The following is a 64908-nucleotide window of genomic DNA, read 5'->3' on the forward strand; positions in this document are numbered from 1 at the left end:
CTGGTCTTTGGAACGGAGAGTAGTCGAGATCATGGTCCAGTTTCAGGGCTGTCAGCTCTGCCACAGGGTAGTGATGTTTATAAGCCGGCGGTGCTGACCCGATCTCGGGTGCATATTGGAAAACACAAACACACTTTTCATTAGTAGCATTTTGCTCCTGTGGAGCTGTTTTCTCACACACATTCTCTTCCATCTTTTTCATTTCACCCCTACATGCCAATTCTTTCTGCATTTGCTTACGTTCTTGTCTTTCAGCATCTTTTAACCAACAACCTATAGTCTGAGTACATCCTTTACACACGTGGCGAACACATACAACAACCATTCTGTTCTTTTTTTTTTTTTTTTTTCAACTGACTCTCTCACAACATTCAGTCTTACTTTACTCAATGTCCCTTCTTCAGGAAAATCATGATATTTGATCAGCTTTTCTGTGTACACTTATGCCCATAATTCTTTTTCTATTTGACCGAAAACTGGTGTATAAAAATTTTGCTAGCTTACTGTTTGGTGATCCCATGTTGGCTGACTTCAATCTCTTCTGGATTTCCTTCGACGCACGTCTATAATCTGTTAAACGTCTTCAACAGATCTGATTTTGTCACCTCAAATCGGCAAGGTTAGCAAAAATGCTCTGTAAATTAAGCTTACTCAAAATCTTCACTCGATTGAATGATTCTAGTTCACCTAATCAGCTGTGGCTCTTCTGTCCACCTACAAGCTAGTTTCCGGCATAAAATTGATTAAAGCTTCTAGTTTTCGGCATAAAATTTACAATTTGCCTCTTGAAAACCTTCTCTGCTCGCACCAAAGCGATGGTCATCCACTATGGTACAAGCTAGTTTTCGGCATAAAATTGAATTAAAGCTTCTAGTTTTCGGCATAAAATTGACAATTGGCCTCTTGAAAACCTCTGCACCATGTTACAATTTGCCTCTTGAAAACGTTCTCTGCTCGCTGTGGCTCTTCCGTCCACCTACAAGCTAGTTTTCAGCATAAAATTGAATTAAAGCTTCTAGTTTTCGGCATACAATTTGCCTCTTGAAAACCTTCTCTGCTCGCACCAAAGCGATGGTCAGCCACTATGGTTCACACACAGTCATGTCGAATTACACCACTCAAAATAAACAATTTACAGTCTCTTACCTGAGATGCTTTTACTGCCACCGGGTTCTTTCTGATCTCATCTGAGTCACTTCTGGCCCTGAAACGGTTTTGGCTCTTCTCTCTCAATTTTCGAGGTAAGACCAGAGCCTGGTGCTCTGAGATGATCACTTCGTCAAATCCGCTCAGGACCAGATTTAACCACTGTGAGATCCCAGTTCTGACACCAAATTGTTGTGGCAAAAACAATTACAAACAAATAGCATCTCAGTGTAAGAGACAAGGAATCAAATTGTATTTAAGGAAAGAAGTTTATTTTCCTTAAAGAGGTGCGTTCACTGTTTCAGCAGCTACCCTGAAATGCAACAGACCTGAATCACACTGAAAACAGACAGCCTTATTATACTGTTATCACCCCCACTTCTTACTTCTCCTTCTCTGTAAATTTCCACTTAACCCCGTAAACCAAAACTAACTGTTTTCAGAAAACACAATGGTCCTCCTAACCCCCTGGGCTTTTATTATCTTCACACCCGTGAAGTCAAAGGTCTTTATTTATGGATAACCCCTCTGATCTTTCCTGAGTAAATTGCCCGCACTAAAGACTTCAGAGGCTCTTTGTTTTACTGTGTGATGTCTTCATTGCATTTCAGGTGACAAACATACATACTGAGAGAGAAACACAAGTTAAATCAAAAGGAAAAACAAAAATATATGAAAACCCACTAAATGTCTAAGAAAGTAAATAAGTAAGAGTAAAATATAAATTTTTCTACAACAGTGCTAAGGATTCCTTTTTCAATTGGTAGAACAGCAAAATGATTGAGTCTCTTCTGGCCCATTGTTCACCTAAGTCATGTAAGTAGATGACACAATTCATTAAATGACCGCTCACAGCTGGAACTGCTGAAAGGTATTGTAAGCGCTGTTCGAAAAACCAAGCTCAGGGTAGGAAACATGTCGGGATCCAGAAATTTGTAAGCAGTGGCCATGTCAGAGACAGCACCCTATTTGTTCGTTTTTGCCAGGAACTGTTCAACTGTTTCGCTACCAGAATTTCTTCTTTACAAAGTTGGATTTTGTAATGTGTTGCAATGAGGTTCAGAGATTCCTCACTAAGAAAGTCATCAGCTGCTGGATTGCAGCTTTATTCGAACACCAGAAAATCTGTTTCTCAGCTCATCAATCATGCTGTCAAGACATAGATACAAAAGATGATGTTCAAGTTGGTTGCCAGTATCACACAGATCCGTGGTGCCCAAAGTGGTATCCACTGTGTAATCATCCATCCTCCTCTGCTTACAGCAGGGACCAGACAGGATCTCTGAGATGTTGTTGAACTCACAGATTACTCTTGTCTCTTTGTAGAGCTGTTCTGCTATTTCTTCACTGCCTTGCATTCAGGTCAGTGTTTCAAGAACAACATCTTTGTAGAGTGTAGCTTGTGCCAGGTCCACACATTCTTCCTGGAGATACTTGGGGAGCCCCTCTGTAGCAGACAGCTAACTCTTGAACATTACAAGCATGTACACACTTGTAAACCGGGACAGTTTTGACAGCAGCCCAATAGCTATGGGTGTAGCTACTATTTTCAGACTTTTTTGTGTGTGTGTCATGAAAAGCTTTATGATTGACCATTGATGCACTAATGAAGGAATACACATATTATCTTAAAATGTACATAAATATGCAGTTTTCCCTATTACTTGTGTGTGATTATACCTCTGTGTGCCACCCGGTTGCTGACCCCTGCATTAGGTTCTGCTTCTTCGTGTCCATGAAAAGAAATACCATGCTTACCTAGAAAGATAGTCAAAGCAGCAATTCTGTGCATATATTCGCGTCTCGCAAAAATGTCACCAATTCGTGCCAAGTTCATTTTCTCGACAACATGGCCTTCTATTAAACTGGCTTTATAATTCTTCCAAGCAAGCACTGAAGCCTTGTGCCCTAAACTTGCTTCATGCTCTCTGAAACCATTCAGAAATAATTTCCAGTTCGAAAAGCCTCCAGTGCTGATCAGAGAATCTTTATTATTTTGTGCTGGATGATTTCCATGTATTCTGCAAGCACAAAAGATTGTGGCATCTCTGTTAACAAAGTACTCCAGCAATTCAAAAGAGTCAAACCATCTCTGCTAAAAGGATCTTTTTTGTAGATAAATTTAGAGATTTACTTGTTTTGGTCCTGATTCCAAAATCCCTAAATCATCTTCTTTCTCACTTCCTCTATGCCTAGCTGCTTGCTTGCTCTCTCTAACTCATCTGCAATACAAAAGTTAAATCCACAGAATAATGCATTTGTATGTCAACAGCTATTATCTGGAATTTCAAAAATGCTATATTATGCTTAGTTTAAGATAGTCCTACTTTAATACATTAAAATAAACAAAACTTTACACAAAACTTTAGAATAATGGAATACAGAAACAGACTTGTCAAATTCAACGAGCTGTAGAGGAACTGTTGAAATTCTTCAATATTAAACTCTGTACAAAACTCAAGTGTCAGTGTGTTTACTGAATAATATCAAACTTCACAAATGTTTTACACTGAAATAAATGAACATAAATATTCCTCATTATTACAAATCTTTAAATATAAAAGTTTTTTTAAAGTGAAATTTCACATTTTAAAATCGAATTATCCGATTTTATCGACTTCAACGACTGAAATGAAATGTTATAAAAAAGGAAGAGGATTGTGTTTGTCAATTTTTCCTTGTACATCAATAGGTTAATTTTCATAACACAATCTCTCTATAAACACAAGAGGATAACACACTTCTGTTTAGCCCATGTCACAACCATGAGGATGGCTTCTTTTAAATTGTGAGATGATGTACATTATTTTTAAAATCCCAAACTCTCAACATATCCATGTCATATCTTACGACAACATGAATAGAAATAAATGGTTTTATATTTATATAAAGGTTTTATATTTAGCAAAACACTTTTGCTGCTATTGAGGTTGAATACAGTTAAGGTTAATGTCAGGTTCGGTGATATGGGTAGCTTTAAGCGGAAAGATTAGAGTCAACAGTGTAATTAATAAATTCATGTAAATGTATATAAATTAATGTAAAACCACAATTTGCGCATTGTAACAAAATATATAGTTGAAGACAGAAAGAAGGTCCCCCATTTTTTTTTTTTTTTTTTTTACTATAAATATTTTCATGACTACTAGCCGGATTTAAACCCCAAATTCTCATTACTCTTATACAAATATATAAATAAATATATATTTATTGATTTATACATCATTTTCATATTTATTGTAGGCTGTTAAATTGTACTTGATTTTTTTTATGCAAATTGAATCATTGCACATTTTTATACTGTAATGCAATTAAACTATAATAATAATAATAATAATAATACAGTAATACATTTTATTTATGGGTACCTTATACGTGACACTCAAGAACACCTTACATGCAAATAAAATGCATAAAACGATTAACAAACAACACGATTCAAAGGCCACATTCATAACTTTGCAACCAGGAAATAGATAAATATCACCAGTATGCCTATTTAAAAAGATGTGTCTTCAAACTAGATTTGAACTGTTTTTACATCAACCATAACCTGCACACAATTGATCAGACGATGACCATAAGACAAATATCTGATCAGTCCCTTACAGTGTCAAAGGCATTGAGGGAGTCAAATGTTTTTTTTTGTGTGTGTGTGTATTTTGTGTGTGTGAAACAGCCTCCTAACCTATAATATAAGCACAGTGACAAGTTATTACACCATTTATGGTGACGTCAACACAATTCTTCCAATGAAACCCAACTGAAGTTAAACATAAACCAGCATGTTCATGCACTGTAAGATTACATGGAAGTGTAAAGCTGAAATTCCCGATAAGACTGAACAATCAGTAAAACAATTAACACACTGATCTTTTAAGATCTCAAAGAAAGAACAAAACCCCATTTTATCATGATTACAGAAGAATACAAATATAACATTCTATTTGCCAAGTAGGAATATATGATGCCAATTACATTCTGGTCCTTAATCTTAAAAATGTACATATTTGAACAGCTTAAACAAACAATCTCTTTTCACTGGAAATGAGTTTCAGATTAATATTGCATCATCCATGACATCCTGCAAGCACATACCATTTTTGATACACCGCTTAATAGTTTATAAATAATTTGCATAACAGAAAAATATAATAATGTTGAAGTTAAAGTACTTGATACTTTTTTGGGGGAAATGCATTTTTTTTTTTTTTGCTAATTTCCATAATAGCCATTAGCCAATATGAGCATTTGGGAAAACAGCTTATAATAATGATGATGACTGTCCCGTTAGGGGGAACCTCAAAGGTTTAATATTTTTAATAACTGTAAAGTATTCATGACTCTAACATTTTTAATACATTTAATACAGAGGGGAAGTTAAACGTGTCTGGGCATATGGTACAATACCAAATTGGAAATTTAAGAATAATAATTAAACATTTAAGACTCCTAAACATTAGGAAAACAAATGTATAAATAAAATAGAATAAGTAATTCATTCTGTGCAGGACTGATGATTGTAATGCAGTTTGAGGATCATATAGTATCATACTGGTCATACTGGACACACAATCCACATCCAACATCTCATCCACTCAAATCAGCTTCAAAAATCTGACACTTTACAGATTTAGAGGAATAATTCACGACAGAAATACATTTCTGTCATAATTTCCTTCCTCTCATGTCCGTGGGACACAACGGGAAAAATCTGAAAATAATTTCCATGGAACCTTTTTCAAACATATAGGTTTAGAATGGCATGAAAGTGAGTAAATATAGACAATATGTTCATTTAGGAATGAAATGCCCATTTGCAGTGAATTGTTGGGAGATGTTTGACTGTTGCCTATTTTTTGCGTGTTCTATAAGCTCAATTTAACTGTATTTGATCTTATTCAATCTTATTTTCTGTCTTTCATGCAGACTTTATTTATTCTCTCTTCCAGCTTCTGTGATTTACTTTGGAAATGAAGCTCAGGTAAAAATCAGTCTTATGCAACCTTGTGGTTAATGACAATCAACTTCCCAGTCTTGTCCACTTTGCAGCTTATTTCAAACAAATGAAAATGTAGATCACTAAAAGACAAATTCATGATGTAAGACAGCATCATTTTACATTTACATTTTTTACATGTAGTCATTTAGCACTGCAGACACTTGTATCCAAAGCGGCTTACAAATGAGGAATGAGCAATGGCATACAAGTGCTATAACAGTGCAAATAGCAAGGGCTTTTTAAATACTATAATAAAAAAAAAAAAAAACAGATAGAAGAATAAAGCATGTGTTAGAGGTCTTTTTTGCTTTTGTTAATTGTATAACTAATAAAAAGAAAACAAATAGAGTACAAAAAGATAGAGTAGAACAGCTAGTGTTAGTTTTTTTATGAAAAGAATTAGAATAGAGGTAGATGATCAAATAAAGATGGAAGAGATCTGTTTTTATGTATTTTTATGTGTTTTTAGTTGATTCTTGAAGATATGGCTAAGAACTCAGCTGCTCAGATTGAGTCGGGCCGGTCATTTGTTTGTAGTTTGTACTGCAATTATATTAAAAGTGAACTTCTAGGTATACTGACAGTTTATTTATTAAATACTTTGTACACTTTGAAGTATAGTCTCAGTAAACGACTAGTTTAGTAGTTTTATACTGCAAGTATACTCATAAGTTTTCGTTAAGTGAAAAAAAAAAGACTATGAATTGGATTCAGAATGATAATCAAATGTAGATGGAGTCGATCAACACCCCAAAGCTTGACAGTTTATTCCATAACATTACAGTTTTGATGCTGTTTCATGTCAAATGATCGTGTTACATGTGTTAGTATCTGGTGTTTCTTTTTTCTTCTTCACTTGTGTTTTTTTTTTTGTTTTGTTTTTTTGTTTTTGGAAATTGTGTGCAGAAGAGGTGTACTAGCGCCCCCTACCGTATAATAATGAAAACACGGATTCATCAAGTATAGTTCAAATATAATTAGACTTTTTGTGAGTATAAGTTTACATAAATGTCATTTTAAGAATATTTCTGAGAAGTACATAAAACACATTTCTGAGAAGTACATAAAAAGTCAACTAAAAGCATAATTTCCTATTTTTTACATTAAAAGAAGTATACTAATAGCACACTTGAATAAACTTATTTTTCATAAGGGTAGAGGAGTACCATCCTCAAGAAAGGTTAAGGTTGAGGTTTTCATCCAAAAAGTTACCTAGTGGTCCTGTGGGCCAATATATAACTACAAATTGGATTTTAAGAGGGTAGGTAATAGTAACTGGGTATCAACAGCTCCTTCAGGTCTCATTCAAAGATGGTAAAGGATTACATTTCCAATCGTTAGAGATAAGCAGACCAGTAACTCCAACTCTTCCAGTCAAATGGGGGGAGTGGGAAAATGAGAAATTATTGGAGAGTGCTGCAGGTAGCAGTATCGTCTGGTTTGATCCAAAATTGTTTTGACTTTACACTTTAATTCATGCACAGAATGAATTACATGAAACAAAATACAATTGTTCTATTATATTCATGGAACATGAAACTGTATGACCCCGAATAGTCGACAAACTAAAGCTTTGATTTGAGGAGCCTGATTCGACTACCAATCTAACAATCGAATATTCGCAGGGTGTTATTGATTATACCATTTTGACTATATGGGGGAAATACCGGTTTTCTCCCAATAAGTTAATATACAGCCTATTATGATAAAGCTGTAAGAATCTGAAAAGAAAGAAGCTTCAAATTAATATTTTAAAGTGCGTGAATAAATCCAACCACCCCTATAGATTTATGTTTTACTTTCCATAATCTGAGACCGAAAGAGGAGCATCTTGGCGTCAGGGATTTAAAACTTTACCAAGACTCAAACTGACAGAGGCAGAGACTGGATTTTTCCGATCAGGTATGGGGTACAAGTGATTTCAAAACATTTCAGCCAGTGTATATATATCCTGGATATATTATTTACCTGATATAAGATGCATTTGGTTTTGAGTCAAGCATTTCATTGTCGTATCTCTTCAGAGCAAAAGCTGGTCAATCTACAATGCAGAATATAAATAACTATGACTGGGACTATTATATACATATGATTATAATGAGAAAACCATTATACTAAAATGCTATGAATTTTTAGAGTTCAGCTGCCGTGTTTCTGCACATTGTTTCATGAAGAACACGTCCACAAAAGGAGTTCGCATTCATAGCCCCGTAGATATGTTCATGTGCATTCGGGCCCTTTTTGCAAATAGCCTATAAGTCTTAATATTAATGTTATGTTGTATAAATAACGAAGCATGTTCTATGTGAAATTATGAGTTGAATCCCATTGATTAAAAACTTTCTATCAAATGCATCTCTCTACTGGTCATCATCAGCGAGCACAGCTCAAAACAGAAATGCAGAAATACTGCTAAAGTTTTGGGCTAATGTTATAAAAACACTATTGTAAAAAAAAAAAAAAAAAATTGTGTTAATTGTTATGGTTTTGCCAATGTTAAGTGTTAGCTATCTGTTCATCAAAACATAAAACATTATTTACCCCATTTATATCTGCAAGGTGTTCGTTACACATTTTCCCTGTGTGTTAACATCAGTAATTAAGTCGATTGTCTCACTTGACTCTTGTTAATGTATTTTGCCCAGCCCCCAAACATGTGATTCGACTATCAGTCGAATATCGGCAAGGTTCCAAAACTCTGATTCAACTATGAAAATCCTTAGTCGGGACACCCCTAGTATGAATACATCATCACACAAAAAGCTTTTCTCTTGAAGTTCGCTTCAAGAATAGTTTGTATGATAAAAAAACATTTAGATGAGTTTCATGGAATGTCAATAAATGATCTGAAACAATGGAAATACTGTTAGCATCTGGCACATGCACTGGAAACATTGACAGCCTTTTATTGCATTATGATAAATCAAGCATCATTATTTATGGTTAGATATCCATAGAGATCATAAACAAACATCTCAGCACTGGCAACCACACTTGTGCCAGGACCTTTTTTACAAAACACTGCAAATTAGACTTTAAACACAGTAGTTCACATAATGTTTTAAATGTTAGAAGGCCATATATATATATATATATATATATATATATATATATATATATATATATATATATATATATATATACATAAATTAATTATAGAAATAAATAATGAAATAAAAAATTACCTTAAGATAAATACTGCTGCTCTTGCAAAACTTTGCGCTGTGACTGAAAACACCTATTTGAAATCAGCTTACATAGTACCTCATCCTATGACATGTATTTGAGTCCACATACACCATCATAATTCAGCTTTGGTCTCCTGTAGTTAAATTAAGGATACTAATACAGTATGGTATATCTGGTCACGACCAACTTTACTCCTAACCAGATTATAGCTCCATCATCCTGAGTTTTGTTATTGTATTTGTTTATTTGTTTATGTATTTATATTATTTGCTTTATTCTAGCAATGTCACTTATAAAAATGCAAAAGACAGTGCAGCACTGACAGAATAATTGATAAAATAATAATTACAGGTGTTTCTCAAATTCCTGTTACGTTTGCAAACAGTGAAGAACATTTGTTGGCCAAAAACTGATACAACAGCAGAAAACTGTGTGCTGTGATTCATTACAGGATTGAGACACACAGAGGGGAGATCCTGAGCACACCAGGGCCCTGTAGTGAATAAGAGTATTCTGATAATCCTGATTCTGATAAATATAATTTAGTTCCATAAAATCTCTTAAAAATAAAAAGTTCTGTGCAAAAGTCTTAGTATTTTCACCAACATAAAATGCTTTTAAGACCATTATTTTTATATCTTTTGCTGTAGTGTGACAGTAGGAAATATCAGTTAACATTTCCAAGCATTTCTTTTGCCATTAAATGTAATAATCCAGTGAGATTTTTGTTTGCACAAGGAGTCTGACAACAGCTAGTGCTCCACACAGAGATCTGATCTAATCATCATACAGTCTGTCATGAAGAAACAGAACAAACTGAGACAGACTCAGTCCAGAAGAAGTGTTGCACCTTCTCCAAGACACTTCAAGAAACCTTGTGCATAGTTTTTAGAATTTAGTCTATCTCAGTTTCGTTCGTTTTTTCCTGTTTCTTCAAGTAATTCCAGACAGACTAGATGATGGTGAAATCAGTTGTCACAGTTCTTCAGAATTTAGTCTATCTCAGTTTCGTTCGTTTTTTCCTGTTTCTTCAAGTAATTCCAGACAGACTGGATGATGGTGAAATCAGATCTCTGTGTGGGACACTGGCTGCTGTCAGACTCCTTGTGCAAACAAAAAATCTGACTGGATTAATACAATTAACAACAAAGCAAAATATTGAAATAACTGGTTTATAAACATTTTTGTTGGTGAAAATACTAATAGCAGAGTACTGTATATATATATATATATATATATATATATATATATATATATATATATATATATATATATATATATATATATAGCTATATATATATATATATATATATATATATATATAGCTATATATATATATATATATAGCTATATATATATATATATATATATATATATATATATATATATATATATATATATATATATATAGCTATATATATATATATATATATATATATATATATATATAGCTATATATATATATATATATATATATATATATATATATATATATATATATATATATATAGCTATATATATATATATAGCTATATATATATATATATATATATATATATATATATATATATATATATAATTTTAAACAGCCATTCAGATTTGTGGATTTGCTATGGTGTTCAGCAACAGCACCAAATACTTAAATATTTAGACTTAATAGGCAATTTTTTTTGTAATCTGGACTACTACATTCCCTAGATATTGTTTAAAGGTGTTTAATTCTTTATTGTTCATTCACACTTTGTATTAGGGCTTCATTAAGTTAACATTAGTTAATTCATTAGTTAACATAAACTGCCAATGAAAAATTCTTCTGAATATTCATTCATCTTAATTATTCCAATATTTAATAACGCATTGCTAAAAGTGTTGCAACTGTGTTATTTAGTGAGGTAACATGAACTAAGACTTGTATTTTTGACAAAGATGAATAACTTCGTAAGCAAATGTAGCTATTGTTCATTGTGAATGTTAATGCATAATAACATTAATATAAATCTTATAGTTATTTTGCACTATAAATACTGTATTATGACCACTAAATATCAATACCCTGATAATACTGTGATAAAATCATTAGCAATTAATCACAACAGGAAAAATTTATAAAATTTATAAAACTAGTCAGATTACATTTTTTCCATAAAAATTGTGTCCCAGGGGAAAATCGCTTTCACATGCGGACTAAAAAACAATCCAAGGAAACAGTGTAAAATTAACCCAGAGACTTCTTAGCACAATAGTGAACACAATTTGAATTTGTTAATACAAGGAAACCAACCAGCATTTTAACCTCTTACTAGAACCAAACTGACCAAAGTTCAAACATCTTTTGAAAAAAAAAATAATAATAATTGCCCTACAATTTGGTATTATGTAAAGCATTATAAACATAATGTTATTTCCTTCAAAGCTGCTTGGAAACAATGAATAAATGAATAAATGAATGAATGAATGAGGAATTTATATAGTGCTTTATTACTTATTTATTACACATCATTACTTTTGCCTAACATTCAGGTTAGGTGATTTAAACAAACATCTAACCACGGTTCACTGCCACATTTGTGCAATCACATTCCAAAGTTCTTCAGGTCATGTGATCTTAACTTTAAAAGTGCAGGACTGTCGTTCTGGGAGTCAGACTGACTGATTATCTCTCCTCTTCTCTTCTCTTCTCTGATCATCAGCACACTGCAGTAATGCCAATTTGTGGAGGCTGGACCGACATTAGACTGTTCGATCCAGAGATGAAAAAGATTTGTTTTGAGGTATGAGACAAGTTCACTCCTAAATGAAACACACTGTCTGTTACTAGTGAGCTGATTTGTATGTTTTTATTTGTTTGTTTGGGGTTTGTTTTGTTTTAGTTCAATTTAAATAAATATGTCCTTATAGCACAGTCTGAATGATATATGCAAGTGCCTATTTATGCAATAAATTCAGATTTGATGCAGATAAATAATTGCTCTTGATTATTCCTTTATTGAGAACTCTTAACTGATGTGAAGTGATGTACAATATTCAAAATACTGCATTTATTAATAGTTCATGTTTACTAAATGTAGTTAACTCCTAGCTGTTAAAAAAATATTATTGTGACCATAATGATAATGTTTCTCTCTTTATTCAGCTGAGGCCAGAGATAGAGAAGACTGTTGGAACTGATTTTAAGATTTTCATTCCTGTGGTCTGGTCTTCTCAGGTTGTGGAGGGAATAAATTACATGTTCAAGGTAAATCATATTTTTGTTTGTTTGTATTTTTCATGGATTATGAGATCGTAAATCTCACAAACTCACACTGTGTGTCCTAAGCAGGTGTGATGATGTTGCAAATAATTTGTCCGTCCTCACTGAAAGTTAAAATGCATCATGTCAAGCTTCATGCATTTGCATAAGATAAAACTTTTCTTAACATTGTAGCATTGCTGGACATGTCCAAATGTAGTCAAACCTGTAAAGTGTTTGTCATTATTAAACCCTAGTTTTTTTTCTCTCTCTGTCAGGTGCTGGTTGATGCAGATAGGGATGGAGAGTGTGTTCACGCGATGATATTTCAGGCTCTTCCCTGTTATGGAGGCGGACTGAGTGTGACTGAAATCCAGTACCCCAAATCCGTTGATGACCCACTGACCCCTGTACACTTACAGAAATAGTCTTGATTTAATAACAGACACATGCAATGAACTGCCATACTGTATAGAGGAACATCTGAAACCATTTCATTCCTCAATATTAAACTCCATAATCAAATCCTCCAGAGTCAGTGTGTTTACTGAACAACGTCAAACTCACTTAAATGTTGAATGCTGAAATAACTAAAAATAAATATAAAGTTATCAGATTTTAAGATTTTATTGACTTCAATGACTGAATAAGTTTTTTTAATAACTCAAAACTGAAATATATCATACAAAAGCTAAATTTGTATTTATTAATTTATTTATTAGGGATAATGCAGTATAATACTGCTACAATTTCAAGCAGTACAATACCAGCAAGAATTTGTGAAAGAAACGCCAACACCAGGAATCCACCCCTGCCTCAGGCACTCAGCTCCTGTAACGAGCAGAAATCAGGTTATACACTTGAAAACACAGTCACTAACACACGGATTATAATAAAAGAAAACTGCCCACCCACAACTGAACAGCTACAAATACTTTAATCCACCAAAATATATAACTAGTACAAAACAGGGCAATAAATAAATTATTGCTATTACTAGTAATCAAGCACAACTGAAACCAACACATATATATTAATATTAATCTAATTGAAAACAAAATGGTCATTTTTGACTGCCATGCAAGAATGGCAGGTTTCTGAAACAAAACCAGTCAAATTGCTATTTAAAACTAGTATAAAACTAGATATGTGCGTATTCGGTATTGTGATATCACAGTAATGAATATGCATGATATTATCTTCTAAATACCGTGAATAATTATAGATTAAAAATTATTCAGAATTTGGAATGCATTTTAAGAATACTTTTCCCATCAACTGGTCAAAATGTACAACACATCTGTATGCTGCTTGAAAGAGTGCAAGCTCTGATGTAAACAAGCACGCATGAGAAGCACATGAGGAACACCTGAGAGACACGCTGTATGAAAGCACATTCACTCTCTGACAGCAGATGGCGCTAAACTGCAGAAAATACAGCCTTTACTCTGGAAACCCAATAAATAAAGCAGCTGCTTACTTTCCAAAACATATTTAAATAATTTTAAACAGCAATTCAGATTTGTGGATTTGCTATGGTGTTCATCACTGCACCAAAGATTTTTTTTACTTTTTTATTTTTATTTTAATCTGGACTACTACATTGCTTAGATATTGTTTGAAAGAGTTTGATTCTGTATTGTTCATTCACACTTTACATTAGGGCTTCATTAGTTAACATTAGTTAATTCATTAGTTACATTTACATTTATTCATTTAGCAGACGCTTTTATCCAAAGCGACTTACAAATGAAGACAGTGGAAGCAATCAAAAACAACAAAAAGAGCAATGATATATAAGTGCTATAACAAGTCCCAGTTAGGTTAACACAGTACACGTAGCATGGGATTTTAAATAATATAATAAATAAAAAGAAAACAGATAGAACAGAAAAAGAATAGAGCAAGCTAGTGTTAGAGGTCTACACATACACACACACACACACACACACACACACAATTGCATAATAAATGAAAAGAAAATAGAATGCAAAACATTAGAAAGGTAATTCGATTTTTTTTTTAAGAATAGAATTAGGATAGAATATAAATATTACAATAAAAACTTATAGTTCTTTTGCACTATAAATACTGTATTATGACCACTAAATATCAATACCCTGATAATACTGTGAGCAAAGCATTAGCAATTAATCGCAACAGGAAAAATGTATACCAGCATATCCCTAAAACAAAATAGTCAGATTACATTTTTTCCATCGAAATTGTGTCCCAGGGGAAAATCGCTTTCACATGCGGACTAAAAACCAAACCAAGGAAACAGTGTAAAATTAACCCAGAGACTTCTTAGCACAATAGTGAACATTTTTTTAATTTATTAATACAAGGAAACCAACCAGCATTTTAACCTCTTACTAGAACCAAACTCACCAACATTCAAACATCTTTTGAAAAAAAAATATATATATTTTTTTAAGTAGTTTAAGTCTTTGGTTGTTTCAATTGTGATGATTTTGGCTCACATTGGCTCACATTTAACAAAAACCCACCAATCCGCTAATCAACTCAAACACCTGCCTATACCACACCTATACCCACCTCTGACGCATCCACCTCCACCACGAACTGATGTGATAGATCAGGGGCCACAAGAATGGGAGCCGAGACGAAGCGGCTCTTTAGTTTGGAAAATGTAGCTTCGGCTACACCAGACCACCTGAACGGCGTTCTGGGGGAGGTCAATGCTGTCAAAGGTGTGACTAGTTGGCTGAAATTATGAATGAAACGTCTGTAAAAATTGGCAAACCCCGGAAGCCTCTGCAGGGCCTTGCGGGAATCTGGGCTTGGCAATCCACCACAGCCTTAACCTTGTCGGGGTCCATGCACACTCCCTCGGACAACACAATGTACTCCAAAAATGGAACTGATTGTGCGTGAAAAACGCATTTCTCCGCCTTGACAAAAAGCCCATTTGCTCGCAACCTCTGGAGCACTAGTCTGACATGCTGAACATGTTCCTAGAGAGAAGAAGAAAATATCAGTATGTCATCCAGGTAGACATAAATGAACTGATCTACCATGTCTCTCAACACGTCATTGACTAGTGCTTGGAAGATAGAAGGGGAGTTGGACAGCCCGAAAGGCATGACCAAATATTCAAAATGGCCCCGGGGGGTATTAAATGCTGTCTTCCATTCATTCCCCCTTCCTTATGCAGACCAAATGATAAGCATTACGAAAGTCCAGTTTTGTAAATATTGATGCTCTCTGCAGCCTGTCGAAGGCTGAAGACATCAATTGCAAAGGATAGGTATTCTTCACCGTGATGTTGTTCAGCCCTCGGTAATCAATGCAAGGTCACAGAGATCCATCCTTCTTACCCATAAAAAAGAACCCCGCCCCCGCTGGAGAAGAGGAAGGGTGGATGAACTCGGGAGCCAGCGAATCAGAAATATATTTCTCCATGGCCTCCCTTTCAGGAGTAGAAAGTGAATATAACTTCCCCTTAGGTGGAGATGTAACTGGCATTAGGTCTATAGCACAGTCGTAGGGACGATGGTGAGGAAGAGAAGCAGCCCGGGACTTACTGAACACTTTCTTCAGGTAGAGGTACTCCTTGGGCACGTTAGACAAATCCACCGTCTCCTCCTGAAACACAGAACTAGACACAGACGAATGAGCAGACACAAGACAAGAGGCATGGCACTGATTACTCCAGGTGGAAACGGAGCCTTGGTCCCAGTCCACCCTGGGATTGTCTTTGATAAGCAAACTGGAATTCCAGTGTCTCAGTGTGGTTACCCGCTACCGTCAATGTGATGGGATCCGTGGTGTGCGTGATGGTGGGTAAGGTCTGACCATTGAGAGCGTGGACTGCAATGGATTTGTGGAGTGAAGTGATGGGGATGCGGAGGCGATTGGCCAATGAAAAGTCCATAAAATTACCCTCTGCTCCAGAATCCACCAGGGCATGGCAATTGTAAGAGCCGGTTGCCCATTGCAATCTTCATCAGCCCGTTCAAGTTCTTGGGAAGATCCAAGGTGTAAATTTCATGTTGGACCCAGTCAGCCAGCCCATGCAGGAATCTGTCCCACTGCGCCTCCTCATTCCAGTGGCACTCGGCCGCCAGGGTGTGAAACTGTATCATGTAGTCAGTTGAATGCTTGCCTTGGTGGAGATCAGAGTCTGTGGGCTGCCTCGCGGCCCGACACCCGTCTCATCTCCTCTCGGAGTGCCTGGAATGAGGAACAGCATCAGAATTACAGATCGTTATTTTCCCACACAGCCGTCCCCCAAAAGGCTGCACGCCCCGACAGCAGGTTTAACACCAACGCCACACTGGATCTCTCAGTGGAAAATGTTATAGGATGCACGGAGAAAAAAAATTAACATCCAGTCAGAAAAGCTCAACACAGCTCTGACTCACCCGCATATCTCTCCGGTGTTGGCATCCTGGGCTAGTGTACCCCCAAAAAATAATAATAGACATATTAACAAAAATAGTATCCAACTTTATAACAAGTCTTTTTTCTTACTCCTCCCATCACAGTCTTGTTACTAAAAAGATGTTCATTAAATTCATTACTTTTTTTCTCTCACACAGATACTACACCCATTATTATCTCTTTTACAGCTTGTGTGTGAGAAAGTTCTAGATCTTTATTATTATTATTATTATTATTATACAGTCATCAATGTATATTATATGTATATTATATTATATATTTATGCTAGCATTACTGTTTCATTATTTATTTATTTATTTATTTATTTATTTATTTATTTATTTATTTATTTAGAGCCTCTGCTCCCTTCTATTATTGTTTTCTCATTTCTCATAACTCATCTGTCTAGCTGTTTGTATCTTGTCTACTTCATGCTCTTGGTGACATTTTTATCCTTCTTTACGATTCTTCAATCTATCTTTCTGTGTTCTATAGCCTGTTTCTTAGAGGGTGGAACCACCAGAAAGTATCTTTGAGACTTGACTTGAGCAAAACGAACGATTACCATGCTAGTATTTATAGTGCTGTTTCTCAAAAAAATTCTGATTTCAAGAATTTTCTGTGCTTCCACAAAGCCCTAAAGTCATGCGTGACCCCGAAAGCGTATCGCGAGTCTGTGTATATCGTCACGCATTTATCTGCTGTCAGTTTACACACTTCGGTCAATGCAACCAGTTCTGCTGCCTGCGCAGAATAGTGTGATGGTAATTTGTCAGATTTCAGAGTTTCAAATTCAGTCGTTACAGCATAACCCACTTTATTCTGCCCTGTTTGTGGATCTTTCGAGGCAAACCCATCCACAAAGAGGACATTGTCACAATTATCAAGTGGTATGTCTTTATGGTCTGGACGTGGTGTGCACACCTGTTCGAGTGCTGACAGACAACAGTGATGTTCCTTGCCATCCTCCTGTGTGGGCAGAAGGGTGGCAGGATTCAAGGTTGTGCATCGTTTTACAGTTATGTTTGGCATGTCCAACAAAATGGTATGATACCTCAGCCATCGGGCTGTAGACAAATGTGACGTTCTCTACTCTTGCAAAATCATGGATACTGCGTGTGGAACCATTAAAGTCAAATCAGAGTAGCCTACAAATTCTCTTGAGGCCATCACAGCCAGCTCAGCCGCTGCCACTGCTCTCAGGCAGTGTGGGAGTCCTGCAGCTACAGCATCAAGTTTTGTTGAAAAATAGGCCACAGGTCGCAGTCTGTCACCATGAGTCTGCAAGAGAACAGAAGACATAAAAGCATTCTTTTCATCAACCATCTGTACAAGCGGGCGGTTAATGATAGGAAGGCCTAACGTTGGAGCCATAGCAAATTGCACTTTCATGTTATCAAATGCTTCCTAAGCCTCGCTTGTCCAGACAAGTCTGTCACCTGACCTCAGCCTTTTCCCTATCGTTAGGGCTTGTAAAGGCTGCTCAAAAATGGCATAATTAGGGATGAATATTCTGCAGTAAGTATACATCCCCAAAAATGACAGCATCTATTTCTTTGTAACTGGTTTTGGCACCTCTTTTATGGCCCGTACCCATTTCTCATACAGTGCTTTGCTATTTGGTTTGATAACATGTCCCAGGAAGGTTACTTCCTGCTTCACAAACTGCAGCTTTAAAAGACTAACCTTGTGGTCCCCCTGCTCAAGATGCTTCAGGAGAGTCACAGTGTCAGCAATGCAGATAGTTTTATCTTTGGCACAGATTAATAAATCATCAATCTGCCCACAATTTTGATGGTATTTCTGCCAAATAATTATTAACATCTGAGACAGAAATAGCCCCCACCCCAAAGTATTTAATCTTTTTTTTTTGTTTTTTTTTTGTTTTTTACACACAACATTCTTCACAAAAGAACAGTTCTCAAAACCTACACATCAAAATCGCAGTTTGATTTAAATGCTCCAACACTTTTGCTCTGTTCTATATCTTTATCAACTTCAATCCAGTCTGTGGCCTGTAGGCACTTTTTCACCAAAAGCCCTGAATCTTTCCACTGCTGCTTTATGACATTCAACACAGATAGGTGGGGAACACTCTGTTCTGTCATTAAATAACACTGTAATTGTTGTTCATTCAAACTCACAGAAAGCACACACACACATTCTCTGTCCAGAAGATCTTGTCAAATTTCACACTTTCATTCTCCACACCACTAAACCAAGTTTCTTCATACTCTGAGTCTCACTCAACTACGACATGTGACGTGCAATGCATTTTATCAGGCTTCATAAACTCTGTGTTGATTGGTGTTGTTCAAACCTTAGCCAATTTCAAAATCATCTCTGCCAAATCTTATTCTTTTATCTACCATTCGTAAGCCCACTGCGGCTCAAATTTAGAACATGTTATTTGTGGTGCTTCCTCCATAGGAATCAGCACTGAGGGTCAAATTTAATTCACACATTAAATCTCTGGCCATGAGATGATGGATCAAATGGCCTGAAGCCGAAGTGCTTTCATACACTTTTCCTGTCATTTTCGGCACACATGGCAAGTCACATGGTCATAAAGTGCTCTGGCACGCTCCGAAATCGACTTAAAAGTTAATTATTACTCCCTTTACTATTATTGGTTATCTTGGCATTTGAGAAAACCCTGTGCTTTTGTACAGTTTTAGACATTCTTCAGAAACACTGCTCAAAATTTCATCATTCACAACATTGTTCAAAACACACAAAGATTTGCAAGCAGATTCTTCAATGCAGATAGCAGACAGTAAATCAGTGTATGTGTTTGTGCGTGTTTTGAGTGTTAGAAATAAATGTTCACTTCCCTTTCTCGTAGTCAGCCACTGACCTCCTCGAACTGGACCATCTCCGTCCTGCTCTCCTTCTCTTTAATCTTTTTAGTGTCCACATGCGAAGGAAATTCTGCGCTTACTGTGTTGGTGAAATTTTCCACTTCTTTCCTGTATGGTTTGTTGCTTGCATGGTTCTCAGTCTGTGTGCACACGTCTCACGTCCGTTGTCGCCAGTTTTCTGCTCACCTTATGCCAGTTCGCTGGACCCATTTTCACACCCAGCATCCGTCTCAGTTCTTGTGAAGTCGGGCTGAACTCTTGGCACAGTAAAAGCTGTTCTTTCGCAAAACTTTTGCTCGCGTCCTGCGACATGAGATGTGCCATCAGGTCTCTCGTATCATTGTCCAAGCTCTAAAAAAAAAAAAAAAAAAAAAAAAAAAAAAAAAAAAATTGGCCCATCTGGACCCGCAACTCGCACTGCTACGACTGCCGCTGCTCAAGCTCCTCTCGCTGTAACTGATGTTTATAAGCCGGCGGTGCTGACCCGATCTCGGGTGCATATTGGAAAACACAAACACACTTTTCATTAGTAGCATTTTGCTCCTGTGGAGCTGTTTTCTCACACACATTCTCTTCCATCTTTTTCATTTCACCCCTACATGCCAATTCTTTCTGCATTTGCTTACGTTCTTGTCTTTCAGCATCTTTTAACCAACAACCTATAGTCTGAGTACATCCTTTACACACGTGGCGAACACATACAACAACCATTCTGTTCTTTTTTTTTTTTTTTTTCAACTGACTCTCTCACAACATTCAGTCTTACTTTACTCAATGTCCCTTCTTCAGGAAAATCATGATATTTGATCAGCTTTTCTGTGTACACTTATGCCCATAATTCTTTTTCTATTTGACCGAAAACTGGTGTATAAAAATTTTGCTAGCTTACTGTTTGGTGATCCCATGTTGGCTGACTTCAATCTCTTCTGGATTTCCTTCGACGCACGTCTATAATCTGTTAAACGTCTTCAACAGATCTGATTTTGTCACCTCAAATCGGCAAGGTTAGCAAAAATGCTCTGTAAATTAAGCTTACTCAAAATCTTCACTCGATTGAATGATTCTAGTTCACCTAATCAGCTGTGGCTCTTCTGTCCACCTACAAGCTAGTTTCCGGCATAAAATTGATTAAAGCTTCTAGTTTTCGGCATAAAATTTACAATTTGCCTCTTGAAAACCTTCTCTGCTCGCTGTGGCTCTTCCGTCCACCTACAAGCTAGTTTTCAGCATAAAATTGAATTAAAGCTTCTAGTTTTCGGCATACAATTTGCCTCTTGAAAACCTTCTCTGCTCGCACCAAAGCGATGGTCAGCCACTATGGTTCACACACAGTCATGTCGAATTACACCACTCAAAATAAACAATTTACAGTCTCTTACCTGAGATGCTTTTACTGCCACCGGGTTCTTTCTGATCTCATCTGAGTCACTTCTGGCCCTGAAACGGTTTTGGCTCTTCTCTCTCAATTTTCGAGGTAAGACCAGAGCCTGGTGCTCTGAGATGATCACTTCGTCAAATCCGCTCAGGACCAGATTTAACCACTGTGAGATCCCAGTTCTGACACCAAATTGTTGTGGCAAAAACAATTACAAACAAATAGCATCTCAGTGTAAGAGACAAGGAATCAAATTGTATTTAAGGAAAGAAGTTTATTTTCCTTAAAGAGGTGCGTTCACTGTTTCAGCAGCTACCCTGAAATGCAACAGACCTGAATCACACTGAAAACAGACAGCCTTATTATACTGTTATCACCCCCACTTCTTACTTCTCCTTCTCTGTAAATTTCCACTTAACCCCGTAAACCAAAACTAACTGTTTTCAGAAAACACAATGGTCCTCCTAACCCCCTGGGCTTTTATTATCTTCACACCCGTGAAGTCAAAGGTCTTTATTTATGGATAACCCCTCTGATCTTTCCTGAGTAAATTGCCCGCACTAAAGACTTCAGAGGCTCTTTGTTTTACTGTGTGATGTCTTCGTTGCATTTCAGGTGACAAACATACATACTGAGAGAGAAACACAAGTTAAATCAAAAGGAAAAACAAAAATATATGAAAACCCACTAAATGTCTAAGAAAGTAAATAAGTAAGAGTAAAATATAAATTTTTCTACAACAGTGCTAAGGATTCCTTTTTCAATTGGTAGAACAGCAAAATGATTGAGTCTCTTCTGGCCCATTGTTCACCTAAGTCATGTAAGTAGATGACACAATTCATTAAATGACCGCTCACAGCTGGAACTGCTGAAAGGTATTGTAAGCGCTGTTCGAAAAACCAAGCTCAGGGTAGGAAACATGTCGGGATCCAGAAATTTGTAAGCAGTGGCCATGTCAGAGACAGCACCCTATTTGTTCGTTTTTGCCAGGAACTGTTCAACTGTTTCGCTACCAGAATTTCTTCTTTACAAAGTTGGATTTTGTAATGTGTTGCAATGAGGTTCAGAGATTCCTCACTAAGAAAGTCATCAGCTGCTGGATTGCAGCTTTATTCGAACACCAGAAAATCTGTTTCTCAGCTCATCAATCATGCTGTCAAGACATAGATACAAAAGATGATGTTCAAGTTGGTTGCCAGTATCACACAGATCCGTGGTGCCCAAAGTGGTATCCACTGTGTAATCATCCATCCTCCTCTGCTTACAGCAGGGACCAGACAGGATCTCTGAGATGTTGTTGAACTCACAGATTACTCTTGTCTCTTTGTAGAGCTGTTCTGCTATTTCTTCACTGCCTTGCATTCAGGTCAGTGTTTCAAGAACAACATCTTTGTAGAGTGTAGCTTGTGCCAGGTCCACACATTCTTCCTGGAGATACTTGGGGAGCCCCTCTGTAGCAGACAGCTAACTCTTGAACATTACAAGCATGTACACACTTGTAAACCGGGACAGTTTTGACAGCAGCCCAATAGCTATGGGTGTAGCTACTATTTTCAGACTTTTTTTGTGTGTGTGTCATGAAAAGCTTTATGATTGACCATTGATGCACTAATGAAGGAATACACATATTATCTTAAAATGTACATAAATATGCAGTTTTCCCTATTACTTGTGTGTGATTATACCTCTGTGTGCCACCCGGTTGCTGACCCCTGCATTAGGTTCTGCTTCTTCGTGTCCATGAAAAGAAATACCATGCTTACCTAGAAAGATAGTCAAAGCAGCAATTCTGTGCATATATTCGCGTCTCGCAAAAATGTCACCAATTCGTGCCAAGTTCATTTTCTCGACAACATGGCCTTCTATTAAACTGGCTTTATAATTCTTCCAAGCAAGCACTGAAGCCTTGTGCCCTAAACTTGCTTCATGCTCTCTGAAACCATTCAGAAATAATTTCCAGTTCGAAAAGCCTCCAGTGCTGATCAGAGAATCTTTATTATTTTGTGCTGGATGATTTCCATGTATTCTGCAAGCACAAAAGATTGTGGCATCTCTGTTAACAAAGTACTCCAGCAATTCAAAAGAGTCAAACCATCTCTGCTAAAAGGATCTTTTTTGTAGATAAATTTAGAGATTTACTTGTTTTGGTCCTGATTCCAAAATCCCTAAATCATCTTCTTTCTCACTTCCTCTATGCCTAGCTGCTTGCTTGCTCTCTCTAACTCATCTGCAATACAAAAGTTAAATCCACAGAATAATGCATTTGTATGTCAACAGCTATTATCTGGAATTTCAAAAATGCTATATTATGCTTAGTTTAAGATAGTCCTACTTTAATACATTAAAATAAACAAAACTTTACACAAAACTTTAGAATAATGGAATACAGAAACAGACTTGTCAAATTCAACGAGCTGTAGAGGAACTGTTGAAATTCTTCAATATTAAACTCTGTACAAAACTCAAGTGTCAGTGTGTTTACTGAATAATATCAAACTTCACAAATGTTTTACACTGAAATAAATGAACATAAATATTCCTCATTATTACAAATCTTTAAATATAAAAGTTTTTTTAAAGTGAAATTTCACATTTTAAAATCGAATTATCCGATTTTATCGACTTCAACGACTGAAATGAAATGTTATAAAAAAGGAAGAGGATTGTGTTTGTCAATTTTTCCTTGTACATCAATAGGTTAATTTTCATAACACAATCTCTCTATAAACACAAGAGGATAACACACTTCTGTTTAGCCCATGTCACAACCATGAGGATGGCTTCTTTTAAATTGTGAGATGATGTACATTATTTTTAAAATCCCAAACTCTCAACATATCCATGTCATATCTTACGACAACATGAATAGAAATAAATGGTTTTATATTTATATAAAGGTTTTATATTTAGCAAAACACTTTTGCTGCTATTGAGGTTGAATACAGTTAAGGTTAATGTCAGGTTCGGTGATATGGGTAGCTTTAAGCGGAAAGATTAGAGTCAACAGTGTAATTAATAAATTCATGTAAATGTATATAAATTAATGTAAAACCACAATTTGCGCATTGTAACAAAATATATAGTTGAAGACAGAAAGAAGGTCCCCCATTTTTTTTTTTTTTTTTTTTACTATAAATATTTTCATGACTACTAGCCGGATTTAAACCCCAAATTCTCATTACTCTTATACAAATATATAAATAAATATATATTTATTGATTTATACATCATTTTCATATTTATTGTAGGCTGTTAAATTGTACTTGATTTTTTTTATGCAAATTGAATCATTGCACATTTTTATACTGTAATGCAATTAAACTATAATAATAATAATAATAATAATACAGTAATACATTTTATTTATGGGTACCTTATACGTGACACTCAAGAACACCTTACATGCAAATAAAATGCATAAAACGATTAACAAACAACACGATTCAAAGGCCACATTCATAACTTTGCAACCAGGAAATAGATAAATATCACCAGTATGCCTATTTAAAAAGATGTGTCTTCAAACTAGATTTGAACTGTTTTTACATCAACCATAACCTGCACACAATTGATCAGACGATGACCATAAGACAAATATCTGATCAGTCCCTTACAGTGTCAAAGGCATTGAGGGAGTCAAATGTTTTTTTTTGTGTGTGTGTGTATTTTGTGTGTGTGAAACAGCCTCCTAACCTATAATATAAGCACAGTGACAAGTTATTACACCATTTATGGTGACGTCAACACAATTCTTCCAATGAAACCCAACTGAAGTTAAACATAAACCAGCATGTTCATGCACTGTAAGATTACATGGAAGTGTAAAGCTGAAATTCCCGATAAGACTGAACAATCAGTAAAACAATTAACACACTGATCTTTTAAGATCTCAAAGAAAGAACAAAACCCCATTTTATCATGATTACAGAAGAATACAAATATAACATTCTATTTGCCAAGTAGGAATATATGATGCCAATTACATTCTGGTCCTTAATCTTAAAAATGTACATATTTGAACAGCTTAAACAAACAATCTCTTTTCACTGGAAATGAGTTTCAGATTAATATTGCATCATCCATGACATCCTGCAAGCACATACCATTTTTGATACACCGCTTAATAGTTTATAAATAATTTGCATAACAGAAAAATATAATAATGTTGAAGTTAAAGTACTTGATACTTTTTTGGGGGAAATGCATTTTTTTTTTTTTTGCTAATTTCCATAATAGCCATTAGCCAATATGAGCATTTGGGAAAACAGCTTATAATAATGATAATGACTGTCCCGTTAGGGGGAACCCCAAAGGTTTAATATTTTTAATTACTGTAAAGTATTCATGACTCTAACATTTTTAATACATTTAATACAGAGGGGAAGTTAAACGTGTCTGGGCATATGGTACAATACCAAATTGGAAATTTAAGAATAATAATTAAACATTTAAGACTCCTAAACATTAGGAAAACAAATGTCTAAATAAAATAGAATAAGTAATTCATTCTGTGCAGGACTGATGATTGTAATGCAGTTTGAGGATCATATAGTATCATACTGGTCATACTGGACACACAATCCACATCCAACATCTCATCCACTCAAATCAGCTTCAAAAATCTGACACTTTACAGATTTAGAGGAATAATTCACGACAGAAATACATTTCTGTCATAATTTCCTTCCTCTCATGTCCGTGGGACACAACGGGAAAAATCTGAAAATAATTTCCATGGAACCTTTTTCAAACATATAGGTTTAGAATGGCATGAAAGTGAGTAAATATAGACAATATGTTCATTTAGGAATGAAATGCCCATTTGCAGTGAATTGTTGGGAGATGTTTGACTGTTGCCTATTTTTTGCGTGTTCTATAAGCTCAATTTAACTGTATTTGATCTTATTCAATCTTATTTTCTGTCTTTCATGCAGACTTTATTTATTCTCTCTTCCAGCTTCTGTGATTTACTTTGGAAATGAAGCTCAGGTAAAAATCAGTCTTATGCAACCTTATGGTTAATGACAATCAACTTCCCAGTCTTGTCCACTTTGCAGCTTATTTCAAACAAATGAAAATGTAGATCACTAAAAGACAAATTCATGATGTAAGACAGCATCATTTTACATTTACATTTTTTACATGTAGTCATTTAGCACTGCAGACACTTGTATCCAAAGCGGCTTACAAATGAGGAATGAGCAATGGCATACAAGTGCTATAACAGTGCAAATAGCAAGGGCTTTTTAAATACTATAATAAAAAAAAAAAAAAACAGATAGAAGAATAAAGCATGTGTTAGAGGTCTTTTTTGCTTTTGTTAATTGTATAACTAATAAAAAGAAAACAAATAGAGTACAAAAAGATAGAGTAGAACAGCTAGTGTTAGTTTTTTTATGAAAAGAATTAGAATAGAGGTAGATGATCAAATAAAGATGGAAGAGATCTGTTTTTATGTATTTTTATGTGTTTTTAGTTGATTCTTGAAGATATGGCTAAGAACTCAGCTGCTCAGATTGAGTCGGGCCGGTCATTTGTTTGTAGTTTGTACTGCAATTATATTAAAAGTGAACTTCTAGGTATACTGACAGTTTATTTATTAAATACTTTGTACACTTTGAAGTATAGTCTCAGTAAACGACTAGTTTAGTAGTTTTATACTGCAAGTATACTCATAAGTTTTCGTTAAGTGAAAAAAAAAAGACTATGAATTGGATTCAGAATGATAATCAAATGTAGATGGAGTCGATCAACACCCCAAAGCTTGACAGTTTATTCCATAACATTACAGTTTTGATGCTGTTTCATGTCAAATGATCGTGTTACATGTGTTAGTATCTGGTGTTTCTTTTTTCTTCTTCACTTGTGTTTTTTTTTTTTGTTTTGTTTTTTTGTTTTTGGAAATTGTGTGCAGAAGAGGTGTACTAGCGCCCCCTACCGTATAATAATGAAAACACGGATTCATCAAGTATAGTTCAAATATAATTAGACTTTTTGTGAGTATAAGTTTACATAAATGTCATTTTAAGAATATTTCTGAGAAGTACATAAAACACATTTCTGAGAAGTACATAAAAAGTCAACTAAAAGCATAATTTCCTATTTTTTACATTAAAAGAAGTATACTAATAGCACACTTGAATAAACTTATTTTTCATAAGGGTAGAGGAGTACCATCCTCAAGAAAGGTTAAGGTTGAGGTTTTCATCCAAAAAGTTACCTAGTGGTCCTGTGGGCCAATATATAACTACAAATTGGATTTTAAGAGGGTAGGTAATAGTAACTGGGTATCAACAGCTCCTTCAGGTCTCATTCAAAGATGGTAAAGGATTACATTTCCAATCGTTAGAGATAAGCAGACCAGTAACTCCAACTCTTCCAGTCAAATGGGGGGAGTGGGAAAATGAGAAATTATTGGAGAGTGCTGCAGGTAGCAGTATCGTCTGGTTTGATCCAAAATTGTTTTGACTTTACACTTTAATTCATGCACAGAATGAATTACATGAAACAAAATACAATTGTTCTATTATATTCATGGAACATGAAACTGTATGACCCCGAATAGTCGACAAACTGAAGCTTTGATTTGAGGAGCCTGATTCGACTACCAATCTAACAATCGAATATTCGCAGGGTGTTATTGATTATACCATTTTGACTATATGGGGGAAATACCGGTTTTCTCCCAATAAGTTAATATACAGCCTATTATGATAAAGCTGTAAGAATCTGAAAAGAAAGAAGCTTCAAATTAATATTTTAAAGTGCGTGAATAAATCCAACCACCCCTATAGATTTATGTTTTACTTTCCATAATCTGAGACCGAAAGAGGAGCATCTTGGCGTCAGGGATTTAAAACTTTACCAAGACTCAAACTGACAGAGGCAGAGACTGGATTTTTCCGATCAGGTATGGGGTACAAGTGATTTCAAAACATTTCAGCCAGTGTATATATATCCTGGATATATTATTTACCTGATATAAGATGCATTTGGTTTTGAGTCAAGCATTTCATTGTCGTATCTCTTCAGAGCAAAAGCTGGTCAATCTACAATGCAGAATATAAATAACTATGACTGGGACTATTATATACATATGATTATAATGAGAAAACCATTATACTAAAATGCTATGAATTTTTAGAGTTCAGCTGCCGTGTTTCTGCACATTGTTTCATGAAGAACACGTCCACAAAAGGAGTTCGCATTCATAGCCCCGTAGATATGTTCATGTGCATTCGGGCCCTTTTTGCAAATAGCCTATAAGTCTTAATATTAATGTTATGTTGTATAAATAACGAAGCATGTTCTATGTGAAATTATGAGTTGAATCCCATTGATTAAAAACTTTCTATCAAATGCATCTCTCTACTGGTCATCATCAGCGAGCACAGCTCAAAACAGAAATGCAGAAATACTGCTAAAGTTTTGGGCTAATGTTATAAAAACACTATTGTAAAAAAAAAAAAAAAAATTGTGTTAATTGTTATGGTTTTGCCAATGTTAAGTGTTAGCTATCTGTTCATCAAAACATAAAACATTATTTACCCCATTTATATCTGCAAGGTGTTCGTTACACATTTTCCCTGTGTGTTAACATCAGTAATTAAGTCGATTGTCTCACTTGACTCTTGTTAATGTATTTTGCCCAGCCCCCAAACATGTGATTCGACTATCAGTCGAATATCGGCAAGGTTCCAAAACTCTGATTCAACTATGAAAATCCTTAGTCGGGACACCCCTAGTATGAATACATCATCACACAAAAAGCTTTTCTCTTGAAGTTCGCTTCAAGAATAGTTTGTATGATAAAAAAACATTTAGATGAGTTTCATGGAATGTCAATAAATGATCTGAAACAATGGAAATACTGTTAGCATCTGGCACATGCACTGGAAACATTGACAGCCTTTTATTGCATTATGATAAATCAAGCATCATTATTTATGGTTAGATATCCATAGAGATCATAAACAAACATCTCAGCACTGGCAACCACACTTGTGCCAGGACCTTTTTTACAAAACACTGCAAATTAGACTTTAAACACAGTAGTTCACATAATGTTTTAAATGTTAGAAGGCCATATATATATATATATATATATATATATATATACATAAATTAATTATAGAAATAAATAATGAAATAAAAAATTACCTTAAGATAAATACTGCTGCTCTTGCAAAACTTTGCGCTGTGACTGAAAACACCTATTTGAAATCAGCTTACATAGTACCTCATCCTATGACATGTATTTGAGTCCACATACACCATCATAATTCAGCTTTGGTCTCCTGTAGTTAAATTAAGGATACTAATACAGTATGGTATATCTGGTCACGACCAACTTTACTCCTAACCAGATTATAGCTCCATCATCCTGAGTTTTGTTATTGTATTTGTTTATTTGTTTATGTATTTATATTATTTGCTTTATTCTAGCAATGCCACTTATAAAAATGCAAAAGACAGTGCAGCACTGACAGAATAATTGATAAAATAATAATTACAGGTGTTTCTCAAATTCCTGTTACGTTTGCAAACAGTGAAGAACATTTGTTGGCCAAAAACTGATACAACAGCAGAAAACTGTGTGCTGTGATTCATTACAGGATTGAGACACACAGAGGGGAGATCCTGAGCACACCAGGGCCCTGTAGTGAATAAGAGTATTCTGATAATCCTGATTCTGATAAATATAATTTAGTTCCATAAAATCTCTTAAAAATAAAAAGTTCTGTGCAAAAGTCTTAGTATTTTCACCAACATAAAATGCTTTTAAGACCATTATTTTTATATCTTTTGCTGTAGTGTGACAGTAGGAAATATCAGTTAACATTTCCAAGCATTTCTTTTGCCATTAAATGTAATAATCCAGTGAGATTTTTGTTTGCACAAGGAGTCTGACAACAGCTAGTGCTCCACACAGAGATCTGATCTAATCATCATACAGTCTGTCATGAAGAAACAGAACAAACTGAGACAGACTCAGTCCAGAAGAAGTGTTGCACCTTCTCCAAGACACTTCAAGAAACCTTGTGCATAGTTTTTAGAATTTAGTCTATCTCAGTTTCGTTCGTTTTTTCCTGTTTCTTCAAGTAATTCCAGACAGACTAGATGATGGTGAAATCAGTTGTCACAGTTCTTCAGAATTTAGTCTATCTCAGTTTCGTTCGTTTTTTCCTGTTTCTTCAAGTAATTCCAGACAGACTGGATGATGGTGAAATCAGATCTCTGTGTGGGACACTGGCTGCTGTCAGACTCCTTGTGCAAACAAAAAATCTGACTGGATTAATACAATTAACAACAAAGCAAAATATTGAAATAACTGGTTTATAAACATTTTTGTTGGTGAAAATACTAATAGCAGAGTACTGTATATATATATATATATATATATATATATATAGCTATATATATATATATATATATATATATATATAGCTATATATATATATATATATAGCTATATATATATATATATATATATATATATATATATATATATATATATATAGCTATATATATATATATATATATATATATATATATATATAGCTATATATATATATATATATATATATATATATATATATATATATATATATATATATATATATATAGCTATATATATATATATAGCTATATATATATATATATATATATATATATATATATATATATATAATTTTAAACAGCCATTCAGATTTGTGGATTTGCTATGGTGTTCAGCAACAGCACCAAATACTTAAATATTTAGACTTAATAGGCAATTTTTTTTGTAATCTGGACTACTACATTCCCTAGATATTGTTTAAAGGTGTTTAATTCTTTATTGTTCATTCACACTTTGTATTAGGGCTTCATTAAGTTAACATTAGTTAATTCATTAGTTAACATAAACTGCCAATGAAAAATTCTTCTGAATATTCATTCATCTTAATTATTCCAATATTTAATAACGCATTGCTAAAAGTGTTGCAACTGTGTTATTTAGTGAGGTAACATGAACTAAGACTTGTATTTTTGACAAAGATGAATAACTTCGTAAGCAAATGTAGCTATTGTTCATTGTGAATGTTAATGCATAATAACATTAATATAAATCTTATAGTTATTTTGCACTATAAATACTGTATTATGACCACTAAATATCAATACCCTGATAATACTGTGATAAAATCATTAGCAATTAATCACAACAGGAAAAATTTATAAAATTTATAAAACTAGTCAGATTACATTTTTTCCATAAAAATTGTGTCCCAGGGGAAAATCGCTTTCACATGCGGACTAAAAAACAATCCAAGGAAACAGTGTAAAATTAACCCAGAGACTTCTTAGCACAATAGTGAACACAATTTGAATTTGTTAATACAAGGAAACCAACCAGCATTTTAACCTCTTACTAGAACCAAACTGACCAAAGTTCAAACATCTTTTGAAAAAAATAATAATAATAATTGCCCTACAATTTGGTATTATGTAAAGCATTATAAACATAATGTTATTTCCTTCAAAGCTGCTTGGAAACAATGAATAAATGAATAAATGAATGAATGAATGAGGAATTTATATAGTGCTTTATTACTTATTTATTACACATCATTACTTTTGCCTAACATTCAGGTTAGGTGATTTAAACAAACATCTAACCACGGTTCACTGCCACATTTGTGCAATCACATTCCAAAGTTCTTCAGGTCATGTGATCTTAACTTTAAAAGTGCAGGACTGTCGTTCTGGGAGTCAGACTGACTGATTATCTCTCCTCTTCTCTTCTCTTCTCTGATCATCAGCACACTGCAGTAATGCCAATTTGTGGAGGCTGGACCGACATTAGACTGTTCGATCCAGAGATGAAAAAGATTTGTTTTGAGGTATGAGACAAGTTCACTCCTAAATGAAACACACTGTCTGTTACTAGTGAGCTGATTTGTATGTTTTTATTTGTTTGTTTGGGGTTTGTTTTGTTTTAGTTCAATTTAAATAAATATGTCCTTATAGCACAGTCTGAATGATATATGCAAGTGCCTATTTATGCAATAAATTCAGATTTGATGCAGATAAATAATTGCTCTTGATTATTCCTTTATTGAGAACTCTTAACTGATGTGAAGTGATGTACAATATTCAAAATACTGCATTTATTAATAGTTCATGTTTACTAAATGTAGTTAACTCCTAGCTGTTAAAAAAATATTATTGTGACCATAATGATAATGTTTCTCTCTTTATTCAGCTGAGGCCAGAGATAGAGAAGACTGTTGGAACTGATTTTAAGATTTTCATTCCTGTGGTCTGGTCTTCTCAGGTTGTGGAGGGAATAAATTACATGTTCAAGGTAAATCATATTTTTGTTTGTTTGTATTTTTCATGGATTATGAGATCGTAAATCTCACAAACTCACACTGTGTGTCCTAAGCAGGTGTGATGATGTTGCAAATAATTTGTCCGTCCTCACTGAAAGTTAAAATGCATCATGTCAAGCTTCATGCATTTGCATAAGATAAAACTTTTCTTAACATTGTAGCATTGCTGGACATGTCCAAATGTAGTCAAACCTGTAAAGTGTTTGTCATTATTAAACCCTAGTTTTTTTTCTCTCTCTGTCAGGTGCTGGTTGATGCAGATAGGGATGGAGAGTGTGTTCACGCGATGATATTTCAGGCTCTTCCCTGTTATGGAGGCGGACTGAGTGTGACTGAAATCCAGTACCCCAAATCCGTTGATGACCCACTGACCCCTGTACACTTACAGAAATAGTCTTGATTTAATAACAGACACATGCAATGAACTGCCATACTGTATAGAGGAACATCTGAAACCATTTCATTCCTCAATATTAAACTCCATAATCAAATCCTCCAGAGTCAGTGTGTTTACTGAACAACGTCAAACTCACTTAAATGTTGAATGCTGAAATAACTAAAAATAAATATAAAGTTATCAGATTTTAAGATTTTATTGACTTCAATGACTGAATAAGTTTTTTTAATAACTCAAAACTGAAATATATCATACAAAAGCTAAATTTGTATTTATTAATTTATTTATTAGGGATAATGCAGTATAATACTGCTACAATTTCAAGCAGTACAATACCAGCAAGAATTTGTGAAAGAAACGCCAACACCAGGAATCCACCCCTGCCTCAGGCACTCAGCTCCTGTAACGAGCAGAAATCAGGTTATACACTTGAAAACACAGTCACTAACACACGGATTATAATAAAAGAAAACTGCCCACCCACAACTGAACAGCTACAAATACTTTAATCCACCAAAATATATAACTAGTACAAAACAGGGCAATAAATAAATTATTGCTATTACTAGTAATCAAGCACAACTGAAACCAACACATATATATTAATATTAATCTAATTGAAAACAAAATGGTCATTTTTGACTGCCATGCAAGAATGGCAGGTTTCTGAAACAAAACCAGTCAAATTGCTATTTAAAACTAGTATAAAACTAGATATGTGCGTATTCGGTATTGTGATATCACAGTAATGAATATGCATGATATTATCTTCTAAATACCGTGAATAATTATAGATTAAAAATTATTCAGAATTTGGAATGCATTTTAAGAATACTTTTCCCATCAACTGGTCAAAATGTACAACACATCTGTATGCTGCTTGAAAGAGTGCAAGCTCTGATGTAAACAAGCACGCATGAGAAGCACATGAGGAACACCTGAGAGACACGCTGTATGAAAGCACATTCACTCTCTGACAGCAGATGGCGCTAAACTGCAGAAAATACAGCCTTTACTCTGGAAACCCAATAAATAAAGCAGCTGCTTACTTTCCAAAACATATTTAAATAATTTTAAACAGCAATTCAGATTTGTGGATTTGCTATGGTGTTCATCACTGCACCAAAGATTTTTTTTACTTTTTTATTTTTATTTTAATCTGGACTACTACATTGCTTAGATATTGTTTGAAAGAGTTTGATTCTGTATTGTTCATTCACACTTTACATTAGGGCTTCATTAGTTAACATTAGTTAATTCATTAGTTACATTTACATTTATTCATTTAGCAGACGCTTTTATCCAAAGCGACTTACAAATGAAGACAGTGGAAGCAATCAAAAACAACAAAAAGAGCAATGATATATAAGTGCTATAACAAGTCCCAGTTAGGTTAACACAGTACACGTAGCATGGGATTTTAAATAATATAATAAATAAAAAGAAAACAGATAGAACAGAAAAAGAATAGAGCAAGCTAGTGTTAGAGGTCTACACATACACACACACACACACACACACACAATTGCATAATAAATGAAAAGAAAATAGAATGCAAAACATTAGAAAGGTAATTCGATTTTTTTTTTAAGAATAGAATTAGGATAGAATATAAATATTACAATAAAAACTTATAGTTCTTTTGCACTATAAATACTGTATTATGACCACTAAATATCAATACCCTGATAATACTGTGAGCAAAGCATTAGCAATTAATCGCAACAGGAAAAATGTATACCAGCATATCCCTAAAACAAAATAGTCAGATTACATTTTTTCCATCGAAATTGTGTCCCAGGGGAAAATCGCTTTCACATGCGGACTAAAAACCAAACCAAGGAAACAGTGTAAAATTAACCCAGAGACTTCTTAGCACAATAGTGAACATTTTTTTAATTTATTAATACAAGGAAACCAACCAGCATTTTAACCTCTTACTAGAACCAAACTCACCAACATTCAAACATCTTTTGAAAAAAAAATATATATATATTTTTAAGTAGTTTAAGTCTTTGGTTGTTTCAATTGTGATGATTTTGGCTCACATTGGCTCACATTTAACAAAAACCCACCAATCCGCTAATCAACTCAAACACCTGCCTATACCACACCTATACCCACCTCTGACGCATCCACCTCCACCACGAACTGATGTGATAGATCAGGGGCCACAAGAATGGGAGCCGAGACGAAGCGGCTCTTTAGTTTGGAAAATGTAGCTTCGGCTACACCAGACCACCTGAACGGCGTTCTGGGGGAGGTCAATGCTGTCAAAGGTGTGACTAGTTGGCTGAAATTATGAATGAAACGTCTGTAAAAATTGGCAAACCCCGGAAGCCTCTGCAGGGCCTTGCGGGAATCTGGGCTTGGCAATCCACCACAGCCTTAACCTTGTCGGGGTCCATGCACACTCCCTCGGACAACACAATGTACTCCAAAAATGGAACTGATTGTGCGTGAAAAACGCATTTCTCCGCCTTGACAAAAAGCCCATTTGCTCGCAACCTCTGGAGCACTAGTCTGACATGCTGAACATGTTCCTAGAGAGAAGAAGAAAATATCAGTATGTCATCCAGGTAGACATAAATGAACTGATCTACCATGTCTCTCAACACGTCATTGACTAGTGCTTGGAAGATAGAAGGGGAGTTGGACAGCCCGAAAGGCATGACCAAATATTCAAAATGGCCCCGGGGGGTATTAAATGCTGTCTTCCATTCATTCCCCCTTCCTTATGCAGACCAAATGATAAGCATTACGAAAGTCCAGTTTTGTAAATATTGATGCTCTCTGCAGCCTGTCGAAGGCTGAAGACATCAATTGCAAAGGATAGGTATTCTTCACCGTGATGTTGTTCAGCCCTCGGTAATCAATGCAAGGTCACAGAGATCCATCCTTCTTACCCATAAAAAAGAACCCCGCCCCCGCTGGAGAAGAGGAAGGGTGGATGAACTCGGGAGCCAGCGAATCAGAAATATATTTCTCCATGGCCTCCCTTTCAGGAGTAGAAAGTGAATATAACTTCCCCTTAGGTGGAGATGTAACTGGCATTAGGTCTATAGCACAGTCGTAGGGACGATGGTGAGGAAGAGAAGCAGCCCGGGACTTACTGAACACTTTCTTCAGGTAGAGGTACTCCTTGGGCACGTTAGACAAATCCACCGTCTCCTCCTGAAACACAGAACTAGACACAGACGAATGAGCAGACACAAGACAAGAGGCATGGCACTGATTACTCCAGGTGGAAACGGAGCCTTGGTCCCAGTCCACCCTGGGATTGTCTTTGATAAGCAAACTGGAATTCCAGTGTCTCAGTGTGGTTACCCGCTACCGTCAATGTGATGGGATCCGTGGTGTGCGTGATGGTGGGTAAGGTCTGACCATTGAGAGCGTGGACTGCAATGGATTTGTGGAGTGAAGTGATGGGGATGCGGAGGCGATTGGCCAATGAAAAGTCCATAAAATTACCCTCTGCTCCAGAATCCACCAGGGCATGGCAATTGTAAGAGCCGGTTGCCCATTGCAATCTTCATCAGCCCGTTCAAGTTCTTGGGAAGATCCAAGGTGTAAATTTCATGTTGGACCCAGTCAGCCAGCCCATGCAGGAATCTGTCCCACTGCGCCTCCTCATTCCAGTGGCACTCGGCCGCCAGGGTGTGAAACTGTATCATGTAGTCAGTTGAATGCTTGCCTTGGTGGAGATCAGAGTCTGTGGGCTGCCTCGCGGCCCGACACCCGTCTCATCTCCTCTCGGAGTGCCTGGAATGAGGAACAGCATCAGAATTACAGATCGTTATTTTCCCACACAGCCGTCCCCCAAAAGGCTGCACGCCCCGACAGCAGGTTTAACACCAACGCCACACTGGATCTCTCAGTGGAAAATGTTATAGGATGCACGGAGAAAAAAAATTAACATCCAGTCAGAAAAGCTCAACACAGCTCTGACTCACCCGCATATCTCTCCGGTGTTGGCATCCTGGGCTAGTGTACCCCCAAAAAATAATAATAGACATATTAACAAAAATAGTATCCAACTTTATAACAAGTCTTTTTTCTTACTCCTCCCATCACAGTCTTGTTACTAAAAAGATGTTCATTAAATTCATTACTTTTTTTCTCTCACACAGATACTACACCCATTATTATCTCTTTTACAGCTTGTGTGTGAGAAAGTTCTAGATCTTTATTATTATTATTATTATTATTATTATTATACAGTCATCAATGTATATTATATGTATATTATATTATATATTTATGCTAGCATTACTGTTTCATTATTTATTTATTTATTTATTTATTTATTTAGAGCCTCTGCTCCCTTCTATTATTGTTTTCTCATTTCTCATAACTCATCTGTCTAGCTGTTTGTATCTTGTCTACTTCATGCTCTTGGTGACATTTTTATCCTTCTTTACGATTCTTCAATCTATCTTTCTGTGTTCTATAGCCTGTTTCTTAGAGGGTGGAACCACCAGAAAGTATCTTTGAGACTTGACTTGAGCAAAACGAACGATTACCATGCTAGTATTTAGGGCTGTAGTACTTGAGTCCGGTCTTGGACTCGAGTCCGGACTCAAGACATTTTTCTGTCGCCTCGGACTTGTCTCGGACTCGTTGAATTTGCACTCGGACTTGTCTCGGACTTGGCCATTGGACTTGCCAAGTCTTCTAGTTGGTCTCGACCGAGTCCAGCAAAAAAAATTAATAAAAAATTTCTCCTTCATAACAAAACCACATTTGCATGATGTCGCGACTGAAAACGTGTGGAAAACGCTAGGCGCGCCGCTCTCCTTATTTCCAAAGCACTCTGTAATCTGCGCTCGCGCTCCAGTGGCGTCTGCTGTTGCTGGGCAACCATGACCCGCTCTCCATGATGACGCAGAAGTTTCAGCAAAGAATAAATGGATTTCCAGCACTTAAAATCACTTGCAGTAGCTCTGCTAATATATTCATTAAAAAAAAAATGGCTATTGTACAACTATGATCATCTGTTTCTCCATCTTGCCTTAGCTTTCAGTATTGTTCCGGGAAAGGATGTGCATGACCAGCGGTGCACTTACTGCGACCTGAAAAGTTTAGATGTTTCTAATTTAATTTTCTACCTGTTAGATTGTGTTTTATTTACGTCTACACCTAGATAGCCTTTTTTTTATCAATAAATGCGTATTAATGCACAGCCTTATGCAACAATTACATATGTAAATTTTAAAAACTTTATAATTATGACATATTTACATTTTCATGTAACAGCCAGTATTTGTATCTGTAACAATCACAAAATTTTTCCTATCTGCATTCGGATACAACATCGGACCAGTGGTGGACAGTAACGGAGTAGCTTTACTTCGTTACTGTACTTAAGTACATTTTTCAAGTATCTGTACTTTACTGGAGTAGTTTTATTTTGAGCAACTTTTACTTTTACTTCACTACATTCCAAAGCATAAAATCGTACTTTTTACTTCACTACATTTCATAAAACATATCGTTACTCCCTATATCACGTGCTCCGACACTCAGAAGCGGTGTCTGATGCATCATGAACGAACTGAATCTTTTCAAAAGAAACTTTTAAATCGGATCGCGAATCGCACCAAACGATTCGTTTACGAATTAGAATGATCCGATTGCAGCTGTTCTGGAGTCGACCACTCACTGATTCAAATGAACCGTTTAGTGCGAGTCTACAGAAGTAAGAACCGGGAGATCTTGTGAGCGCGCGTGCGTCTGATGTTGCTAAAAGTAAGTTATGTCGAAATTTTGGATTAATTATTGTAACTGAAAATCATATTAAGGTCAAAACTGTCAGTTGTTTGGGAACTAAATCCGTTGTAAAGAGAGATCTATTTAAGCCCACTCAAATGCTCGAGTGCAGACGATGCAGACACATGAATTTTAGGTAAAACAACAACAACAAAACCTTAAAACAACACAGATTAAATACAATAACTCATGCATGTTCAAATTCACCGCTGCCGTAATGTTAACAGTTTTATTGAAATGTCCTATGTGACGTCTGTTTTTATATTGTTTATCGACAGTAACGTTATACATATGTATATTGTTTGGATTAACTAGACGAGTAGACAGAAATGAATGTTCATCGTACTGAAAATAAGTAAATATTGTTAGCTGAATACTAACTGTCTAGCTAACAAGCTTGTTGGTGCTAAGTTGATGTAATTTTTATAAATGTCCAAATATTTTTATTCAGCCACACACATATATATATATATATATATATATATATATATATATATATATATATATATATAGATAGATAGATAGATAGATAGATAGATAGATAGATAGATTACATCTGGTTAGAAAAGAAAGGATGTGATGTTCAGAACATGGTAACTACAGTAATTATCAAAGAGGGGAAGAGATGCACCCCGTTTGGCCAGGGGTGTTTTTAAACCACAGACAAGATTTGAGAAGGAAAAAATCATTATGAATTTTTTTAAATTATTTTTTTCCTTAAAATGTTCTTCCTAAATTCAGGCCTTATTATCATGTCATATATACAGTACAGACCAAAAGTTTGGACACACCTTCTCATTCAAAGAGTTTTCTTTATTTTCATGACTATGAAAATTGTAGATTCACACTGAAGGCATCAAAACTATGAATTAACACATGTGGAATTATATATGGAATTATATACATAACAAAAAAGTGTGAAACAACTGAAAATATGTCATATTCTAGGTTCTTCTTTTGCTTTGATTACTGTTTTGCACACTCTTGACATTCTCTTGATGAGCTTCAAGAGGTAGTCACCTGAAATGGTCTTCCAACAGTCTTGAAGGAGTTCCCCAAGAGATGCTTAGCACTTGTTGGTTCTTTTTCCTTCTGTCTGAGGTCCAGCTCACCCCTAAACCATCTGGATTGGGTTCAGGTCCGGTGACTGTGGAGGCCAGGTCATCTGGCGCAGCACCCCATCACTCTCCTTCTTGGTCAAATAGCCCTTGATGCCTTCAGTGTGACTCTACAATCTTCATAGTCATGAAAATAAAGAAAACTCTTTGTATGAGTTTTCCAAACTTTTGTCTGTACTGTAACTTTGATGTTCTGTAAAACAACTAACTTTAAAATACTTTGTTCTTACTGGTGAAAATCAGATGGTCATCTCTGTTTTCTCTCAGGTACATCACAGTGTAAGCTTCACAGTGAACATCACTCTCATCAGCGTAGTCCATATCAACAACAAAAATATATTTTGACTCCATATAGTGGTTATTTTGGAGAAAATCACAGGTATTTTGAGCAGTAGGATTATAAAAAAATGTGCTAATATAAAATTAAATTAAGTAGCCTATGTAAAATTGCAAACATCTATCTTGCAGTACTTTTTTACTTAAGTACATAAAAAATTGAGTACTTTTGTACTTTCACTTGAGTAAAATTGAAAAAGGAGTACTTTTACTTTTACTGGAGTAATATTTTACCATATGTATCTGTACTTTTACTCAAGTACTTGATTTGTGTACTTCGTCCACCACTGCATCGGACAGTTACTTGATAAGACTGTTATGACTTTTTATACATTTTTTCGTAGTTATCACTGAACAAGTATGTCGTGTTAAACTGAAATAATTATTGATTTCTAAAATAATATTTATCATGCAAGCAGAGAGATGTCATGACAAACGTTTAGTGATCATTTGAACACGACTGAATCCATTCAATGCACACATTCTCATTACGCAGAACACTTTAAGCGAGTCTTAATGTTAATGAACTTCACTAAACAGATGTGTGTGTTCCGCGCAAACCAGCAAAAGGTAAATATGCAAACATGTAGGACAAGTAGACAATGTATCAGTCTCTAAGCTGATTATTAGCCTACTCTTGAGAGGGAACTGATTTGGTTTTTGAGAGACTGAGACGCGCAGCGCGGCTGTTTGATTGGCGAGCGCGCTGTGCTTATTCCATTCATTCGTATCATGGTAGCCTAAGCTTTCAATATTTGCCTTTTAAATATATACAAATAATATAACGTGTAGCTATGATGTATTATTATAGGTAAAATTACTCTTGCAACGCTCTGATTTCTGAGAGATAAACAGAGAGGCGACAACAATGCAGTGTTTGATTTGCGCTCTTTTCACTCATAAAGTTTACATTCATTCATTTCTGGCGCTGATCCCCTGGCTCACCTGTTATCTAGCAAACACCAGACTGTGTCAGCTTCAGACGAGTATTCAGGCAGAATTATTCCTTGAGCGTTATTCGTTTTTTAAGCCATTATCCGTGCCATTCCGAATAAGGTATTCGGCTTCAGGCACAACCCTAATTATTACATTACATATTTTATTTTTACATGCAACATAGATAAGGTCATATAGTAACAGCTCCACGCAATATTGTAAATCTAAAATTCACGTGGTACTTGCAAACACTTTGTATTCATTATGGTTAATGCATGCTGGAGTAGTCGATTGTTTCCAACAGCGCCGAGTAGTCTATGCAAGCCCTAGTACAGTATGACAAAAATGTCGCTGTATTTATGTGCGCATGTCCAATAGAGCCAAACGTATCCATTCTAGCCTTGCTGCGCGCATTTGTCATATCCCGAGCTTTGCGTGTGTCTGTGCACTGTGCCAAGGCATAGTCATATACATTTTTGACCACAGATATAATGTCAACAAAAAATAAAGTACATACAAATTATTTGACCTTACAGTTCCAAACTTTGTTTGTTTATCCAAGTTTAGCTCCCAGGTCGGACTGGGGGTAAAACCAGTACTCATTACCAGGGCCCCAAAGGAAGAGAGGGCCCTTGAAAAGTATGAATCTGAAATATATATTTTACCTGGATATTTTCATGGGTGGGGGCCATGGGGGCCCATCAGGACTGCCTATGCATAGGGCCCGGGATCTTGTTTAACGCCCCTGTTAGCTTTAACCCTAATTATACACACTTGAACCTAATCAAGCTCTTACTACACACACTAATCTTCCAGGTGTTTTAAGGCCAGTTGGAGCTAAGCTTTTCAGGACATTGGCCATCCAGGATGTAGTTTGGAGACCCCTGTCACACAGAGTTGTTACTTTGCACATGCTTTTTGATCATTACAAATAATAATGTAAAATGATTTTCTTAGAATAGGAGATATGCTTTCTCTCGCATCACAAACATTATCAGTAGTTTAGTATATGGTCTTGAAGAGGACCCTTTTTTCACTCATTTGGACTCGGTCTTGGACTTGGACTCGAAACTTTTGGACTTGGACTTGACTTGGACTCGAACCTCTTTGGACTCGGTCTTGACTCGGTCTCGACTAGTCCTGGACTTGGACTTGACTTGGACTCGACAAAGCCGGACTTGACTACAGCTCTACTAGTATTTATAGTGCTGTTTCTCAAAAAAATTCTGATTTCAAGAATTTTCTGTGCTTCCACAAAGCACTAAAGTCATGCGTGACCCCGAAAGCGTATCGCGAGTCTGTGTATATCGTCACGCATTTATCTGCTGTCAGTTTACACACTTCGGTCAATGCAACCAGTTCTGCTGCCTGCGCAGAATAGTGTGATGGTAATTTGTCAGATTTCAGAGTTTCAAATTCAGTCGTTACAGCATAACCCACTTTATTCTGCCCTGTTTGTGGATCTTTCGAGGCAAACCCATCCACAAAGAGGACATTGTCACAATTATCAAGTGGTATGTCTTTATGGTCTGGACGTGGTGTGCACACCTGTTCGAGTGCTGACAGACAACAGTGATGTTCCTTGCCATCCTCCTGTGTGGGCAGAAGGGTGGCAGGATTCAAGGTTGTGCATCGTTTTACAGTTATGTTTGGCATGTCCAACAAAATGGTATGATACCTCAGCCATCGGGCTGTAGACAAATGTGACGTTCTCTACTCTTGCAAAATCATGGATACTGCGTGTGGAACCATTAAAGTCAAATCAGAGTAGCCTACAAATTCTCTTGAGGCCATCACAGCCAGCTCAGCCGCTGCCACTGCTCTCAGGCAGTGTGGGAGTCCTGCAGCTACAGCATCAAGTTTTGTTGAAAAATAGGCCACAGGTCGCAGTCTGTCACCATGAGTCTGCAAGAGAACAGAAGACATAAAAGCATTCTTTTCATCAACCATCTGTACAAGCGGGCGGTTAATGATAGGAAGGCCTAACGTTGGAGCCATAGCAAATTGCACTTTCATGTTATCAAATGCTTCCTAAGCCTCGCTTGTCCAGACAAGTCTGTCACCTGACCTCAGCCTTTTCCCTATCGTTAGGGCTTGTAAAGGCTGCTCAAAAATGGCATAATTAGGGATGAATATTCTGCAGTAAGTATACATCCCCAAAAATGACAGCATCTATTTCTTTGTAACTGGTTTTGGCACCTCTTTTATGGCCCGTACCCATTTCTCATACAGTGCTTTGCTATTTGGTTTGATAACATGTCCCAGGAAGGTTACTTCCTGCTTCACAAACTGCAGCTTTAAAAGACTAACCTTGTGGTCCCCCTGCTCAAGATGCTTCAGGAGAGTCACAGTGTCAGCAATGCAGATAGTTTTATCTTTGGCACAGATTAATAAATCATCAATCTGCCCACAATTTTGATGGTATTTCTGCCAAATAATTATTAACATCTGAGACAGAAATAGCCCCCACCCCAAAGTATTTAATCTTTTTTTTTTGTTTTTTTTTTTGTTTTTTACACACAACATTCTTCACAAAAGAACAGTTCTCAAAACCTACACATCAAAATCGCAGTTTGATTTAAATGCTCCAACACTTTTGCTCTGTTCTATATCTTTATCAACTTCAATCCAGTCTGTGGCCTGTAGGCACTTTTTCACCAAAAGCCCTGAATCTTTCCACTGCTGCTTTATGACATTCAACACAGATAGGTGGGGAACACTCTGTTCTGTCATTAAATAACACTGTAATTGTTGTTCATTCAAACTCACAGAAAGCACACACACACATTCTCTGTCCAGAAGATCTTGTCAAATTTCACACTTTCATTCTCCACACCACTAAACCAAGTTTCTTCATACTCTGAGTCTCACTCAACTACGACATGTGACGTGCAATGCATTTTATCAGGCTTCATAAACTCTGTGTTGATTGGTGTTGTTCAAACCTTAGCCAATTTCAAAATCATCTCTGCCAAATCTTATTCTTTTATCTACCATTCGTAAGCCCACTGCGGCTCAAATTTAGAACATGTTATTTGTGGTGCTTCCTCCATAGGAATCAGCACTGAGGGTCAAATTTAATTCACACATTAAATCTCTGGCCATGAGATGATGGATCAAATGGCCTGAAGCCGAAGTGCTTTCATACACTTTTCCTGTCATTTTCGGCACACATGGCAAGTCACATGGTCATAAAGTGCTCTGGCACGCTCCGAAATCGACTTAAAAGTTAATTATTACTCCCTTTACTATTATTGGTTATCTTGGCATTTGAGAAAACCCTGTGCTTTTGTACAGTTTTAGACATTCTTCAGAAACACTGCTCAAAATTTCATCATTCACAACATTGTTCAAAACACACAAAGATTTGCAAGCAGATTCTTCAATGCAGATAGCAGACAGTAAATCAGTGTATGTGTTTGTGCGTGTTTTGAGTGTTAGAAATAAATGTTCACTTCCCTTTCTCGTAGTCAGCCACTGACCTCCTCGAACTGGACCATCTCCGTCCTGCTCTCCTTCTCTTTAATCTTTTTAGTGTCCACATGCGAAGGAAATTCTGCGCTTACTGTGTTGGTGAAATTTTCCACTTCTTTCCTGTATGGTTTGTTGCTTGCATGGTTCTCAGTCTGTGTGCACACGTCTCACGTCCGTTGTCGCCAGTTTTCTGCTCACCTTATGCCAGTTCGCTGGACCCATTTTCACACCCAGCATCCGTCTCAGTTCTTGTGAAGTCGGGCTGAACTCTTGGCACAGTAAAAGCTGTTCTTTCGCAAAACTTTTGCTCGCGTCCTGCGACATGAGATGTGCCATCAGGTCTCTCGTATCATTGTCCAAGCTCTAAAAAAAAAAAAAAAAAAAAAAAAAAAAAAAAAAAAATTGGCCCATCTGGACCCGCAACTCGCACTGCTACGACTGCCGCTGCTCAAGCTCCTCTCGCTGTAACTCGTGCTGTATTTTGTGCTGGTCTTTGGAACGGAGAGTAGTCGAGATCATGGTCCAGTTTCAGGGCTGTCAGCTCTGCCACAGGGTAGTGATGTTTATAAGCCGGCGGTGCTGACCCGATCTCGGGTGCATATTGGAAAACACAAACACACTTTTCATTAGTAGCATTTTGCTCCTGTGGAGCTGTTTTCTCACACACATTCTCTTCCATCTTTTTCATTTCACCCCTACATGCCAATTCTTTCTGCATTTGCTTACGTTCTTGTCTTTCAGCATCTTTTAACCAACAACCTATAGTCTGAGTACATCCTTTACACACGTGGCGAACACATACAACAACCATTCTGTTCTTTTTTTTTTTTTTTTTCAACTGACTCTCTCACAACATTCAGTCTTACTTTACTCAATGTCCCTTCTTCAGGAAAATCATGATATTTGATCAGCTTTTCTGTGTACACTTATGCCCATAATTCTTTTTCTATTTGACCGAAAACTGGTGTATAAAAATTTTGCTAGCTTACTGTTTGGTGATCCCATGTTGGCTGACTTCAATCTCTTCTGGATTTCCTTCGACGCACGTCTATAATCTGTTAAACGTCTTCAACAGATCTGATTTTGTCACCTCAAATCGGCAAGGTTAGCAAAAATGCTCTGTAAATTAAGCTTACTCAAAATCTTCACTCGATTGAATGATTCTAGTTCACCTAATCAGCTGTGGCTCTTCTGTCCACCTACAAGCTAGTTTCCGGCATAAAATTGATTAAAGCTTCTAGTTTTCGGCATAAAATTTACAATTTGCCTCTTGAAAACGTTCTCTGCTCGCTGTGGCTCTTCCGTCCACCTACAAGCTAGTTTTCAGCATAAAATTGAATTAAAGCTTCTAGTTTTCGGCATACAATTTGCCTCTTGAAAACCTTCTCTGCTCGCACCAAAGCGATGGTCAGCCACTATGGTTCACACACAGTCATGTCGAATTACACCACTCAAAATAAACAATTTACAGTCTCTTACCTGAGATGCTTTTACTGCCACCGGGTTCTTTCTGATCTCATCTGAGTCACTTCTGGCCCTGAAATGGTTTTGGCTCTTCTCTCTCAATTTTCGAGGTAAGACCAGAGCCTGGTGCTCTGAGATGATCACTTCGTCAAATCCGCTCAGGACCAGATTTAACCACTGTGAGATCCCAGTTCTGACACCAAATTGTTGTGGCAAAAACAATTACAAACAAATAGCATCTCAGTGTAAGAGACAAGGAATCAAATTGTATTTAAGGAAAGAAGTTTATTTTCCTTAAAGAGGTGCGTTCACTGTTTCAGCAGCTACCCTGAAATGCAACAGACCTGAATCACACTGAAAACAGACAGCCTTATTATACTGTTATCACCCCCACTTCTTACTTCTCCTTCTCTGTAAATTTCCACTTAACCCCGTAAACCAAAACTAACTGTTTTCAGAAAACACAATGGTCCTCCTAACCCCCTGGGCTTTTATTATCTTCACACCCGTGAAGTCAAAGGTCTTTATTTATGGATAACCCCTCTGATCTTTCCTGAGTAAATTGCCCGCACTAAAGACTTCAGAGGCTCTTTGTTTTACTGTGTGATGTCTTCATTGCATTTCAGGTGACAAACATACATACTGAGAGAGAAACACAAGTTAAATCAAAAGGAAAAACAAAAATATATGAAAACCCACTAAATGTCTAAGAAAGTAAATAAGTAAGAGTAAAATATAAATTTTTCTACAACAGTGCTAAGGATTCCTTTTTCAATTGGTAGAACAGCAAAATGATTGAGTCTCTTCTGGCCCATTGTTCACCTAAGTCATGTAAGTAGATGACACAATTCATTAAATGACCGCTCACAGCTGGAACTGCTGAAAGGTATTGTAAGCGCTGTTCGAAAAACCAAGCTCAGGGTAGGAAACATGTCGGGATCCAGAAATTTGTAAGCAGTGGCCATGTCAGAGACAGCACCCTATTTGTTCGTTTTTGCCAGGAACTGTTCAACTGTTTCGCTACCAGAATTTCTTCTTTACAAAGTTGGATTTTGTAATGTGTTGCAATGAGGTTCAGAGATTCCTCACTAAGAAAGTCATCAGCTGCTGGATTGCAGCTTTATTCGAACACCAGAAAATCTGTTTCTCAGCTCATCAATCATGCTGTCAAGACATAGATACAAAAGATGATGTTCAAGTTGGTTGCCAGTATCACACAGATCCGTGGTGCCCAAAGTGGTATCCACTGTGTAATCATCCATCCTCCTCTGCTTACAGCAGGGACCAGACAGGATCTCTGAGATGTTGTTGAACTCACAGATTACTCTTGTCTCTTTGTAGAGCTGTTCTGCTATTTCTTCACTGCCTTGCATTCAGGTCAGTGTTTCAAGAACAACATCTTTGTAGAGTGTAGCTTGTGCCAGGTCCACACATTCTTCCTGGAGATACTTGGGGAGCCCCTCTGTAGCAGACAGCTAACTCTTGAACATTACAAGCATGTACACACTTGTAAACCGGGACAGTTTTGACAGCAGCCCAATAGCTATGGGTGTAGCTACTATTTTCAGACTTTTTTTGTGTGTGTGTCATGAAAAGCTTTATGATTGACCATTGATGCACTAATGAAGGAATACACATATTATCTTAAAATGTACATAAATATGCAGTTTTCCCTATTACTTGTGTGTGATTATACCTCTGTGTGCCACCCGGTTGCTGACCCCTGCATTAGGTTCTGCTTCTTCGTGTCCATGAAAAGAAATACCATGCTTACCTAGAAAGATAGTCAAAGCAGCAATTCTGTGCATATATTCGCGTCTCGCAAAAATGTCACCAATTCGTGCCAAGTTCATTTTCTCGACAACATGGCCTTCTATTAAACTGGCTTCATAATTCTTCCAAGCAAGCACTGAAGCCTTGTGCCCTAAACTTGCTTCATGCTCTCTGAAACCATTCAGAAATAATTTCCAGTTCGAAAAGCCTCCAGTGCTGATCAGAGAATCTTTATTATTTTGTGCTGGATGATTTCCATGTATTCTGCAAGCACAAAAGATTGTGGCATCTCTGTTAACAAAGTACTCCAGCAATTCAAAAGAGTCAAACCATCTCTGCTAAAAGGATCTTTTTTGTAGATAAATTTAGAGATTTACTTGTTTTGGTCCTGATTCCAAAATCCCTAAATCATCTTCTTTCTCACTTCCTCTATGCCTAGCTGCTTGCTTGCTCTCTCTAACTCATCTGCAATACAAAAGTTAAATCCACAGAATAATGCATTTGTATGTCAACAGCTATTATCTGGAATTTCAAAAATGCTATATTATGCTTAGTTTAAGATAGTCCTACTTTAATACATTAAAATAAACAAAACTTTACACAAAACTTTAGAATAATGGAATACAGAAACAGACTTGTCAAATTCAACGAGCTGTAGAGGAACTGTTGAAATTCTTCAATATTAAACTCTGTACAAAACTCAAGTGTCAGTGTGTTTACTGAATAATATCAAACTTCACAAATGTTTTACACTGAAATAAATGAACATAAATATTCCTCATTATTACAAATCTTTAAATATAAAAGTTTTTTTAAAGTGAAATTTCACATTTTAAAATCGAATTATCCGATTTTATCGACTTCAACGACTGAAATGAAATGTTATAAAAAAGGAAGAGGATTGTGTTTGTCAATTTTTCCTTGTACATCAATAGGTTAATTTTCATAACACAATCTCTCTATAAACACAAGAGAATAACACACTTCTGTTTAGCCCATGTCACAACCATGAGGATGGCTTCTTTTAAATTGTGAGATGATGTACATTATTTTTAAAATCCCAAACTCTCAACATATCCATGTCATATCTTACGACAACATGAATAGAAATAAATGGTTTTATATTTATATAAAGGTTTTATATTTAGCAAAACACTTTTGCTGCTATTGAGGTTGAATACAGTTAAGGTTAATGTCAGGTTCGGTGATATGGGTAGCTTTAAGCGGAAAGATTAGAGTCAACAGTGTAATTAATAAATTCATGTAAATGTATATAAATTAATGTAAAACCACAATTTGCGCATTGTAACAAAATATATAGTTGAAGACAGAAAGAAGGTCCCCCATTTTTTTTTTTTTTTTTTTTACTATAAATATTTTCATGACTACTAGCCGGATTTAAACCCCAAATTCTCATTACTCTTATACAAATATATAAATAAATATATATTTATTGATTTATACATCATTTTCATATTTATTGTAGGCTGTTAAATTGTACTTGATTTTTTTTATGCAAATTGAATCATTGCACATTTTTATACTGTAATGCAATTAAACTATAATAATAATAATAATAATAATACAGTAATACATTTTATTTATGGGTACCTTATACGTGACACTCAAGAACACCTTACATGCAAATAAAATGCATAAAACGATTAACAAACAACACGATTCAAAGGCCACATTCATAACTTTGCAACCAGGAAATAGATAAATATCACCAGTATGCCTATTTAAAAAGATGTGTCTTCAAACTAGATTTGAACTGTTTTTACATCAACCATAACCTGCACACAATTGATCAGACGATGACCATAAGACAAATATCTGATCAGTCCCTTACAGTGTCAAAGGCATTGAGGGAGTCAAATGTTTTTTTTTGTGTGTGTGTGTGTTTTGTGTGTGTGAAACAGCCTCCTAACCTATAATATAAGCACAGTGACAAGTTATTACACCATTTATGGTGACGTCAACACAATTCTTCCAATGAAACCCAACTGAAGTTAAACATAAACCAGCATGTTCATGCACTGTAAGATTACATGGAAGTGTAAAGCTGATATTCCCGATAAGACTGAACAATCAGTAAAACAATTAACACACTGATCTTTTAAGATCTCAAAGAAAGAACAAAACCCCATTTTATCATGATTACAGAAGAATACAAATATAACATTCTATTTGCCAAGTAGGAATATATGATGCCAATTACATTCTGGTCCTTAATCTTAAAAATGTACATATTTGAACAGCTTAAACAAACAATCTCTTTTCACTGGAAATGAGTTTCAGATTAATATTGCATCATCCATGACATCCTGCAAGCACATACCATTTTTGATACACCGCTTAATAGTTTATAAATAATTTGCATAACAGAAAAATATAATAATGTTGAAGTTAAAGTACTTGATACTTTTTTGGGGGAAATGCATTTTTTTTTTTTTTGCTAATTTCCATAATAGCCATTAGCCAATATGAGCATTTGGGAAAACAGCTTATAATAGTGATAATGACTGTCCCGTTAGGGGGAACCTCAAAGGTTTAATATTTTTAATAACTGTAAAGTATTCATGACTCTAACATTTTTAATACATTTAATACAGAGCGGAAGTTAAACGTGTCTGGGCATATGGTACAATACCAAATTGGAAATTTAAGAATAATAATTTAACATTTAAGACTCCTAAACATTAGGAAAACAAATGTATAAATAAAATAGAATAAGTAATTCATTCTGTGCAGGACTGATGATTGTAATGCAGTTTGAGGATCTAGTGTGTCATACTGGACACACAATCCACATCCAACATCTCATCCACTCAAATCAGCTTCAAAAATCTGACACTTTACAGATTTAGAGGAATAATTCACGACAGAAATACATTTCTGTCATAATTTCCTTCCTCTCATGTCCGTGGGACACAACGGGAAAAATCTGAAAATAATTTCCATGGAACCTTTTTCAAACATATAGGTTTAGAATGGCATGAAAGTGAGTAAATATAGACAATATGTTCATTTAGGAATGAAATGCCCATTTGCAGTGAATTGTTGGGAGATGTTTGACTGTTGCCTATTTTTTGCGTGTTCTATAAGCTCAATTTAACTGTATTTGATCTTATTCAATCTTATTTTCTGTCTTTCATGCAGACTTTATTTATTCTCTCTTCCAGCTTCTGTGATTTACTTTGGAAATGAAGCTCAGGTAAAAATCAGTCTTATGCAACCTTATGGTTAATGACAATCAACTTCCCAGTCTTGTCCACTTTGCAGCTTATTTCAAACAAATGAAAATGTAGATCACTAAAAGACAAATTCATGATGTAAGACAGCATCATTTTACATTTACATTTTTTACATGTAGTCATTTAGCACTGCAGACACTTGTATCCAAAGCGGCTTACAAATGAGGAATGAGCAATGGCATACAAGTGCTATAACAGTGCAAATAGCAAGGGCTTTTTAAATACTATAATAAAAAATAAAAAAAACAGATAGAAGAATAAAGCATGTGTTAGAGGTCTTTTTTGCTTTTGTTAATTGTATAACTAATAAAAAGAAAACAAATAGAGTACAAAAAGATAGAGTAGAACAGCTAGTGTTAGTTTTTTTATGAAAAGAATTAGAATAGAGGTAGATGATCAAATAAAGATGGAAGAGATCTGTTTTTATGTATTTTTATGTGTTTTTAGTTGATTCTTGAAGATATGGCTAAGAACTCAGCTGCTCAGATTGAGTCGGGCCGGTCATTTGTTTGTAGTTTGTACTGCAATTATATTAAAAGTGAACTTCTAGGTATACTGACAGTTTATTTATTAAATACTTTGTACACTTTGAAGTATAGTCTCAGTAAACGACTAGTTTAGTAGTTTTATACTGCAAGTATACTCATAAGTTTTCGTTAAGTGAAAAAAAAAAGACTATGAATTGGATTCAGAATGATAATCAAATGTAGATGGAGTCGATCAACACCCCAAAGCTTGACTGTAATTATTACCTCTTCATCGGTCGACAGTTTATTCCATAACATTACAGTTTTGATGCTGTTTCATGTCAAATGATCGTGTTACATGTGTTAGTATCTGGTGTTTCTTTTTTCTTCTTCACTTGTGTTTTTTTTGTTTTTTTGTTTTTTTGTTTTTGGAAATTGTGTGCAGAAGAGGTGTACTAGCGCCCCCTACCGTATAATAATGAAAACACGGATTCATCAAGTATAGTTCAAATATAATTAGACTTTTTGTGAGTATAAGTTTACATAAATGTCATTTTAAGAATATTTCTGAGAAGTACATAAAACACATTTCTGAGAAGTACATAAAAAGTCAACTAAAAGCATAATTTCCTATTTTTTACATTAAAAGAAGTATACTAATAGCACACTTGAATAAACTTATTTTTCATAAGGGTAGAGGAGTACCATCCTCAAGAAAGGTTAAGGTTGAGGTTTTCATCCAAAAAGTTACCTAGTGGTCCTGTGGGCCAATATATAACTACAAATTGGATTTTAAGAGGGTAGGTAATAGTAACTGGGTATCAACAGCTCCTTCAGGTCTCATTCAAAGATGGTAAAGGATTACATTTCCAATCATTAGAGATAAGCAGACCAGTACCTCCAACTCTTCCAGTCAAATGGGGGGAGTGGGAAAATGAGAAATTATTGGAGAGTGCTGCAGGTAGCAGTATCGTCTGGTTTGATCCAAAATTGTTTTGACTTTACACTTTAATTCATGCACAGAATGAATTACATGAAACAAAATACAATTGTTCTATTATATTCATGGAACATGAAACTGTATGACCCCGAATAGTCGACAAACTGAAGCTTTGATTTGAGGAGCCTGATTCGACTACCAATCTAACAATCGAATATTCGCAGGGTGTTATTGATTATACCATTTTGACTATATGGGGGAAATACCGGTTTTCTCCCAATAAGTTAATATACAGCCTATTATGATAAAGCTGTAAGAATCTGAAAAGAAAGAAGCTTCAAATTAATATTTTAAAGTGCGTGAATAAATCCAACCACCCCTATAGATTTATGTTTTACTTTCCATAATCTGAGACCGAAAGAGGAGCATCTTGGCGTCAGGGATTTAAAACTTTACCAAGACTCAAACTGACAGAGGCAGAGACTGGATTTTTCCGATCAGGTATGGGGTACAAGTGATTTCAAAACATTTCAGCCAGTGTATATATATCCTGGATATATTATTTACCTGATATAAGATGCATTTGGTTTTGAGTCAAGCATTTCATTGTCGTATCTCTTCAGAGCAAAAGCTGGTCAATCTACAATGCAGAATATAAATAACTATGACTGGGACTATTATATACATATGATTATAATGAGAAAACCATTATACTAAAATGCTATGAATTTTTAGAGTTCAGCTGCCGTGTTTCTGCACATTGTTTCATGAAGAACACGTCCACAAAAGGAGTTCGCATTCATAGCCCCGTAGATATGTTCATGTGCATTCGGGCCCTTTTTGCAAATAGCCTATAAGTCTTAATATTAATGTTATGTTGTATAAATAACGAAGCATGTTCTATGTGAAATTATGAGTTGAATCCCATTGATTAAAAACTTTCTATCAAATGCATCTCTCTACTGGTCATCATCAGCGAGCACAGCTCAAAACAGAAATGCAGAAATACTGCTAAAGTTTTGGGCTAATGTTATAAAAACACTATTGTAAAAAAAAAAAAAAAAATTGTGTTAATTGTTATGGTTTTGCCAATGTTAAGTGTTAGCTATCTGTTCATCAAAACATAAAACATTATTTACCCCATTTATATCTGCAAGGTGTTCGTTACACATTTTCCCTGTGTGTTAACATCAGTAATTAAGTCGATTGTCTCACTTGACTCTTGTTAATGTATTTTGCCCAGCCCCCAAACATGTGATTCGATTATCAGTCGAATATCGGCAAGGTTCCAAAACTCTGATTCAACTATGAAAATCCTTAGTCGGGACACCCCTAGTATGAATACATCATCACACAAAAAGCTTTTCTCTTGAAGTTCGCTTCAAGAATAGTTTGTATGATAAAAAAACATTTAGATGAGTTTCATGGAATGTCAATAAATGATCTGAAACAATGGAAATACTGTTAGCATCTGGCACATGCACTGGAAACATTGACAGCCTTTTATTGCATTATGATAAATCAAGCATCATTATTTATGGTTAGATATCCATAGAGATCATAAACAAACATCTCAGCACTGGCAACCACACTTGTGCCAGGACCTTTTTTACAAAACACTGCAAATTAGACTTTAAACACAGTAGTTCACATAATGTTTTAAATGTTAGAAGGCCATATATATATATATATATATATATATATATATACATAAATTAATTATAGAAATAAATAATGAAATAAAAAATTACCTTAAGATAAATACTGCTGCTCTTGCAAAACTTTGCGCTGTGACTGAAAACACCTATTTGAAATCAGCTTACATAGTACCTCATCCTATGACATGTATTTGAGTCCACATACACCATCATAATTCAGCTTTGGTCTCCTGTAGTTAAATTAAGGATACTAATACAGTATGGTATATCTGGTCACGACCAACTTTACTCCTAACCAGATTATAGCTCCATCATCCTGAGTTTTGTTATTGTATTTGTTTATTTGTTTATGTATTTATATTATTTGCTTTATTCTAGCAATGCCACTTATAAAAATGCAAAAGACAGTGCAGCACTGACAGAATAATTGATAAAATAATAATTACAGGTGTTTCTCAAATTCCTGTTACGTTTGCAAACAGTGAAGAACATTTGTTGGCCAAAAACTGATACAACAGCAGAAAACTGTGTGCTGTGATTCATTACAGGATTGAGACACACAGAGGGGAGATCCTGAGCACACCAGGGCCCTGTAGTGAATAAGAGTATTCTGATAATCCTGATTCTGATAAATATAATTTAGTTCCATAAAATCTCTTAAAAATAAAAAGTTCTGTGCAAAAGTCTTAGTATTTTCACCAACATAAAATGCTTTTAAGACCATTATTTTTATATCTTTTGCTGTAGTGTGACAGTAGGAAATATCAGTTAACATTTCCAAGCATTTCTTTTGCCATTAAATGTAATAATCCAGTGAGATTTTTGTTTGCACAAGGAGTCTGACAACAGCTAGTGCTCCACACAGAGATCTGCTCTAATCATCATACAGTCTGTCATGAAGAAACAGAACAAACTGAGACAGACTCAGTCCAGAAGAAGTGTGGCACAAAATCTACCTGCAAAGCTACAGTACTGTGCAAAGTTGTGTAAAAATACTATAAAATGAGGATGCTTTCAAAAATAATATCACAAAATAGATGTTATTGATAAATTAACTTCTATTAACTAAATCAAATCAGTATTTCATGAGACCACTCTGCGTTCAAAAGCTTTTGTCCTTGCACTTGTGCATAGTTTTTCAGGTAGCTTCCTAGGAAGGTTTCTACAAGTGTCTTGCAGACGTTGTCACAATTCTTCAGAATTTAGTCTATCTCAGTTTCGTTCGTTTTTTCCTGTTTCTTCAAGTAATTCCAGACAGACTGGATGATGGTGAAATCAGATCTCTGTGTGGAACACTGGCTGCTGTCAGAATCCTTGTGCATATACAAATGAAGAGATTGGTTCCGAAACACGATAAACGGCATTTAAAGAAAATTATAAAAATGAGTATTGTGTCTGGTTGGTACTGAAGATTTAATTCAAAATTTTACGCAAAATGTGACATTCGCAGAGTTATCGACCAATTTCATGTAGACGTCACAGTTACATCACAAGCAGCTGTGCGTGCATTGTGGTGGCAGAAACACAACTTTAGATTTTGTATTTGTAGTTTTGTTTTAACTCGATTTAACTCAACAATAGTTTCTGAGTAGGAAAAACTCCAGAAGTGTGAGATATAATCTCAAAAGAGTGAACGACGAGTTGATTTTTCTTATAAGATTTTTTTAATTCTCCTCAGACTACCGGTTGAGGTGGAGGACTTGTTTTTTTAAAAGACATTTCGGCTGTCTGAGACTGCCGGCTGATGTATACTCCAGTTTTGAACTGCAATTGTTGCAAATTGATTTAACCAATCCTGTGCTATGTGCGCTTTATTTTTGAATCATGACAAAGTATGACATACTGCTTATTCTTGAGGATTTTAATGTTGTCCTTCAAACCCTCTGGCTAAAGAATTCTTAAATCATATTGACTCTTTTAATCTTGTTCAGTCTGTGACTGAATATGGTTCATATCTTGTTATATATCTGTAACAAGATATGGTCACACTCTAGATCTTGTTCTATCCCATGGTTTTACTGAATGCGATACTGAAATCTCTGATACTGTTTTTTCTGTTGTGTTTGAAATTTCTCTACCTTGTTCTGTTGTTAAACCATGTGTTGCTGCCCGCTGTCTCAGTACAGTGAATTCTAAAACTATTAATGATTTTTGCACTGCTTACAATGTTTTTTCGCCTCTAATTTTGGATTGTGTAAACTTATCTTCACAATTATGTGCTGAAGAGTTACTTTCTTACTTTTTTCACCTTTAAAGGTTAAGCGTGCAAAACTTAAATCAAAGCCTTGGCTAAATGAATGTACTCATGCCCTCTGACAGATTTGTAGATAAGCGGAGCGCAAATGGAAGAAGGACAAGCTTCAAATTTATTCTCTAGCCAATTATCAGAAGTTTTTACATAGAGCAAGGGCTAATTATTTCTCTGTTTTTTTTTTTGAAAAACAAAAATTCAGCACAAATCTAGAGTTTTGTTTAATACATTAAATTCAGTTATTAATCCTCCTGCTCCTGATTGTCATGGTCAAGTTTATTTATATAGCCCTTTAAAACAGCAAAAATGCTGACGTAAGTGCTGCACAACATACCAAACTGGATTTAGGTTGAGATCTTGGAATATTTAATATCATCTGGGTGGAAGATCTGAGCGTTCTCACTGGAGAATTGAGAGTTGAGAAGGTCTGAAATATATGAAGTGGCAAGACCATGAAGTGATTTAAATACAAATACTAAAACCTTAAAATCAACTCTGAATCGAACAGGTAGCCAATGAAGTGATGACAACACAGGTGTAATAGTAAATGTAACAGATGATTGTCTTCATGCCTCTTTACAAACTTGTGAATATTTTTTAAATATTTGAGAAGATTGAAGATACTAGATTATCTTTCCAACTACAGGATTACGATCCATCAGCCCCATCTACATCCAGTCTCTATTGTTTTTAATAAATTTGAGCCTGTATCTTTTGCAACCTTGAGGGAGATCGTTGAACATTTGAAGCCTACAGTTTTCCATCAAGATATTATCCCTACTCACATTTTTAAACAAGCCTTTAGTGTTATTGGTCTGAGTGTCATGGGAACAATTAATTTTTACTTGGTCTCAAGTTCTGTCCCTGTCTATTTTAAACATGCTATAGTGCAGCCTCTTATTAGAAAAGTTCATTTGGATCCTACCGTTTGTTCAATTTTTAGACCGATTTCCTTTTTTTTTTTTTTTTTTTTCAATCAATTACAGCCTTTTTAGAGTAAAATTCAGTACAAAAAGCTTTCCATTCAGGTTTTAGAGCAAAAAACATTACTGAATCAGCACTCTTAAAAGTCTACAATGATATGTTATTAACTGTTGATTCTGGAGAGTCCGCAATCCTAGTTTTGTGGCGTTTTTTTTTTTTTTTTTTTTTTTTTGTCTTGAGCAATATGCAGGAATTCAAGGAGTGGCTCGTCTGTGATCAGATATATCTACCATTACAACAAAATAATCAGAATGTTCTAACTCCGATTTTAGAAAGTTTAAATGATATAAAAGGCTAGATGAAAACGAAATGAAAACAAAACAGAGATTATTATTTTTGGGCCAAGGGAGCCATTTAACCGTGGCCCTCTAGCCTCGTATAATAATATGATGGTGAAAAATCTGGGTGTTTTATTTGATAAAGCTTTCAAATTTTATATGCAAATTAATGATGTCATTAAAGGGGTCATATGATGTGATTAAAAATTTTCCTTTCTCTTTGGAGTGTTAAGGAAGATCTGTAAAGTTGCAAGGACTAAAGTCTCAAATCCAAAGAGATATACTTGATCAAATTTAAGACTTTGCCACGCCCCCTAAAACAGCTCATTCAAACATAACCTTACATCTCCACGTCACTATGTAGAAATATTTGCGTAATCCCACCCAAATGTTTATGCAAATGTGGCGTAGTGGTAAAGGATTAAAGATTTATCAAGGTTACATCACCCTGGGTCTAGCCCAAGGACCTTTATTAAATAAAGGTTATTTATTTTTAGGCAACACAAGTCAGCTCACAGTAAACTGGCAGGGGATGTATATATACAAAATTATTTTTATTACAATAAAAAAAAAAATTATATAAAGAGGTGGAAAAGCAATCAGTGCGTGTAGCAGTTTATATAACAGACTAAATAACAAATACATAACAATTCATGATGTTTTATTAACAAGGTTCGGGAGGAGCACATCAGATACTTAGCCTAATTAGCACAGGTGGATCACACTTAAGATAATCAACCCTAGAGTATAAATACAGCTGACTAACCTCTATCCATTGACGGTTTATCAGAACAACCCCCCCCCCCCCATCCTCTTACAGTTCATTTTACACTTTTATATAGGAGGGGTACTCTAGGTTCGGGCCATTCCCAAGCTCGGAATTCCCAATTATGCATTATAATACTTCAGCTAATTATATGTAAGTGTGAACTCATGTAAACAAATACAACAATTGGCAACCTGGGTCGTCAAGGACATCCAAGGATCAAGGTAAAGCAACAGAGGCTTGAAAGCAGGGCAAAAGGGCAAAGTCAGCCTCAAGAGCAAAGCCCCCTTCCTTATACCTATGTCACAAACTCACGCACACTACACACATGACCATACCAGCAAAAGAAACGCCAACACCAGGAATCCACCCCTGCCTCAGGCACTCAACTCGCTAACACATGGATTATAATAAAAGAAAACTGCCCACCCACAACTGAACAGCTACAAATACTTTAATCCACCAAAATATATAACTCCATAAAATCAATACCCTGATAATACTGTGAGAAAAGCATTAGCAATTAATCGCAACAGGAAAAACTTATACCGGCATATCCCTATATAAAACTAGTCTGATTAAATTTTTTCCATCAAAATTGTGTCCCAGGGGAAAATCGCTTTCACATGCGGACTAAAAACCAAACCAAGGAAACAGTGTAAAATTAACCCAGAGACTTCTTAGCACAATAGTGAACAAAATGTTTATTTGTTAATACAAGGAAACCAACCAGCATTTTAACCTCTTACTAGAACCAAACTGACCAATGTTCAAACACCTTTTGAAAAAATAAATAAATGAATAACTTGCCCTACAATTTGGTATTATGTAAAGCATTATAAACATAATGTTATTTCCTTCAAAGCTGCTTGGAAACAATGAATAAATGAATAAATGAATGAATGAATGAATGAATGAATGAATGAATGAATGGGGAATTTATATGGTGCTTTAATATACTTATTTATTACACATCATTACTTTTGCCTAACATTCAGGTTAGGTGATTTAAAAAAAACGTCTAACCACGGTTCACTGCCACATTTGTGCAATCACATTCCAAAATTCTTCAGGTCACGTGATCTTAACTTTAAAAGTGCAACACTGTTGTTCTGGGAGTCAGACTGACTGATTATCTCTCCTCTTCTCTTCTCTTCTCTGATCATCAGCACACTGCAGTAATGTCAAACTGTGGAGGCTGGAGCCACATTGAACTGTTCGATCCAGAGGTGAAAAAGATTTGTTTTGAGGTATGAGACAAGTTCACTCCTAAATGAAACACACTGTCTGTTACTATTTAGCTGATTTGTATGTTTTGGAGCTGTATTATTGTTTGCACAAAATTAATTATTTGTTTGTTTGGGGTTTGTTTTGTTTTAGTTCAATTTTAAAAAATGTATGTCTTTATAGCAAAGTCTTAATGATATATGCAAGTGCCTATTTATGCAATAAATTCAGATTTGATGCAGATAAATAATTGCTCTTGATTATTCCTTTATTGAGAACTCTTAACTGATGTGAAGTGATGTACAATATTCAAAATACTGCATTTATTAATAGTTCATGTTTACTAAATGTAGTTAACTCCTAGCTGTTAAAAAAATATTATTGTGACCATAATGATAATGTTTCTCTCTTTATTCAGCTGAGGCCAGAGATAGAGAAGACTGTTGGAACTGATTTTAAGATTTTCATTCCTGTGGTCTGGTCTTCTCAGGTTGTGGCAGGAACAAATTACATGTTCAAGGTAAATCAATATTTTTGTTTGTTTGTAATTTTCATGGATTATGAGATCGTCAATCTCAATGATGTTGCAAATAATTCGTTCGTCCTCACTGAAAGTTAAAATGCATTATGTCAAGCTTCATACATTTGCATGAGATAAAACTTTTCTTAACATTGTAGCATTGCTGGACATGTCCAAATTTAGTAAAACCTGTAAAGTGTTTGTCTTAATTAAACCCTAGTTTTTTTTCTCTCTCTGTCAGGTGCTGGTTGATGCAGATAGGGATGGAGAGTGTGTTCACGCGATGATATTTCAGGCTCTTCCCTGTGATGGAGGCGGACTGAGTGTGACTGAAATCCAGTACCCCAAATCCGTTGATGACCCACTGACCCCTGTACACTTACAGAAATAGTCTTGATTTAATAACAGACACATGCAATGAACTGCCATACTGTATAGAGGAACATCTGAAATCATTTCATTCCTCAATATTAAACTCCATAATCAAATCCTCCGTGTCAGTGTGTTTACTGAACAACGTCAAACTTGAATGCTGAATGCTGAAATAACTAAAAATAAATATAAAGTTATCAGATTTTAAGATTTTATTGACTTCAATGACTGAATAAGTTTTTTAATAACTCAAAACTGAAATATATCATACAAAAGCTAAATTGTTATTTATTAATTTATTTATTAGGGATAATGCAGTATAATACTGCTACAATTTCAAGCAGTACAATACCAGCAAGAATTTGTGAAAGAAACGCCAACACCAGGAATCCACCCCTGCCTCAGGCACTCAGCTCCTGTAACGAGCAGAAATCAGGTTATACACTTGAAAACACAGTCACTAACACACGGATTATAATAAAAGAAAACTGCCCACCCACAACTGAACAGCTACAAATACTTTAATCCACCAAAATATATAACTAGTACAAAACAGGGCAATAAATAAATTATTGCTATTACTAGTAATCAAGCACAACTGAAACGAAATGGCAGGTCTGTGAAACAAAACCAGTCAAATTGCTATTCAAAACTATTATAAAACTAGAGATGTGCGTGTTCGGTATTGTGATATCACAGTAATGAATATGCATGATATTATTTTCTAAATAACGTGAATAATTATAGATTACAAATTATTCAGAATTTGGAATGCATTTTAAGAATACTTTTCCCATCAACTGGTCAAAATGTACAACACATCTGTATGCTGCTTGAAAGAGTGCAAGCTCTGATGTAAACAAGCACGCATGAGAAGCACATGAGGAACACCTGAGAGACACGCTGTAAGAAAGCACATTCACTCTCTGACAGCAGATGGCGCTAGACTGCAGAAAATGCAGCCTTTACTCTGGAAACCCAATAAATAAAGCAGCTGCCTACTTTCCAAAACATATTTAAATAATTTTAAACAGCCATTCAGATTTGTGGATTTGCTATGGTGTTCATCACTGCACCAAAGATTTTTTTTACTTTTTTATTTTTATTTTAATCTGAACTAGGCTACTACATTGCTTAGATATTGTTTGAACAACACGGTCTCACTCCCAACTCGTCACATATGGACGCTTGGTCAGGACCCCTTGGCGTCACATTTTAACGCACTGGGTATCCCTTTGGCGTTATTTTTCAACGAGCAGGGCAGTCCAATTGACTTCTATGGAACCCTGAACCCGAGCCTGAGGCGCCGAAATTTGACGTTTTGGGTAAGCACGCGCAGCCCTTTGTTTGCTGTGGATGAAAAAAAAAAAAAAAAAGTTCGCTGTGGATGGATCTAGACTACAATAAATACGAACAGATAGGAATAGGCTACAATAAATGATCTATGCTGAGGCTGGTTAAATGGTGTCCCCCATATCATCTTTATCTGGCCACACAACTAGGTTTTAATGTTAAGAAATCCCTCGCAGTCTGATATCAAAGCGCCCTCTGAGAAATTGGGGGAGCGTTCGTCGTGCTGTTTAACAGCATTCAGCGGTGAGTTTAACAACGCTCTACTGCAGGTAGAATAGCCTCCAGATGTGAGTTTAACCAAAACAACGATCAACTGCAGGTAAAACACTATTCAGCGGTGAGTTTAACAACGCTCTACTGCAGGTAGAACAGCATCCAGATGTGAGTTTAACCAAAACAACGATCAACTGCAGGTAAAACACTATTCAGCGGTGAGTTTAACAACGCTCTACTGCAGGTAGAACAGCATCCGGATGTGAGTTTAACCAAAACAACGATCAACTGCAGGTAAAACACTATTCAGAGATGAGTTTAACAACGCTCTACTGCAGGTAGAATAGCCTCCAGATGTGAGTTTAACTAAAACAACGCTCAACTGCAGGTAAAACATTATTCAGCGGTGAGTTTAACAACGCTCTGCGGTGCGTGCAGTAAGCAGTTTAAGCGTTTTCTGCCAGGTCACAGGGTAAGTGACTAATTATAGGTGATGCATGCTGGATAATGTTTATTTTTATTTTTATAGGAGTCTGGTATTGATAAATAAATGCACATATGCTTGTGTTCGATTAATCAATGTCTTGTTTATTTATTTATTTATTAAATATCCTCTAAATTAATAACTCTGACGTCATTGTATGGCGCGATCGTGATCCCGAGGTTCATTGCGTTTTTCCCTTTCCACTCGGTAAGTAGAAATTAATTAATAGAGATCGAGACTATTCTTAAATTTACACAATAAAACTGTAGAATCAGGACAAGTTGTGTTTAGAACTTTAAGACGTGTAAGGCAGCAATTTATTAGGACGGTTAATGATAGAAAATTAAATATATATATATTTAAATTACTTGCTGCACCACATGTGCAGTAGGCTAGCAAAGTTAGCTAATTAAATTCAAAGTAAAAATTTTTTCGCATATAATCATGAAGGTGCAATCATGGGGAATACAAGATTTTCAGTACTGATGTGTTTCCAGTTACCTATTTTATATAGCTCAAACTATTAAGCCATTTTAGCTAACGTTATAAATGGTCAGGCCAGTAATTGTTTAAAATCCACGGATAATTTGATAATAAATGCCTAAATATTATCTATAATAATCAGTAGAAACAAATTCATAACAACAACAGTTTTGTGTCTCAGCACAATTTCTCACTATAGAATAAAACCATGTGTATAATTAATGTAATAATAAATGATGTTGTCATAAGTTATTGATTGATTCATGTACTTTTTTACAGTGAGTTCTGCTGTGGTTTTGTTTGGAACTATTTTTGTTGGCGAAATAGAGCAAAACTTACATTATTAACAATCACAATCAATTAACAATTAATAAAATCAATTTTACATACATTCAAGCCCAATCTGACAACACAGGTGAAGAGAATACTTGTGTAAAATGTTAAATTCTGTTTTTTTTGTTTTGTTTGTCTGTTTGTATGTTTTTTCTTTATCATTAGGTCCCTCAAATTTGCCAGCAAAAATTATCTTTATTCTAACACTCCACCACATACACACACACACACACACACACACACAAATAAATAACAAAGGCACTTTTAAGAGTCACGTTCGTCTTGTTCACCTTTACCCATCACCTGTACTCTCTTCAGCTCTCTTTCTCGCTCCCCTCTCCTCTCTTTGTCTCTCTTTGTCCCCCCTCCCTGTATATTTATTTATTTGTCCATCTCTTTGTTGTGAGTCTTTCTGTCTGTTTGTTTTTCTGTCCATCACTATGTCCATGAGTGATTCAGAAATCCAAGAAAATCTAATGGTCTTGGATAACTTGGTTGATCATCAAGAACTGAAGGATGAGCTCCAAAGTCTTGATGACTTTCTTGGTGAGCTGCAAGAAGAGGAGGCGGCAGCAGCACCATCAAAGACACCTGAGCCAAGGCAACCAAAGGTGCACTGGAGAAAAAGAGACGTGCATGGAAATATTGTCTATGCAAGGCCGAGATCAAGCAGGGATCAGTCAAAAAAGGGTCAGTATTGTTTTTCATTTAAGATTTTTTGAGAAATCACATTGTTTAGGACCTTAATTTTGTAATAAAGCAATTAAGAAAATGAAGGAATACATGTTTAGCTTGATATTTCAGGGAAACAATCAAACCAGAACTAGTGATTTGATTTCTGACATAAAAAGTAGATTTATTAAAGATGTCAATAGTCTTAAGTGAAAGTGAAAAATTAAGTGAAAGTGGGGCATTAATGTTAATATTAAATATTTTTGTAAAGCAGTATGAACTACAAAATTAGCACATAAAAAAATGTTTATTTTTGGGCTGTTATGACATTTTAGGAAATCTTGTCAATATTATGGTTATGCAGTAAAATGTGCCTGCCTGGTTACCATCATAATAAATCGCTTGCAAGTTATTGGTCTTGGTTATTGGTTATTACTGGTCTTTTCGTAATTTATTCACCCTCAAATTGTTTCAAACCTGAATTCATTTATTTGTTCTGCTGAACACAAAAGGAATATATTTTGATGAATATGGGTAACCAAACAGTTGTGGGACACCGGTGACTTCCTTAGTATGGAGAAAGAAATACTATGGAAGTCAGTGGGGTCCACCAACTGTTTGGTTACATACAATCTTCAAAATATCTTCCTTTTTGTTCAGCTGACCAAAGAAATTAATACAGGTTTAGAACTCTTTAAGGGTGAGTAAATGATGACAGAATTAAAAATGTTGGGTGAACTATCCCACTAAACAGTGAGCTTGTGCCATTTAAGTCTGGTAATTTCAGTTGTAAATTTGA

The 64908-nt window shown here is 35.6% G+C and overlaps 4 protein-coding genes across 4 annotated transcripts in view; all 4 read left to right on the forward strand.

Annotated features, from left to right (window-relative positions):
• Positions 1 to 11999: 11999 nt before the first annotated feature.
• On the forward strand, positions 12000 to 13091 carry LOC127958789 (cystatin-B-like). Its single transcript, XM_052557764.1, has 3 exons — positions 12000 to 12108; positions 12471 to 12572; positions 12845 to 13091. Exons 1-3 carry the CDS (start codon positions 12040 to 12042, stop codon positions 12992 to 12994), a joined length of 321 nt encoding a protein of 106 aa, XP_052413724.1. The 5' UTR covers positions 12000 to 12039; the 3' UTR covers positions 12995 to 13091.
• Positions 13092 to 31983: 18892 nt separating this feature from the next.
• LOC127958790 (cystatin-B-like) lies at positions 31984 to 33075 on the forward strand. The gene is made up of 3 exons (XM_052557765.1): positions 31984 to 32092; positions 32455 to 32556; positions 32829 to 33075. Exons 1-3 carry the CDS (start codon positions 32024 to 32026, stop codon positions 32976 to 32978), a joined length of 321 nt encoding a protein of 106 aa, XP_052413725.1. The 5' UTR covers positions 31984 to 32023; the 3' UTR covers positions 32979 to 33075.
• A 5231-nt stretch (positions 33076 to 38306) lies between these two features.
• Positions 38307 to 60672, forward strand: LOC127958786 (cystatin-B-like). The gene is made up of 4 exons (XM_052557761.1): positions 38307 to 38729; positions 59622 to 59702; positions 60098 to 60199; positions 60441 to 60672. The coding sequence occupies exons 1-4, from the start codon at positions 38718 to 38720 to the stop codon at positions 60588 to 60590; spliced, it is 345 nt and encodes a 114-aa protein (XP_052413721.1). The 5' UTR covers positions 38307 to 38717; the 3' UTR covers positions 60591 to 60672.
• A 3205-nt stretch (positions 60673 to 63877) lies between these two features.
• LOC127957644 (uncharacterized) overlaps positions 63878 to 64908 on the forward strand; it is a 6066-nt gene continuing 5035 nt past the window's right edge. Inside the window, exon 1 of the mRNA XM_052556266.1 lies at positions 63878 to 64127. Within this exon, the coding sequence (XP_052412226.1) occupies positions 63878 to 64127 (250 nt within the window). The remainder of the gene's footprint in view (positions 64128 to 64908) is intronic.

This window comes from Carassius gibelio, chromosome B5 (genome assembly GCF_023724105.1).
Source record: "Carassius gibelio isolate Cgi1373 ecotype wild population from Czech Republic chromosome B5, carGib1.2-hapl.c, whole genome shotgun sequence".
NCBI classification, from domain to species: domain Eukaryota; kingdom Metazoa; phylum Chordata; class Actinopteri; order Cypriniformes; family Cyprinidae; genus Carassius; species Carassius gibelio.

Bases quoted from the DNA above. Each gene is read 5' to 3' on its own strand.
- LOC127958790 (XM_052557765.1), top strand. From the start codon at position 32,024: ATGCCAATTTGTGGAGGCTGGACCGACATTAGACTGTTCGATCCAGAG. The intron at 32,093-32,454 runs GTATGAGACAAG...CTCTTTATTCAG, and splicing joins TGAAAAAGATTTGTTTTGAG to CTGAGGCCAGAGATAGAGAA. The intron at 32,557-32,828 runs GTAAATCATATT...TCTCTCTGTCAG, and splicing joins GAATAAATTACATGTTCAAG to GTGCTGGTTGATGCAGATAG.
- LOC127958789 (XM_052557764.1), top strand. From the start codon at position 12,040: ATGCCAATTTGTGGAGGCTGGACCGACATTAGACTGTTCGATCCAGAG. The intron at 12,109-12,470 runs GTATGAGACAAG...CTCTTTATTCAG, and splicing joins TGAAAAAGATTTGTTTTGAG to CTGAGGCCAGAGATAGAGAA. The intron at 12,573-12,844 runs GTAAATCATATT...TCTCTCTGTCAG, and splicing joins GAATAAATTACATGTTCAAG to GTGCTGGTTGATGCAGATAG.
- LOC127958786 (XM_052557761.1), top strand. The intron at 59,703-60,097 runs GTATGAGACAAG...CTCTTTATTCAG, and splicing joins TGAAAAAGATTTGTTTTGAG to CTGAGGCCAGAGATAGAGAA. The intron at 60,200-60,440 runs GTAAATCAATAT...TCTCTCTGTCAG, and splicing joins GAACAAATTACATGTTCAAG to GTGCTGGTTGATGCAGATAG.